This window comes from Vitis riparia, unplaced genomic scaffold, assembly GCF_004353265.1.
Source record: "Vitis riparia cultivar Riparia Gloire de Montpellier isolate 1030 unplaced genomic scaffold, EGFV_Vit.rip_1.0 scaffold380_pilon_pilon, whole genome shotgun sequence".
Classification (NCBI taxonomy): Eukaryota; Viridiplantae; Streptophyta; class Magnoliopsida; order Vitales; family Vitaceae; genus Vitis; species Vitis riparia.
In genome coordinates this window covers 305933-378021 of record NW_023269672.1, presented here as the reverse complement: position 1 = coordinate 378021, position 72089 = coordinate 305933, and the positions used below count along the sequence as shown (strand labels likewise).

Here is a 72089-nt window from a genome sequence, read left to right as displayed (position 1 = left end):
TTAGCCAAGGGAGCAAAAATCTCATTCATTGTTCACAAGGGAACATGATGCTAAAGCTTCTTTCACTTCCTTTAAGCCCTTGAGACAAATGGCACCGAGACCCTTAAGAACAAATGCGAGGGCCTTTGAAGAAGGGAGTATTCCTGCCACTATTGAAGATAAAAGGCATCAAGGTGATCCATTTCATGCAAAGCAAAAAGACAAGTAGGGTCTTTATAGATAATGTCGGTCATGACAGTTATGGCTGAAAAAGTATCCTCCAAGGTTGACAGGTAATGAATTATACTGGGAACCTAGGGATCCCGTAGAATTTGCCGGAATACATGTGAGAGCCTCTGAAGGAGAAAGTATTCCAGCCGCTCCAATCATTTCTGCATTACCAAATACCAGTGACAAAGTAGCAAGTAAAGGATTATCATAAGGATTTGATGTCTAATATCCGTATCATGGATCTCAACTCTTGTCACTCCGATTTCAGTATGATATATTTGCTTATCCAGTATGAGATGCCATGTAAGGCGTGGCATTGAAGAGGACTATGGCAGTCTTTGCTGAAAATCAAGACCAACATATGCTGTAGGACTCCATGAGCCTGGATCAATAAAAGATGAACAGCAGCCCTGAATTAATAAGAAAACAAACGACAACTTGACCTTTGGCAATTGTGGCAGACCCTCTGAATCCTCATCAGCTATCAGACCCAGTAGACCCCCCTGTCATTTTGCTTACTTGGAGGTTCTTCAAGATCGTGGATCATGCCGGCTCCATTTTGCAGTCAATATACATTTTTAAGATCAGCAGGAGCAACAATCTGAACTCAGAATCAGACCACCTATGACCGTTTGGTCATTGGATGAGAAAACCTCCAGGTCCTTTTTGAGGAACATGTATTATAAGGACCCTTCCATAGCTTTCTTTATCCATTCCTTTGCCAAGTAATATGTTCTCTTCTATCTTGCCACTCTGAATTCAAGGAAAATGAGTACCAAATTAAACATCGTAACCAACTTGTTCACCATGGCGGCCTTTAGTTTGAGCTCTACAATTTCTAGAAAACCCGTGACTGATCAAATTCCCATGCTGCATACCTGAACGCACCAGAACTGATGCTGATGCCTTCATGGGCACCAAAACTGATCAATCTCACCGCTGGCAAAGCTTCTCCAAAAAATGGGCAAAACTATCTATGCTTCACCTCTCCTCTGTTCTTCCACCCCTGTTTTGCTTCCTTCATTCTCCAGTAACAGATACTTCGACTGGTGCCAAACAATCTTCCTCATGAAACAGTAGCTGTATGAGAAACCACTGAACCTGCTTTTTTCTTCCAAATTTGGATATTGAGTTTTGACAGCATCAAGAAGCCATTGTCTAGCGCCATCAATCAATGACGCAGACATGGCTGGAAATACTTGAAATATCCACAGAAAACAAAGGAAGACTACCAAGGAAACGGAGCACGAAGAAAATAAACAAAAAAAGAACCAATGGAAGCCACATTTCATATTTTATTCCACGGGCTTAGGTTGGTGAGGGGAGTACAAGCAGATTCCAGCAAACAAATACAGCCACAATTCTCATGTAATGCACAGTAAATAAAAAAAAACAGAGCCTTTCAGTTCCAAACCTAAACTAGAGAACTCCAAAGAGAGAAATCAACAACTATAGAAGCAATCTAGTACCAATGCAAACAAAATATAACCTTTGTCATTCTACACCCAAGCATCCAGTCAAAACTTAAAATTTAGTGAAGATCAATACATAACAAGAGGATAATGGGAATGAAGGAAGAGTCTACGGAAAGTGTACCTGGAAATGCTTCTTTCTGGTAAGAAAATCCCCGCTGGTATATCGTCTCAGATCTCTTACTCTACTTTGCCGTGCTTCCTTCGTCTCCCTTTCTTCTCTGAATGTCTTTTCTTTTCTCCCTCCTTTTGTTCTTATCCATAGTCCTCCTTCTAAAAATTCATAATCATCCTTTTATTTGCATAAAGGAAATTCCTTCCTTATTCACTTCTTGTTGATCCTCTCCGTTAAAGAAACAATCTTTGCCAGCCCACTGTATTTCCTTTAGTGGTGTGTGGATCCCATATGATATGCCTGTTGTATCTTTGAAGAACCTCCTCTTCTTGTGCTCCAGCCGTGCCTTCCTTTCTCAGAGAAAATTCTTCATCCAAAGAAATCCATAGGTCTCCTATCAATCTATTAACCTCTTTTTTTGAATTGTTTTCTTTCCTTGTCCAAAATTGCATGAATATCCTCCAAAGATCCCTACATGGCAGCCACGAGTTTAGAGAATTCCACCTTCCCATATGAATCTTTTTCTTTGCAAACCTAGAATCCCTTTCGTGCGTGATTACCCTCAATATTTGCACTCCATCTACAGCAGTGGACTTTCCTTTGTCAAAATTTTTGGTGATCCTCTTTCCAAATAGCTGGTAGCCGTTTCCTCGTGCAAGAAATAAAATAAAGATAAAAATAAAAATAAAAATAAAATAAAAATAAAGATTAAAATAAATAAATATCATGAAATTGAAAATCAAAAGAAATTTAAATCATGCAACTAAAAAATAAAAATCAACCACATGCAAGCCATGCAAGAAAGTGAACCATGTAATCATGCAAAAATACGAGCCATGCAACCATGCAAACCATGTAGAAACGCCCAAAGGTGACCTAGGGTGTGTCTAAGTGTCCTAGGACGAACTAAGTGGGCCTAGATAAACCTAGGTGGGCTTATGTGAACTTAGATGTTCTTGGGCAAACTTAGTGGAATCTAATCCTAAAGTGCACTTAGGTAAAACCTAATCTAAACTTGAAAGGCGGCCAAGGCCAGATAAATCCCTCAACCAAAGTCTCCGAGGTGGCTTATAGAAGGCAAATTGTATGAGTAAAAATGGGCCACCAAGGAACTACTATGGAGTATTGAAAGAGCACTTAAAGATATGTGCTAAAGGGACAAAATGGAGGGTCTACATGTATCGGACTCGGCCGACTTAGTTCGTTCTAGGACGAAGATTGAGAAATGCAAAAGGATTTTCTTTGGTTAGGGTTTGGGGAGGGAAAGAGAGAGTATCTTATAAGCTGGATCTAAGTGTGCTTCGAGAAATAAGGCCCTCTTAGAGAAGTGGCTATGGGGGTATCCTAGGGAGAGTATTGCTTTATGGCACAAGGTATTCTTGAGCATCTATGGGACACATTCAAATGGTTGAGATGCCAACATTTTAGTGGAAAATGGGTCAAAAATCCGTTTGTGGGAAGATTTGTGTTGGGGAAATCAACGTTTGGTTGCACAATATTTTTGAGTCTTTACTAACTTTTATCAGTTCAAAATTCTCCTATTTCATTTGTCCTTGGTCTTTCTTCTCCTCTCACTTGAAACTTTAACTTTTAGCCAAACCTTATGGATATAGAGATAGAGGATCTTGAAAGACTCATGTCCATTCCCAATAGTGTTAATCTAACACCGTAATCCCTAGATATGAGACCTTGTTTATTATCACCTTTCAACTTATTTTTGGTCAAATCTTTTTTTCTTAACCTCATTTGATCATTTAACTTTAGTTTTCTTTTCTCTTGCTAATTTCATATGGAAATCAAAAGCTCGGCCAAAGGTCAAGACATTTGCTTCTTTAGTGGCTAACAAGAAGGTTAATATCAATGACTTGCTTTAGGTGAGAAGACCATTCAAATCCCTTAGTCTAGATTGTTGACCTTTGTGTATGGTTAGTTGAGAATCAATGGATCACCTTTTTTACATTGTTCGACAACTTTAGAGTTATAATGTAAGCTATTCAAACTAGTAAGTTTGGATTAGGTTCCTTCTAGAAGTGCTTGTGACATGTTGACCATTTCTTTTAGGGGTTTGGGTAGCACTAACTGGGGTAAAGTTCTAGGGCAAATAGCTTGTTTTACATTGATTTGGATAGCACAATGGGAAAGAAATGTAAGGATCTTTGAGGACAAGTGGAGGACTTTCAAAATGATATGGGACCTAGTCTACCTCTATCCATATTTTTGGGCCTCTACTACCATAGTTTTCAAAAGTATTCCTCTCAACATTATTCAACTTGATTGACTTTCAATATGTAGATCAGAAGGGTTAAAATAGCAATGTTGAAACATTTTGATGTCTTTTGGATTGTTTTTCTTTTCCTTTTTTTTGATCAAATTTTGTATTTAGGGAAAGATTTCTTATCCTTCTTTTGTTTACTTTTTCAATGAAAATGTTCTTCGTTTCTAATAAAAAAAATTATAAGTTTTGTTTATTTATTTATTTTTACCAGCCATGAAAGTCATGCTGAATATGGAAAAATGCACATTTCCTGGGAAATACTGCAATGCTTTTGTCTTTTGGATTTGTTTTATGAAAGTTTTAATGGATTTTTGTGGGTATTATATTTGGTTTCACATTAATGCAAATCTCTTGGGAATTACAGCAGTGATTTCATCTTTTGGTTTCCTCTTCCTAAGTTACTAGTGATTTTTTTTTTTTTTTGGTGGGTATTATATTTGTTGCCAGACTAGAATGCATTTTTAAAAAAAAATCTGTGGTCGGATTTCTTACTGTCATGGCCTGTAATTTAATGGGTTGATGTGGAACAAACATAAAAACAGGCTGGACCCTGATCAAAGTCGGATGCTGTGATATCCAGTTGCTGTGGTGTACAGCATCTTCCAACTTTTTGTGTGATGTAAAATGGAACTGTTGCATTTTACTGTAGCTTATAGGCTTCAAATATTAGCCTTAATTGGCAACAAATCTTACCACATTTTTTGCAATTTGGTTTCTGCGGACCTTTCTGTGTAATCTTTGCAAATGGTTGTGGAGGAAAATTCTTAAGATTTTCTGTGTCTATTACAGGGAGAGCAGTTAAAACAAAGGAACGTTATAGAGCTTGTAGATGAATCTCCAGCTCCTTTGCTTGGTTCTACAAAGTAAGCTTTGTTGTATTTCTTTAGATTTACCTTGATTTATATTTCAATAAGTACTTGCTTACTTCTCTCAGGAACACAATTGAGCTCAAGAAACAAGATGCATTCGAAGTTCCAAGATGCATTGACACCCGTATGGATGGAGTTTTTCCTGCCAAAAAGTCTAGGTTTAGGATGCTTTCTGGAAAAGAAAATGCTAAGGTACAATACTTTTTCATCTAAAATTGATTTATTATCAAGTATGTTTACTGTAACATGTTAGAACTGTCAAATCACTAATCTGTCAAGATCTTGAATGTGCCATGCAATTTACCATGCATTATTTCTGTCTTAATTTATTCAATTTTTTAATATATGCAGGAAGATATTTCAGCTGCGCCAGCTGGCTGCTTCAAGAATATCTGTGTTTCTTTGAATTCAGTTGTCAAGAGTCATCCACAACTTTCATGGTATACATGTCCAGGACGGTGTACCTTGTTTATAATTGATAAATTGTTTGCTTTTTTCTTATTTATTCAATTTCTTATTTCTATCAGTCCAGAGAATACTGTGGTTTCAGCTGCAGTTTCCAAAGATGGTACAAGGCAAGATTGTGAATATGCTGAAAAGTGCAGTCAAAGCACATTTCGTAGTGTGGCTGAATTATCACTTGGTAGTGAGAGGATATCTGAAATGGCTGTTGTTGATATGGTATTTTTGTTAGCATTTTCCCCTTTTATTTACTTGAAGAAAGTTCTGTGTCAAAATATAAATCTATTTATTTTCACAGGATAAAGCATTAAAAGGACTGGTTGCCTGTGAACCCCGTGCTTTTTCTGGTTTAGCTGCTGATTCTTCTGAAAAGTTCGGCAATTTTACTTCAATCTCTTCTGGCCATTTCTGCTCTGAATTTCATATTCCTGGGCAGAAGGCCCCACTGGATTTTACATTAAAAACTAATATGCAGATAGTGTCTTCTTCCTCTGTGAACTGGTGAGTGTGCTGGTATGTTCTGTGTTGTTGGTTCTCATCACAGTTACACATCTTACCCGTTTCTAGAGATTGTTTTGTTTGCTTTAAGGGTGAAAAATAATGCTTCCTCATCTTTACTCTATTTTCATCTGGAATTTTTTTTGGACGTGATCTGATGCATGAAACTGGTGTTGAACTTAAATCATTCACTTGAGAAGCCTAGATAAGGGTTTTTGGTGGTTTAGGATGACTACCATAAAATACATTCTATGAAAAACAATGTAGCATCAACAAGTCTGTTGTATTTTTGGGAGGATTCCTCATCCTTCTTTTGTGTTCCTTTATACTTAATACATTTATTGTTTCTGATAAAAAAATATATATCCGCAAAAGGCAGGATACAATCACAAGGACACAATAACATATCAATATATACTTTTATACATAAATTATATAATATCTGAAAATTATGAGTCTGGCTAGTTCATCTATTTTTTTATACTAAATTGCATAGCTTAGAAGAAGCAACTCGTTCACTTGTATCCATGCATAGAGCATCTCTAATGCAATACCAAAGTAGTTTATATATATGTGTGTGTGTGTGTGTGCACGTCAAAAAACAACTAAATTTTTAAATATTGGCACTCCAATGGGAGCTGTCATTATTTGGCTTTCCTTTTAGCATTGCCAAATGCAATGCCATCTTTGGCATTTGGTTGGAGAATGGTGGTTGATTGCGTTGTGAGTCTGGTGCTAAAATTTGGCATCGTTAGTTTAATATTTAAGTTGGAGAGCAATTACCATTGCCAGAAAATAAGTTTGGCATTTGTTGTTTTAGCTATTTGCATTGGAGATGCTCTTAGTGTGTAATATCTTTTTCTTTTTTGTTTTTTAAATGCTTTTACTGTGCTCATTCTTATCATGCCAAATGTTTTTTTATTTTCTTTTTTAAGATTTAAGGTTTTATCAAGATTATACGAGGCTTAACTGCAGGTAAATGATATGTTGTTGCCGTGACTTATTTAAATAGATTTCCTTATGTCATTGGATGAGGTTTTCAGAAACATGTAACACAATAAAGAGTGCATACAAAATTTATTAACAATGTAGTCACATACGCAAAAACAAAATTACTAATTGGACAACTACATAAATTGATTGAGGATATGGTCTTTAAATACGTAATTGCACTCGAGTGGTTTGGAGAATGATGACTGGCAGTGCGTCCATTTGTTTTTTTTTTTTTTTTTGATAGGTAAGATTTGACTAACTTGTATGCCTAAACTTGATTACTCATTTATATTGGTTATTCCCTTCAAATTAAATGGCATGTCCGGCTAGTCTCATGCTTACTCCGTTCTTGAAAATTATCTATACCATACCAATTTACTGAAAAACTGGACTGATGCAATATTGAGAGAAGTACAATTCGACATAACTTTTGTTTTTTTTTTTCTGATTTTCAGGAATGTGAAGATAAGATAATGGGTTCATTTTATTGTTTAGGTGGCTGGTAGTGCACTTTGTTTAATGCTATATGATGGAAACTTTAACTATAATGAATTTGTCAGTGCAATTCTTTGGTAATCTATCGTATTCAAAGCTATTGGTTATCTGTGTATAGAAGATGTTGTAGAAGAAAGAAGTAATCTAAAATTTTTATTTATGAACAAAATTTTACAAGCTTCAATTGCAACTTCCTTTTTTCGTAACTTTCTGGGGCATAGGCATGTTATTGTTTCCCCACGGGGAATGATTCAGGCTTGAGTGTGATTTACATTCAAATTGCTGTGAATTTTTTCTAAATAACCTATTTCACTTGTCCAGATGTCTCTCCCACAAAACTAAAATTATGTTAATTGAAATTTTGAGAGAATATCATAATTGCCAGCTAAGTGTTGACGGTGTTGGATTTTCTTTTGTAATATTTTGATGCTCTTTTGCTGAAGTATTTGGATCTCATTTTTTTTTTTTTTTTCTGTCAAGTCAATTTTTAAAAAATTCATACTTTGGTGCTAACATTTAATTAACCCACATATATTTCTGCTTTTGGACACAGTCGCTATTTTTCCTTGAACAATAAATTTTTGTACTAATATTTGACTAGAAGAAATATCATTGAATTATGTCCAGACTATTCTGATTTCATTTGATATCATCTATTCTTTTTATATATATTCCTAGATCATTGGTTCTATATTGTGTTGGTATTTGTAAGCTTAATAAAATATTCAGAAAAGCGATGATTTTGCCATATATATGGGTTATGTGTATGCAAATTGTTGCATAATCTATGTATGGACTAATGTATATTCCACCACACTTAGCATTAGGTCGTTCGTAGAAGGTGATTTTAGCTAATCGACCTTATCTCATTTTGCCATTCCTAGGTTTCATAGATTGAACGTGTCTGCTACTTACAATGGTACAACCCTATCTACACCGCAATTTGGTTGTTCCAAGGATCAAAATATTAGCTGCTCCTCTGGGATCACTTCCACTGCCCAAATATTCAATTATAGAGCTTTGCACTCATGGGTGCACCCTCAGTCTTCTCTACCACCTTCTGTCATATCAGCATGGACCTTATCTGCTGCAGATGGAGGTTTGTGAACCAAATATTTTATTAGTATGAAATTTAAGTTTTTCTTTTCCTTTCTTTTCCTCAAGTTTTCTTACAACAAATTTTCTTGGTCAATTTAGTGGAAACGGATTTCTTAATCAAACGACAACTAGCATGGGAAGACTTAGAAAGAATATTTGTAATATCTTCTATGGTAATTACCTTCTTCCATGCTTCATAGTAGTTTTCAATTTTACGTAAGTTCTTGTAAGATTTCATATCTTGTTCATATGGAGCAACCTGCAGATTAATAGAATACCCTTTTGATCCCTTATGGTGAATGATCTTTTCTTGCGTTACCTGAAGTATTAGTTTATGTTTTGGGCTCAATTGCTTTGGCCAGTTGCTGTTTGGTTTTTGGAATACCATGGTCTTTGTCGTTGTGATGAAATTTCTCTGAGTATTTATGTTCTCTCTGTTCTTCCTGGCATTGCAATTATTTGGTGTACTAATTCTTATGAAAAGGGAAAAGACAGTATTATATAGAGAAAAATAAGTTGTTTGTTAGTTTGTGCATTAGCGCTTTTTTTTCTTCCTCTTGTTGGAGGAGTCGGAACAAAAGATAATAATATTACATGGAGAAAAATAAGTTGTTTGTTACTTTGTGCATTAGTGCCCTTTTTTTTCCTCTCTTGTGGGAGGAGTCACAACAGTGTTGGTTATTTTATGAATTTGAAGCAAAGTGCCTATAGTTTTGAAATTTAATAATTTGTTAGTGTCGAACTCAAGGCTACAAATGTTGGTTTTAGTGGACATTTCATGGTTCCTAAGTATAATAATGTTAATATATCTATGTTTATGCCAATGTCATTGTTGAGAAATATTTTTGGTGATTTGCATGAAAAAAAAGAAAGTATACTTTCAGTTAAACCTCAAAATTTATAATAATTTAGAAGTCCAAATTCTAAAATCTTAGAAAATTTGAAGACTTAATTGCATTGATTAAACAAAATTGGGTTTAAATTGATTACCAGATAACTGAGTGAAGATTATGTCATGAAGTATGGGAATTTGTATGGAAAGGAAAATCTGTGTGTTATTACATAATAGTGTCTGAAAAGTACAATCCATATTCTTAGCTCATAGAAAATTTGGAAACTAAATCACATTCATGTTGACCAAAACCAGGTTTAGATAGATGACAGGATAACACACTGAAGACTATATCATAAAAAAATTAATGAAGTCTATTCTAGTTTGTAATTCTAACACAGAATCTTGTAGAATATTATGATAGTCATTCACATGAAATAATATAGTCTGACACAATACACCACATTATATGCGATAGTCCTTCTGATGTCATGCCTTCCCGAATTTACTTCTCTTTGTCTTACTATCTCTAACATTAATAATACATAAACAATACCTTTTGATAAAAGATTGACATATTACAGGTTTAAGATGCTTATGGAGCAAAGCATCTTTTTGAGAGCTTTTTGTGATAATTTGACATGCATACTAACATTGGTATTTTCCCCTTTGTTGATCAAAATACCATGCTGGAAACAAATGAACAACAAAATTAAATGAGAAGTACAATGCATTCCTACTTGATACAACATAAAATCTTTGGGTGCTTGAAATCATCATCTATGTCATGATTGAGTTGGTGTTGTACCACTCCATGTATTCTTTTATGCCCATTGCTTTTTTTCTTTTTCATAGGTAAAGGGCTTGCATTAGAAAAGCCTAAAAACAACGAAAACAGTACACACAAAGTATACACATATGCCCCAAAAAAGCTAAGCAATAAGAAGACAAAAAAAGTCCTTCTCCTTACTTGACAAACAACCAATTTATAAAATCAATCATAGACAAAGTGTGGTCCTCTCTATATGCACCCTAGCTCAATTCACAAAAGTATACATGAAAAAAGATTTCATTGCTTGGTTGGACCGCTCAACGGCAATGAAAGCTCTTCCATTCCTTTCCTTCCATAAATTCCACATTAAACTTAAGAGAGCAGCCTTCCATGCACTCTTCCTAATTGAGGAATGCATAACCCACTGCACAGCGAAAATGGAATAAATCAAGTTCCACAACATTTTAGCCTTGCCATAGAACAAAATTAGGTGGTTAGTGGTTTCCTCCTCTTCTTTGCACAAGTAGCACCTATTCGAAATATTCAATCCCTTTCTTTTCAACTAGTTGAGAGTCAAAATTATGCTCCAAGACACTTCCTAAGCAAAAAAGCTCACCCTTCCTAGAGCCCAAGACCTCTAAATAATATTCCACGAAAATTGATCTCTAGATACCCTCGTATAGGAGCCATAAAGGGAGCTAACTTAAAATTTGCCATTCTTACTCTCTCTCTAACTCAAAATGTCATCCACTTTTCTTCTCATAACAAAGGGTTGAAGCTTGCAAAACAAAGACTCAACTTCTCCCATCTCTTAATCATTAAGATGTCTTGAAAAGCGGGGGCCCCAGCTACCTAAATCCCCACTTTTCTCCCAAGCTTTTGAGACCTAATTGTGTTTATTTATTGCCATGGAAATAAGTTAGGGAAAACTTCTTTCAAGGGTTAGTCTTCACACCAAAAGTCTTTCCAAAACTTAACCTTTCTCTCATTCCTAGCAATCAAGTGGGATCAACTTCTTATGTCCTCTCATTCATTTCTGATGGCTTTTCACATCACCACACCATGACCTCCTCTTACTCCTTTCGAACACTAAACCCCTTTCTCTACTCCAAACTTCCCAATGATAATTTGTTTTCAAAGGGGCCGACTCTCTTTCTTCTACAAATCTCTAACTCCACTTACCAAGTAAGGCTTTATTAAGGGCCATAAGACTATGAATTCCTAAGCCTCCCTCCTTATTTACACAAACCAAATTCCAATTCACCAAATGAGGCCTTCTCTTTAGAGCACCATGATTACTACTCAAAAAGTGCTATTTGATAGCTTGTAATTAACTCTTTTAAACACTTTTGAGTAGTAGTTATCACCTTTTAACCCAATTAACATATTAAGGACCTTTGCAATCAAATTCTAATCAAATTGTGTTAAGTTTTGGTGTTTTGATAGCTTTTTGATCACCAAAGCAATCCGAGATTGAGGAGAGTTCTTTGGAATCCATGGCAAAGCAATGGAGAGCTCAGAAACATGAAGAACCAAAGCTTTTAAGTCCTTTGCCATAAGCAAATCCGGATATCTCATATCCGAAATTCTATCCGGAATGCAAGGAATGTGGGATCCTTCAGTCTTCCCTGCAAAAGATGTCCGGACAGGGCGTCCGGACACACCATCGAAAGGCGGCGGAACATGGGTTGTGGCAGGCTGTCGGAATGTTGTAGCAAAGCTTGCTCACTATAGTCAATGATCCAGACAACATATCCGGAGAGGATATGCTATCATCCGGAGTGTGATGTTCGCGAGTGCCGGGTGTTTCTCCTTAGGGAGTCCGGATAGGGGAGCGCCGCCATATGTCCTCTTGAGGAATCCAGATGGAGTTGATCCGGATAGCAATGCGCGCTCCTTGTCATCAGGGGGAGGGGTCCCTACACCTTGTACACGCAGACGGTCCCCCTGCGACGTCCGGATATCTCACTCCTAGAAGTCTGTCCGGTCAGACATGTTCGGATCCTTTAATCGGATATTTCATATCCGGCGCCTGATGCCGGATGGGAGAGGTGGGCGTTTCAACTTCCCTGGACAGACATGTCCGAATCCTCTGATAGCGCTCACCTGGAGAGTTTCGCAGCCATTTTGCATAGTGTCGCGGTGTTCTCTTGAAGCTTCACAATATTTATGACCGACTTGTTGAGATATTTTGCTTTAGATATTTGTTGTCTAAATCCCCAAACTCTCCTTGTAATCCACCTATCATAGGATTCCTTAGTCTTTAAGTAAGAAAAGGGTGAATAACCTCATATATATAGTTTGTAATTTCCTTTATAGATAGATATCATATCATGTAATCAAAGGAAGGAAGTAATATACAGAGCCTTTGCTCTACCTTACCTACTTGTTTTGATTGTTTATATTCTTCTAATTTTTCTTACTAGCAAACAAGCTTTGAGGAAGTTTCTTCAGAGAATGAGTGGCTAGACTTTTAGTTCCTTGGAGCTAAGGTTGCCGGGAAAGGTTCCAAGTGCAAGAATTAGTAGCTTTGTGGTTTCAGCCATTAATGAAGAGAAAGTGTGATCCTTTAATGATTTCTATGTTTTTAGTTAACTTAAAACACCTTCAATTCACTTGAGTTAATACTTGGTAAGGCAAGTGATCTCCGTCCATGGAGATGCACTATTTTACCTCTTGCGAGCTTTTGGGAAGTGACTTGAAGGTAGGATTTTCTAGAATTACCAACACTTGGTAAGCTTTTGGACTCCAAGGAGACATCCATTAGTTATCTCTTGCAAGCTTGAGAAGGGAAGTCCAAAGTTAAAGATCACCTTGAATGGCAAATGCTAGGTGAGAGGCACGAACCATTGCAAGTTGCATCAGTGAGAGGAAATTAGAGCTGAAATCTATTTAAGGATACATCTATACAGCACCGGTTAGAGAATTGACTATATGTTAATTCTCTAATGCGAGGAAATGAACCAAATGACCGGAGCTCTGTTTTTGCATAAGGAACCTCCCCTGTGAACCCAAACCTCCAAGGAATGTTTTTCTTCATAAGTAATTTCCATTACTTTCTTTTTAGTTAGCTTAAAACCAAACCTTTTCCACCAAAGATTATGTTTTCTTTTAAAGCTAACCTTGAAATGAAAAGGCACCAATTCAGCTTTGAATTGATATCAGTTGTGAGTTGAAAACCCTTCCCAGTGAATGATCCTAGAGTCACTATGCTATATTAGCTAAAGCTATCCTAATGCATGGTGATATAGGTTATAAATTTTGTTGATTACTCTCTCAAACAAAGAGCACCAGCTGGACATGAATAAGTCGAGACACCAATTGGGAATGAATCACACCACCACCCCATAAAAAATCCATTTGGATTTTTTCGAGTCTTGCACACACTTTTATTTTTATTTTATTTATTTTATTTTATTTAATCAAGGTAAGCCTCCCACCCTTAGATATGTATCACATTTTCCGCATTGTTAATTTTTTTTTTTCTAAATCTCTATTCCACTGTATCCCACACCCTACGAGATTTAAAAGGGGCACCCAAAGGAAGACCCAAATAAGATGTGGGAAGCTTCCCTACTCTACACCCCATCACCAAAGCATCATTCTCCAAAGTCTCTACCCCCTTACAAGAATAACCTCACTTTATCCATATTCGCTTTTAATTCAGAAAGCATCTTGAACCACATAGACAACTCAAATATCTCAACTAGTCATTGTTGGCCTTACAAAAGATTAATGTGTTGTCAACAAACAAAAGATGGGACACATCCCTCCTTTCTCCACTTCTCCTTTCCACCTTAAACCTTAAAATGAAGTCACTGCATCTGGCTCGGAACAACAACTGACTAAGAGCCTCCATAACCAAAATTAATAGATAGGGGGATAGCAAGTCGCCTTGTCTTAAGCCCCTAAAACTGTGAAAAAAACATGAAGGGGTTCTATTGATAAGAACAGAAAAGCTAGCTATGGAAATATACCAATTGATCTAACTTATCCACCTTTGCCCAAACCCCACTTTGAACATAACTGATATAAATAAATCCCAATTGACATGATCATAAACCTTCTCAATGTCCATTTTTCAAAGGAGACCAGGAATATTGCTCTTTAACCTAGAGTCAACAACCTTAATAGCACTAAGCATAGTGTCTAAAATTTGTCTACCTTGAATGAAGGCATGTTGATTTCACCTCCCCCGTTGTTGTCTTTACCTTATTTGCCAAAACTTTGATTAATAGCTTATACAAATCCCCAACCAAACTGATTGGTCTAAAGTCTTTCAAATCTTTAGCTCTCCCTTTTTTGGGAATCAAAACCAAGAAGGTGGAATTTAGGTTTCTTTGGAATGTGCCATGAAGAAAGAACTCCTTGAAGAAAGGTATGATCTCTGGTTTGGTAAAATCCCAACAAAAATGTCAAAAAGCCATGGTAAAACTGTTTGGACCTAGAACTTTATCACTAGAGAGACTACTCAAGGCTTCAAAAACTTCCTCATTTGAAAAATGAACCTCTAGACTTTTGGATCTATCTTACCCCAACACTTCAAAGCGTAAACCCTTACGCTCGGTCTCCAATCCCCCGTTTCCAAGAGAAGAGTATGATAGGCATTGCACACCCTAGCTTTAATCATCATCAATCAGAGTAACCCCATTTGTTCTCACTTTGGTTAACAAATTCCTTCTTGCATGAGCATTGGCCATCTTGTGAAAAAACTTGGTGTTCTTGTCTCCATCTCTTAACCAAATTTCCTAGATTTTTGTCTCCATGAAGTTTCTTCCAATAAAACCCATTTCTTATAATCCTCAAAGGCCCCCTTTTTAGCCTCTGCCTCCTCAAGAGAAAGAGGACATTCTCTCTTCTTAGAGTCCTAGAATTGAACACAAGAAAAGGCTTATGATTTGTTAAAGAAGACATTGCCAAAACCTTCTTTTTTCCACACTTTAAGATCCCTTTTAAGAGCTTTTAATTTCTGAATGAGGCAGTGATTGCTAAAGCTAGTAACTGTATACCCAGTCCACCAATTTCTCACAAGCTCTTTGAAGCCATCAGTCAAAAGCCACATATTCTCAAATCTAAAGGGGATCTTGCACTTTTTGACTCTTCCACCCTCGAGAATAATGGGACAATGGTCAGAAGCTAGCCTAGGAAAGCGAATTGAGAAATACCCAAAAAATGGTTCTCCTACTCATCAGAGACTAAGAAGCGGTCAAACCTAGAAGCTACTTGAGAATTAAACCACCACACCATGTGAATGAACCTCCAGAAAGAGGAAGGTCCTTCAAACTCAACTCCTTTATGACATCTAAGAACCTCCTCATATCTGTCATAAATCTGAATTTGTTCATTCTTTCCCTTGGAAATCTAACAAGGTTAAAATACCCTTCTATGCACTAGGGATCGTCCCATAGACCTTTGATAGCTCTCAATTCATCCCAGAAATCCTTTTGTTCCCTCATTAAAACTAGATCATAGACTCCTGTGAACACCCTGACAAAATCATCTTCAACATTTCTAAAGTGACATGAAATGGAGAACCCACCACACTCCAACTGCAATAGGTCCAAAACTCTATTGTCCTAAAAAATCAAAATGCCTCTTGACGCTCATCTAGCATCAACTGCACCTTAGTTTAAAAACCTTCCAACACCTAAGCTTTTTACCACTTGTAACTTCATCTCTTGCACCTTAGTCTCTAGAAGGCAAACTAGATCTACCTTCTGAGTCCTAACCACAGACTTGATCAATTTCCCTTTTTCCTCATCGTCGAGTTCTCTTACATTCCAGGAAAGGATTTTAATCTTCATCAATCAACTGGAATCAAATCCTAATTGTTCCTACCATTCCTTCTAGAAGAGAGCAAGGAACTTTCATAATTGATTGAACAATCTAGTCTCCTTAGCTCCCTTTTGAAATGAGAGGAGGACACATATTTCTTCTTCCCCCCCTCTACTAGGAATCCCACATCCAACTTTCTTTCTTAACTTCCTCAACAAAGACTAGATTTTCTTTTCAAACCCATGAACCGGCATCCCCAAAAATCTATTAAAATCTACTAGCTTGGTGAAGTCTTTGTCTGAAAGCGGGTCCTTACATTCCACACCATTGGATCCCACCTTTTGTGTTGAGGCTGAAGCACCGTTACCTCCCGACTCAACTCCACTCTCTTGATTGGGGGAAAAATTCTCTAGGAAGACCACAACTTAGCCATCTTGAAAAACCATTGATAAAGGCTTTTTTTTCATAGCGTCAACCAAAATTTCTGACACTTCCCCTCCCAACTCAAAAAAACCTTCTCCCCGCTCAATACCCAAGAAAGGAGTAGAAGAAGAAGAAGACCCTTCTCCCCAAGAGGATTGAGTCCAAGAGAGCGTACCTTGAAATCTAAGTGCTTCATCTAAAATAGCTTTGTTGGCTAAAGGCTTCATCCTTGTCTCCGTGGAAAGAAACTTTGACATGCAAGGATTAGAAACACGAAAGGAGTGGACTCAATGGTAGTAGCCTTGAGGCCCATCTCCCTTCCCTTTTTAAAGCTCACCTGACCCACTTTAAAAGGAGCTTGGGCCTTATCCAAAGTTGATATTCTGGCCACTTCCACCTCCATAGAGCCTAACTTGACCTAAGGCCCAACAAAAAGGCCCAAGGCCTCATCTACTAACCCACATGGCTCCTCCCCAACGATAGAAAGGGAAGGATGGGTTTTTATAGAAACTTTGATTCCCATATTTTTGGGTATTGTACCATTTTTTTTTTGTAGAGTTCGATGGATTGAGAAACAACACTTAAGCTTTCACTCTTTTAGAAAACCATTCTTTCACTCTCAGATAGGCGCGTGACCTTGCCCTACTCTCTTTTTCTACCCTTGTTTCTCTACAACTCTGAGAAGACTGCACCTCACTCTTCAATGAAGGAATCTCCCAGCACAATTGAATTGCGAAACAAGAGGATGGAGAGTTTGATGGATCAAGAGATGACACTTGGGCTTCCACTTTTTCAGAAAACCCTTATTCCACATTTCAGACAAGTGCGTGACCTTACCCTACCCTCTTCTCCTACCCTCCTCTCTTTGCAACTTTGAGAAGACTACACCTCACTCTTCCATGGAGGAATCTCCCACCATAACTGAATCATGAAACAAGAGGAACCTACCATCACCTACAAAGAACTAGGTAACTTCCCTTTGATCCTAGCAAGAATCCTCACCCATTGCGAATTCCTACACTCCGTCGTATCCTCATCGATGGCCACAAGACTCTCACAAGCTTCTCCTAATATTTTGAACAAACCTTTTCCCCAAAGATGCAAGAGAAGGCCCAAAACCCTTACCCACACCTCTCGAACATCCCTTGCCTCCATGAGGCAACCCATAGATGGATTCCACCACTTTAGTAGAAGACTTCTTCCATTGAACCATTTCACCCTCGAGTGGAACACCCTCTTAGCTTCAACTACATCTTCAAACTTGAACAGAATAAGGGATCCTCCTAACAATGCCAAGTGGAGTTTTCCTTTCAACTTCCAATTGAACTATGCCCAGTTCCTAAGAGAGACAGGGTTAGGAGGCTGGTCAAAAAGCTCCCCCATCTTTGATTTCAATCCACACAGTGTTACACTATTAAGAAGAACTAGAGATCTCCACCTCTACTACCGAGTACTCATTCCCATCATCACCCCTCTAAGAACCAACCCCTTCGAAGAGGTAGCTTTGGGCTCCTCTACTCTCCTTAGGGTCATAGAAACACCAAGGCTTCTTAGTTTGCTAGACAGGATTTTCCACCCCCTACAAATCCCCTTCCTTTAGGAAACACCAAGGAAAACTTCTTTCCTTCCACTTCCTAAACAGAACAAAGTAGAAACCGCCTTTCTCCTATTATTGCTCAAATCCAGCAAATGGTGTCTACCCCACTCCACCCAAGACTTTCTAAAAAGCTCCCCATCTTTGAGAGCACAGCAGGTCTCAGCCCCTTCCACCAGCAAAGCCAAGCCCTTACCCCACTGAATCCAATACATGACGAAAAGTTTGGACCCCTTTCACAAATCTTCCCAATCACCTTCCTTTTGGTCTCCTCGATTAAATCCTCAAAGCTCTTTGATTCAACGCCAAACCAACACTTATCTCCAGGATAAACCACTGACATTTTTCAATCCCATGAAAAAACAGGAGTTTTTTTTTCCTTTTATGCCCATTGCTGAGTATGAAGACAGCTAGTTGTCATCTATCATTCTCACATCTTCCATACACAATCATTTTCACATGTTCCCTTACATCTAGCTTGAAGGTCTATCTTGATTCTTGATGGTTTTGAATATTCATAATGATCTTGTTCATATAATCATATGGTAGGGGCTGACAATTCATCACTGATTTACATATTGTAGTGTTATGACACTGTAACTACATTTGCTGCTTCATAACCACTACAATTTCTTTGGCAATTTGGCTTGCCTAGGCCATACTTTTGCAATGGTTAGTTTCTTTCCTATTTTTCTTTAGGAATTTTCAGCACATAAATTACATATAAAGCAATTTAGATTATGTGGTGATTTCATCATATTATTTTTGGTTGTGTACTCTAGAGTTTATTTATTATTCTCTAGAAGCTCTAATTATAACATTGAAATTGTAAGAAACTTCTTTCTTTCTCCTTATAATGCCCTACACCATGACTTATGTGGACCATAATGTTAGAGCCTTTCGGTCGTTCAGGTTGTAATAGGAGTGAAATGTGCATGATCCATTCATTTTGGATTTTTATGCTCTCCCTTTTTTTTTTTGGGTTTTGTTCTTTCTTTGTCTTGCCTTTTATTTTTTTGGGGTTTTTTTTATTAGTTAAATTTATTTTGTATGTCACACTGTACATTGATTTTTCTGTTTTATTGGAAACTTTCTAGTTTGTACTTCACAATTTGTGGTGGTGTTTGCTAGTGGTGACGGCTCAGGAGGAAAGAAACAGTCCTCTAATGCTTATATCTTCCAGTCAACAAGAGGCTTAAGATCACTGTTGAGAGAGCATGTAAGATGTATCTCTTTTATCTTTTAAAATTTGCATGGATAGGAAGTTTATTTTCTCTTTATGGAACATGTTCATAAACAATTTTCATGTGGAAAATATGTTTTTTCTCACTCTAAATGCTAATTCGAGTTTTTTCTGCTTGAATATAAAAATTAGTTCCTGAAATAAGATATTACTTTTTTTTTTTGCACTTGGTATTAACTGAGATAGTGGCATTGAAATAGAAATCATGGGGGTGCTTATTTTGACTTAAAACCTGGAAATAGTTGTTGCTTCTTTGCTAGAGGTTTAAATATGAGGTTTATAAAATTGTAACAGAAATGAGTGCAGTGACAAAATATTTTGTGTTCTTTCTGCAAACTTCTAAGCTAATCTGGGAATGATAATTTTAAACCATTCTTGTGGAATTTAGATGATTACCAAATTTATTGATTTTGAGAATGTTGATATTTATTAAGGACCTTGATCTGCTGACCAAGTGGCTAACTGTTAGATCATTAGAGATAATTTATTAGGGACCTTGATTGTCTAGCTAGATGGTTTACTGTGTTTGACTTTTACCAACTAAAAAAAAAACTGTCATCCTTGATTTTAATGAGGCATTTGCTGCTCTATATTTTTGGTTTTTTTCTCATTGCTGAGCAATTATTTTGTTTTTTTCAGAAAATTCTCATAATTTTGTCTTATATAGTAGGCCAACAATGTATATCAAGTTAAGTTGACTTAGGCTAAAGCCTTAATGTTCCACTGGACATGCAACCTTCTCTTGCTTGTACTTGGCTCAATAATGGGGATTTAACAAGCAATAGGGTTCGAACTTATGGCCTCTTAGAAACCAAAGCTCTTGTACAATATTATGCTGACTTGGAGTAAAATCCTAACTGTCTTCTCATTTTTTATTTTGTAAGTTCTCGATTCATATAAGAAAATGAAAGAAAATTTTAATCAATAAAGAAGTTGCTATATTTAGGTAAGGATGCATGAGACTATGTGTGACGGGCGGTGATACCTGGATTCTCAATTTTGCTAAAAGTAACCCTGTTGACAAAAATGACATGGGTATTGTTCTGGGATCCTCATGGGATATATTATTATTTTTTTTTTACTTGGGACTGGATAATTGTCAATAATTTTTAAAGTGAAATTTTTTGGAACTTGGGTCTTTAAGAGATGAATTAAAACTAAAAAAAATGAATTAAGTGTTGTTGGGGAGATTCAAGGATAAGAGAAAAAAAAGGGCTTTTATGAGGATATTTAAAGATAAAAAAAAGGGTCTACTTGGGCAGGTGGGGTGATAGAAAACAGGTCTCTTGGTACTTCATTAGCATGAATTTGTTACTTTTAGAAAATAACATTTAAAGAGATGATAAATCAAAACAAAGGTAATAAAATAAAAGTAAAGGTATGGATATGGATAAATAATAAAAAATATATTGATATAAAATAAAATTAGTGAAAGAAATATGTATGCATATTGTATATTAACAAAATTTGAAATTTCCAATGACAAAACATGACATACGATATAAATTAAATTTTTTAGTACATTTCCTTCATGCGTAGGAGTAATATGACTTGAATTACTAAAGGGTAATATTATGGATTCCACAGCGAATAAAGTAGATATAGATCTAAGTAAGCACTCAAATATTTGACTTTTGACCATGTCCAAGTATCTGTACCATTGTTAAGTTCCTTTCAGCCAAGTCCTTCTATCTTAGAGTTTGTGAATTTGAATGATTAGATGTGTAACACATACCTGCATCTAATACTTGCAACTAAATCCCTGTAACATATGTGGCAAGCAGATATAATTTGTGATTGTTTCTATCTGTTGCATGTGCGATCAGGGGCTGCTTGGATTGTTTTAGGGCAGCGTATCTGATTTCAATTTGATATAATTGGGTTCAAAGAACCCAGAAACAAATATGGAAGCTCAGAACAATAATTGATTTTGTCATTTTGATTCAGCATAATGATGGGTTCAAATGCGGATCAAAGTTGAAAATCTTGGTAACCCTGTGGGCAAACCCCAACTTTGCAACCATGTAATGAGTTATGTGCTTGTGAATTTGTGCCTGTCATATATGCTCTCTTCTTTTCAGGATGTTGGACCTTTGAGATTATGATATTAAGGGCTTACAGTGCTAACCATTTTAACTAATTAATCTCTGTTTTGGATTTTACATATATTTTTTTCCATGTCTGTAATATTTTTTTAATCCAATGAACTAACTTTTTCTTTTGTCTGTATATTATGAAAACTAGGATGTTTGTTTCTCTATGCCTCTTTGCCATTCTAAAGTAGAACAAGTCACTATTGAAGACCTGGTTGAGCTCTCGGAGATTGAGAAACGCAATCTGGGCCAGGTTTTTGTCTATGCTTTTACTTTTGATAGTCTTTTGTCCTTCACCTTGCTAAACTTATGCCTAGAATAGAACATGGGATGCCTTTCTCTGCCATTTGTGGAACTTCCATGCTTGCTTAGACTACTTGCTTGTTATAGTTGCCTCAATGGGATTTTCTTAGGCATTTAGTTTATGACAAATTTATGAGCAGTAAGGGCAAAATATAAAGAAGCAGTTCCAAAAAGCTTCATGTTTGATGTGATGTCCATTACTGTTTTTTTTTTCTTTTCCAAAATTTGATTATGAAAATCTCCTTAGTTACAGAAGTATACCTACTTCTCCTGATGTTGTTCTTTGTGATTTATCACTCGTTGGTGATACTCATTTCAATTCAGACTTGACGTCTTGGTTCCATATCTGATGTGGATAACAGTCCACAGTCTTTGTTGTCTTTCAGTGGAAACAAGAATGTGCATGCTTTATATGACTTTATGCTAAATTATAGGTAAATACCTAGCTAATGTCGGAAGCATTATATCTCTCTAGTAAGTTAGGTACTTTGTCTATATTTCTGTTCTCTTTTATTGTCAGTGGTTCTTCATTTCTTATGGCTATTTCCAGATCTTTCTTGACCTCCTTGACAAGTGTGGATGCTCCTCTTCTGTATTCACCTGTTCCATTTCAGAATGTTGCTCTTTCTGCCCAGAGGTAAGTGTAATTTAATTCAAATTTAATGGTTATAGACCGGTGTTAGTGACCTTTGTTTTCCTTGTCCATGAATGCATTTCCAAGAGCAAATATACGTCTCAACTAGATTCTCACATAAATGGTGGCCAACGGTTGGATGTTTAGATCCACCATATTGAAAATACATTCAAACTATTTCTGTGCATATGGGTAGGGTAGTCCCAAACTTCGAACCTTCTAAAGGCAAGTGCTTCCTTGGTACTGCTTTGTGTTCTCAAAGTTTCATCAAATAGGATCCCTGAACTTTGTTGTAACATGATTGAAATAACTTTGATCAATCCTTCTTCCACATTTTCTTATTGTTATAATCATTTATCAACCTTTCCTTGTATCTGCATCTGACACGAAGAGGTCCAATGCATGTATTACTACCCTTCTCATGTAATATAACCTACTCAAAATACATTGCTTTTCTTTTATAGGATTACCGATTACCTTGGAAGGAGAGTAGTCATCCTTTGAAATTAGAGCAAAATGGTTCTTTGTAAATTTTAATACTTGTACAACGATAAATATTTATTATGATTAATTTTAGTTGCTTGGTTTTGCTTGCTAATTCCTGTGGGGTAGGTGCTTGGGATTTTTCAGTAGTGGCCTTCTTGTGCAGGTCAGTTGCAGGGAGTTGAAGAGAGCTGATCATGTTGTTTTTCCTCTTAAAGGATCCAAAATGAAAGACGAAGCAAATGAAAGTGTTTCGGCTGGTCTCTCCTACAGCATTGAAATCAAGGATGCTTACATTCCACCGTGGATAATATCCAGTATATGTGCAACCATGGGTTCTGAAGGGAGGAGCTTTGAGGCAAGGTATGACAAATTTTGTCACTGTGCCTGATTATTTTCTATGATTAGCCCTGATCTCACTACAAAAAGCTTCAGTAATGGTAGATGTATAAATATATGTAACTGGGAGCTTTGGCTTTCAGTTATTCATCTTACTGGAAATCATGTCATTAGATATTATTTTACGCACTTGTTCATGTTTGTTGGCATATTGTATGGCCATATATAGATAGCATTACCAGTTGGCTAACAAGAACAAGCTAACTTTGTGTGTGTGCGTGCGTGTGTGCGCACAGTTTTACAATAGAGCCGACTTCAATTGGCCTTGTTAGATAGTGTACAGTTATTTAGGTTATTTACTTTTCCTTTTCCTTTTCTTTCCTTATTGTATTGTGGGTCTCACTAACATGTATATATATATATATATATATATATAATATATATATATATATATATATATACCCAAGTCCAATGTGTATTATTAACAATTTTTCAATAACAAGAATTAAGGATTCTCCATTTTCTCTCTTTTCACATGATATCAGAGCCTAGGGAGAAAAAAAATCCTAATTATTTTTTGTTTATCCGTGAATCCATTCTGGGAAATCTTTCAGTGACCGTGTTTCATTCTAGTCACCTTTCCCATCTCCTAAAGCTTTCCGATCAACCGTATCACCGTTAGAAAACCCTCACCGCCGGCGACCTTTTTCCTGCGAAGTCCTTTTTCCAACATCGACCATACCATCAGGTGCACAAGGAGGAGATCTTCAAGTTTTCTCAAAGCACCGGAGGGAGATTCTCAGCCATGCGCCGGCCACGCGCGTTTCTTCTTCGGCGGCCTGAACGTCACGCGCTGGCTCGTGGAGCACTTTCTGGCCACGCGCTTCCACCTCCAGCCTCGCCTGACGCCGTCTAGCCACCCTCCATATGTGCTTGTGCCATCTGAGCCCTGGAAGTGCATTTTTTGGGGTTTTTTTTTTTCTCTGTCGGCCCTCTAAACAGCCTTTCCGGCGACCTCCGGTGACTTTCTCTCCACTTCGAGCCCTGCACGTGTCTTAGGAAGTGTTCTTCTACCCTTCCAGTAGTGCCACATTTATTTTTCTTTACTATTTGATCTCTCACAGCCGCGGATCCTCGGTTTTTCTTCTTTCGGCCGCGATTTGAAGCCGTATTAGGGCTCTCTTCAATCCAAACATATTTCGTTCTCCAGATAAGTAGATATGGCTACTAAAAGTTCCACTTTTTCCTCTGTCATATCTAGATCTCCTATGATTACTTTGGAGAAATTGGTTGACAGTGAAAATTATTTATCTTGGTCTGCCTTTGTGGAGCTTTGGTTTATGGGTCAAGGTTATGAGGATCACCTTGTTACGCAGGAGGCAGATATCCTTGAGGTTGACAGAGTACAATGGAGGAAGATAGATGCACAGTTATGTAGTGTGTTATGGCAATCAGTTGATCCTAAGATTCTGCTTCATCTTCGGGCCTACAAAACATGCTTTAAATTTTGGAATCAGGCGAAAGGGCTATACACGAATGATATCCAACGTCTTTATAAGGTGGCTTCTTCTATTGTCAATGTCAGACAACAAGACATGGATTTATCTACTTATATTGGCCAGATTGCCTCTCTTAAGGAGGAATTCTTGACCGTGATGCCTCTTACTATTGATGTTGGGGATCAACGAACACAGATTGACAAGTTCTTCATGGTTCTTACGCTTATTAACCTCCGTCCAGATCTTGAGACCGTCTGCGATCAGATTCTTGGCAGTTCCTCCATTCCATCATTGGATGATGTGTTTGCTCGCCTCCTCTGTATCTCCTCTACTCAGACTTTGCCATCTGATAACACTTCAGATTCTTCTGTGTTAGTTTCTCAAACTAACTCTCGAGGTGGACGCAGTGGTAACCGAGGTAGAAGCCAACGTCCTCATTGCACCTATTGCAATAAGTTTGGCCACACTCGTGATCGGTGTTATCAGTTACATGGGCGGCCTCCCCGCACTGCCCACGTGGCCCAGTCATTTGATCCTCAGTCGCCTCAGCCTCCCAGTTCCTCCACGTCTCAAGGTATTTCCCTCACTGACAGTGAGTATGATGATTATCTCCGCTATCAGGCCACCAAGTCAGTTTCTGTTGCTTCTATTGCCCAGACTGGTAATGCTTTTGCTTGTCTTACCCATACATCTTTTCTTGGACCTTGGATTCTAAATTCTGGCGCTTCTGATCACATATCTGGTAATAAGGATCTTTTCTCTTCTATTACTACTACCTCTGCCTTACCTACTATTACTTTAGCTAATGGTTCCCAAACTATGGCTAAAGGTTTTGGTTTCGCTCATCCTCTCCCTTCCCTACCTCTCCATTCTATCCTTTATGCCCCTGAGTGTCCTTTTAATCTTATTTTCATCAGCAAAATAACTCGTACTCTTAACTGTTCTATCACTTTCTCTGATAAATTTGTGACCTTGCAGGATCGGAGTACGGGGAAAACGATTGGTATAGGACGTGAGTCTTAAGGCCTCTATCACCTCACCTCGCCTTCAACTCCTACAGTTTGCATTTCCACTGATGCTCCTCTCCTCATCCACAGTCACCTTGGCCACCCTAGTCCATCCAAGTTCCAGAAAATGGTCCCTCGTTTTTCATCTTTGTTGTCGCTTGCGTGTGAGTCTTTTCAGCTTGGGAAACATACTCGTGTCTCGTTCCCAAAGCGTTTGAATAATCAGACAAAGTCTCCTTTTGAACTTGTCCACACTGATGTTTGGGGTCCTTGTCGGATCGCGTCTACTTTAGGATTTCAGTATTTTGTCACTTTCATTAATGACTATTCTCGATGTACTTGGTTATTTTTAATGAAAAATCGAGCTGAGTTATTCTCTATTTTCCAAAAATTTTATGTTGAAATTCAAACCTTGTTCAATATTTCTATTCGTGTGTTGCGCAGTGGCAATGCCAGAGAATATTTTTCTGTAGCATTTACTTCATTTATGTCCCAACATGGGATCATTCATCAGTCTTCTTGTGCTCATACTCCTCAACAAAATGGGGTAGCTGAACGTAAGAATCGATATCTTGTTGAGACAGCTCGTACTCTCCTTCTCCATAGTAATGTTCATTTTCGTTTTTGGGGGGACGCTGTTCTTACAACATGTTATTTGATTAATCGTATGCCCTCATCTGTATTACACGATCAGATTCCTCATTCCCTTCTTTTCCCTGACCAACCACTTTATTTCCTTTCTTCTCGTGTTTTTGGTTGTACTTGCTTTGTTCATATTCTCACTCCTGGACAGGACAAACTTTCTACTAAAGCTACAAAATGCATCTTCTTGGGATATTCTAGACTTCAAAAGGGTTATCGTTGTTATTCCTCTGAGACTCATTGCTACTTTCTCTTCGTTGATGTCACTTTCTTTGAGGACTCACCGTTCTTCTCCACCTCTGAGTCTCTTCCTGTTTCTGAAGTCTTACCCCTTCCCATTGTCTCCCAACCTGATGCAGTGCCTTCTCGCCCACTTCAGGTTTATTATCGCTGTCATCGTGTCGCTGTTCCTCCTTCTTTGGCTGAGGTACCTGCTGACTCACTTCCTATCCCTTCGGCTTCTCCTGCCCCGACTCTGCCTCCTTCTGCTGACTTACCTATCGTTCTTCGGAAAGGTAATTGATCTACTCGTAATCTTCATCCCATTTACAATTTTTTTAAGTTACCATTGATTATCTTCACCCTATTCTGCATTTGTTTCTGTTATATCTTTTGTTTCTTTTCCCAAGAGCACCCTTGAGGCTCTTTCCTATCCAGGCTGGCGACAGGCAATGGTAGATGAAATGGCTGCTTTACACTCCAATGACACTTGGGATCTTGTTGTTTTACCCTCTAGTAAATCTACAGTTGGTTGTCGTTGGGTCTACACAGTTAAGGTTGGCCCTGATGGTCAGGTTGACCGCTTTAAGGCCCGTTTAGTTGCTAAAGGCTATACTCAGGTTTATGGTTTTGATTATGGTGACACTTTCTCTCCCGTTGCCAAGATAGCTTTTGTTCATCTATTGCTCTCCATGGCTGCTATGCGTTCTTGACCTCTTTATCAGTTAGATATTAAAAATGCTTTCCTTCATGGGGATCTTGCTGAGGAAGTTTATATGGAGCAACCACCTGGTTTTGTTGCTCAGGGGGAGTTTGGTTTAGTGTGCAGGTTACGCCGTTCTCTATATGGTTTGAAATAATCTCCTTGAGCATGGTTTAGCCGTTTTAGTTCTGTTGTTCAGGAGTTTGGCATGTTCCGCAATACAACAGACCATTTCATTTTCTATCATCATAACTCTTCAAGGCAGTGTATTTATCTGGTAGTTTATGTGGACGACATCGTCATTACAGGCAGTGATCAGAATAGTATTCAAAAACTAAAGCAACACCTTTTCACCCACTTTCAGACTAAAAACTTGGGGAAACTCAAGTATTTCTTAGGGATTGAGATAGCTCAATCCAGTTTCGATGTGGTTCTTTCCCAAAGGAAGTATGCTTTAGACATTTTGGAAGAAACCGGTATGTTAGACTGTAAACCGGTAGACACTCATATGGATCCAAATGTCAAACTTATACTAGGATAGGGGGAGCCTTTAGGAGATCTTGGGAGATATCGGCGACTTGTAGGTAAACTGAACTACCTCATCATTACTCGTCCAGACATTTCTTTTCCTGTAAGTGTTGTTAGTCAATTCCTACAGTCACCATGTGATAGCCATTGGGATGCTGTAATCCGCATTTTTCGATATATCAAAAGCACACCAGGCTAAGGTGTGTTGTACGAGAACAGAAGTCATACCCAGGTTGTTGGTTACACAGATGCAAATTGGCTGACTCACCCACAGATAGACGTTCTACTTTTAAGTATTGTGTTTTTATTGGAGGTAACCTAATATCCTGGAAGAGTAAGAAACAAGATGTAGTGGCCAGATCTGGTGTTGAAGCCGAGTATCGAGATATGGCTTTGGCAACATGTGAACTCATATGGCTGAAACATCTTCTTCGGGAGTTGAGATTTGGAAAGGATGAACAGATGTAGCTCATCTATGACAACCAAGTTGCTTTGCATATTGCATCCAATCCAGTCTTCCATGAAAGGATCAAACACATTGAAGTTGACTGTCACTTCATTAGAGAGAAGATCGCATCAGGATGTGTGGCGACTAATTTTGTCAATTCAAATGATCAACTAGCAGATATTTTTACTAAATCTCTCAGAGGTCCTAGAATTAAATACATTTGTAACAAACTTGGTGCATATTATATATATGTTTCAGCTTGAGGGGGGGTATTAAATAGTGTACAGTTATTTAGGTTATTTACTTTTCCTTTTAATTTTCTTTCCTTATTGTATTGTGGGTCCTACTAACATGTATATATATACCCAAGTCCAATGTGTATTATTAACAGTTTTTCAATAATAAGAATTAGAGATTCTCCCTTTTCTTTCTTTTCACAAGCCTAAACGCTGTAGTTGAAACTATTAGCCTGAAAGCACATATGCATTTGGAATCCCGGAGGCTGTTGTAACTTGTTACATGCATTCGCCCTCCTTGAAAGGCTTGAAATATGCCAATGGTTCTTTTACTGCTCGTCTTTCGCCTGTAGAACAAATCTGTTTTCATTGATTATTATTATTATTATCATACTATCATTTTTTTTCTAAATATTATTTTTTATACACATCCTTAAAAATATTTAATTGTACACAAATTATTTTTATTATAATATACATTTTTTTTCAAACTATCGTATTTTTTTTTCTAAATTAAATTTCTTATTTCTCAATAAAATAAATCTTTCAATAGTAATAATCATACATCTACATTTTTTTCAAACTATCGTATTTTTTTTTCTAAATTAAATTTCTTATTTCTCAATAAAATAAATCTTTCAATACTAATAATCATACATCTACATTTTTACAAATATAATTAATTTTCAAAAATCAAAATTATTAATTCCAATGGTAGGTAAGACTAACTTAACTTCCTTGAAAAATTCTATATAATAAAACTAATGACACAAATTCAATTCATTTGTTTGACCATTAAAATTCTTTGAATTTTTCCAATTCTTTGACACGTGTTATTAATTTTGCATTTTTTTGCCTTTTCAACCCTCACTTTGTTGGAAAACTTTTCACATTCATGGTTTCCATATGGGATATTACATGACCTTTTAGTTTTTGTGTTCTTTCATTCATTCGTGTATTTTCATTAAGACTTGCACCAGCCCAATAAATGATATAAGAGTTTTTGTTGGCGTAACAACCTCAACATTGCCCTTTCATGATGTAGTGAAAAGACCTTTTAAAGGATTTGTATTTTATCATAAAATAGAAAAGAAAAGAAAGAAGCACAACAGAATTTTGACCCCTTTGAACCACTTGGCACATATCTTAAAGTAATTAAGAAGGGGGAGGAAGATGGCTTACCAATAAGTTTCCATGAGGGCTTGAATGAACAACTAAAATAGAGAGATGGTGGAATATAAAGAGGACTTTTCTAGCAAGTGCACCTGGCAATCGAGCTTAAAGCTTGAGATCAGTGCTGGATGCTCTCAATCTTTTACGGTGTGGTTCCTGATCATCTGCTTGGTTTTCCCCGGCATCATCATGGCCTTTTTGATGATCCAACAACATAGGCACATTGTCATGTGGATAATCATGGGTGTATATCAGCCGAACCCCGCACCTCTTGACATTTGTAGCCTGATCATCTAACGCAGCCAGAAAGTGCCATGGTTGTTTGCGGTGGTACTTATTTGGAATAGCATTCTTATGATAGAGAGTCACCAACAATCGATCTGATGGATAATGATCAACGACGTTGCATGAATTACACCAATACCAAATGGCGCGGTCATCCACAACTTCATCCGGATCACCTCGCAATCTCAGACTAAATTGAGATTCATACAGACGACGATGCATGTGACGACTAAGAGTGAAGAAAGCAAATCCCAGAAAGTGGTCATCCTCGTACCAATTCAAAGGAGGCTCTATTCTTACTTGGCTTCCAATCTCCTGATGCAATACCCACCCTGGAATTCCACCATTTCCTGGAATAAGAATCATCTTGCCTTCCTTGCAATTCAAGTGCTGCATATACAATCAAAGCTAATATGTAATTGGAGTACACTACTGGGTGGATGAAAAGTTTTAAGTGTCGTTATTAAATAAAAATCGTACCTCATTACTTGTCGGATTGAACCATTTGGGGAGGGAAGACCAGAGTAGAGATGATGGACTTGATAACATTTCCAGCTTCGTGCAATAGTGGGCATCTATTTCTCGTAGACTCGATGAAAGCTCTGGAATTTCTTGGAGCATCTTGCAGTGACTGATATCAAGGAGACGAAGTCTACAAAGTTGAGAGATGCCAGAAGGTATGCTAACCATATGGTTCCAACTTAGATTTAATATTTCCAAGGAATATAGGTCCCAGATTTCAGTGGGTATTGACCCTTCCATTAGACTGGAGTGACTCAAATCTAGTTGTACTAAGGAGCAGAATCCTTCCAGATTCTTGGGGAACTTCTCCAAGTTTGAACAACCATTGAGCCTCAGAAGTCTAAGGGATCTCAAATTATAAATGCTGTCTGGAAGAGTCACAAGGCAAGTGCTCATAGACAAATCTCTGAGGCTTTTCAGATTTTGAATTGATGATGGTAATTCTTTTATACCTGAACCTCTTAAATCAAGATTTTCTATGCATTTCATATCCTCCATGATTTCTGGAAAAGTATCTAGATTTGAACAATCACGGAGATAGAGGTTACGAAGGGACTTTAACCTACAAATGCTATTTGGAAGACTCCTCAAGTTTTCGCAGTGTGACATACTTAACTCCTTAAGTCCAGTGAGATGTTCTATTGAGGAGGGTAATTCCTTAATACCACATTTAATAAGGTGAAGACCAGATAAAGCTTTCATACAACTTCCCACCATCTTTGGAAATTCCTCCAAGTTTAAGCATAAATTCAAGTTGAGAAGTTCAAGAGAGTCCAAGAGTTGGATGCTTGTTGGTAAACTCTTAAGCTTTTTGCACCCAACCAAATTCAAAAAGGTAAGTTTCTTGAGATCTCCAATAGATGGATCAACAACATTCAAACTCTTACAATATTCAAGTCCTAACTTCTCTAGATTTGGCATATTTGAGAAGTTCGATATTTCAGTGAGTTGCTCTGATCCTCTTAAATTTAAGATCTTCAACCGTTCCAAACGCTGTGACAAAAGGAATTTTGGTTTAGTAAATGAATTTTCGCGAACAAAAAATTGATCTCAAACAAAATAATATGATCATGAAATACTAATTATACCTCATTTCCTTGCCAAAGTTGTTTTATGTTGCTATCCATCATGTTGAGTTCAATAAGGTTCACTCCAAGAAAATTTGACGGCAATGATTTCAAAGGGTATCCTTCCCAATGAAGATATCTCAACTCATGTGCAAGGAATTGAAAATCTTCAGGAAGAATAACTTTCAATTGCATTTCTGTAGTACCACAATAACCGCTCGAATAAATCTTGAGCAATCTAAGTTTTTTCATCTTTGCAAAAATCTTTGTACTAACTTGTAGTGGTGTCGATCTCAACAAGTCCAAGAATATTGCCTCAACATTTTTCATCCCCTACAGACAATAACAAAGAATTAGGCAAGCATAAAAGAGATAAAGCTAGCTAAAATTGAATGGATGTGTAACTTAGACAAAAATGATATCGCTCAAATTTAAATATTTTTATGAAGTTTAAGAAAGTTCATGAGTTTGATGGTTACCCCCATTCTAAATGCACGACAGATATCACTCAGATCCCACAATCTCCTCCATTTTGTAGGATCACCAAGATATTCACTACGAATAATGTTCCATCCCATTTGTTGTATCAAATCATGCATAAGTATCTTATTTTCAGAAAGAGATATAAGACACTTATCACAGAGGGCTCTTATTCCTCTCTCTGCATAAAAATTACAACCGTCCAATATTCTTGAAACAAAGTCTTTGTCTTCCCCTTTAAAACAACATGCAATATCAAGAAATATTTCCTTCTGTGTATAATCTAATCCGTCATAGCTTACTTTAAGCACATCATAAATTCCCACTTCAAGTTCTCTTTCCAATTTAGACAATTCACTTTCCCATTGGGGTATTGCCTTGTTAAACAAAAAAGAACCCAGGACTTTTAGAGCTAAAGGAAGGCCATGACAATAATTGACTACACGATCCGAGAGGTCGATGAAGTCTTGTTTAGGAAGATTTTGTCTAAAAGCAAAGAGACTAAAAAGCTCACGAGCTTGTTTAGAATTTAATTCCTCAACCTCATATACGTCATCCGTTTCTTGTAACAAATGTTTATTTCTTGTTGTTATGATGACTCTGCTTCCTCTTCCAAGCCAATCACGATTTCTGAGTAAATATTCTAATTGATTTGAATGATCAATGTCATCAAGAACAATAAAAACTCTTTTACATCGGAGAACATTTTTTATCGTATTGGCTCCTTGGCCAACATTGCTTACATTTTGATTTCTCTCCACTTGTAGTAGATCACAAAGAAATTGATTTTGTAAATGATGCAAACCCGTAGTATTGCCAACTTCTCTAACATTTTCGAGAAAGCTCATATACTCAAATTTATGAGAAAATGTATTATATACAACTTTGGCGATAGTCGTTTTACCCATTCCACCTATTCCACATATACCAATGATACGAACATCATTCAATTGATCAACACATAGGCGCCGAATTATCTCATTTACATGAGAATCCATACCAACCAAGTTGTCACCAACATCCAACATTCTACAATTCAATCTCCTGAATATATCCTTGACGATTTCATTAACATGCTCGGACTCATACCTGTCAATTGTAAAGTACATGTGATGATTAATTAAGCTATAGCTAATAAAAAAAATATAAAAAAGATTACACGTGAAGCTTCTTCATGAGAAATGAATCATAATGAAAAAAAATATATCAAAAGTATTAAGTTTTAAAACTCAAATTACATTTTTAGGACATTTACATTGTATCAAGTATACAAGACAATGAAAATAAAATATGTAATTGTGCGACATTGTCAAATTGATTTTTTTTTTTTTTTTTGGAACGTTTATAGGCTGCTAAGCATGGAGCAAATTTATATCAAACAAAATCATATTGTAATGACCCACTCTCTTGTGCATATATAGATATCATTTGCAGCTCTCTCTCTCTCTCTCTCTCTCTCTCTATGTTATGTGTAACATTATAATTACCCAATCCCCTATCCACAATGTAGACACAAGGTACTCATGTCTCATAATATCATGGGTTTGCAGGTCTTCAGTGACTTTCTTGATATACTTCGAATATTTCATGACTTGCAATAATCACAAATGACCTCCAAATCTCTTCAACTATTACTCTATAATCATAAAAATGTCTGATTCCTGTGCCAGTAAATAAAGCCTACTTATAAATGAAAGTTGAAGGGAAATTAATAAAGCTTTACCCATTCTTCTCCACATGCTCTCCACCTATATTGGCTGTTTCTGTCAATGCACTCCTCCAACTTCGCACCTTCTCTTTCATCTCCTCTGTATCTTCTTTGTAATTGGAAAATGCCTCTCCAAACCTTCCTGTCTGGTGCCGTACATGGGATGGATCCACATGGTAGAAAATCGGTACCACAGTTTGTTTCATTTCTTTCCTGCACTTCATGATCTTCACCAACTCATCTAAACACCATCTGGAACCAGCATAGTTTTCCGAGAAAACTATTAGGGAAAACCTTGATTCTTCAATAGCTCTTAGGAGTTCAGGCGCAATCTCTTCCCCTCTCTTAAGTGATTCATCATCTCTAAAGGTAGTAATACCTCTTCGAATCAAATTGGCATACAAGTGATCAGTGAAATTGAATCGGGTGTCTTCACCTCTAAAACTCAAGAAAACATCATACTTCCATTGTGGGATGAAAGTAGAAATAGAAGTAGAAGTAGAACTTGTGGAAGCCATAGGAAACTTTTGCCAAAATTAGAACTCAGAAGAGATTTTGCAGAATTGTGAACGTAGATTGTGCTGTTTTTTTAGCAAAATTTTGGTGATGAAAGACTTTGGGTCAGTGTTGTGTACAGAGAAAAAGAAAAGGTCAAAAATCTCCTCCAACCATTGCGAGTCTGTTTAAATCCTCATCTACTCGCTCTCTTCCTCTGCCACCTTTCTAAATTTTTCTCATCTATGTTTTGTTTGATTCTCACAAAGTATTAAGGAAAAATAAAAGAAAAAGATTTTTCTTATATTTAATTTTATCATAAAAATGATAAAAATATCAAATATATTCAAAATTTATAAAAAAAAATTATATTTTAAAATTATTTAATCTTTATATGATAAAAAAATTAAATAAAATAAATTTTAAAAAAATATAAAAATAATTTATTGAATATTTTATATTTTCTTTCACTCTTTTTTTCTTTTTATTTTCTTCTTTTATATTTTCCCTTTAAATTTTATGAAATCAAACATATTCTTAAATTTTTTTTAAGGGGTTAATTTTATTCATTTCCCTCAAATTGTGGTCAAATACTTATTTTAGTTAAAAGAAGAAAAAAGTAAAAGTAAAAAATAAATTTATATAAGAGATATTGAATGGATTTTTGAATTTAAAAAAAAGTTAGATATATTTAGTTAAAATCTCAAAAGAAATGAATGAAATTAATATTTTTTTGAATTAAAAATATTTTTTTGCATATTCAAAAGATCCCAAATTAACATAGTTACGTAATGAGACTCTTTTGTTATTATTTGTTTTTAAAAACTTGCAAAGTTATTAAAATAATTTCATGACACAAAGACAAATATTTAATTATTTTTTGCTTTCTCTATAATTACTAAAATTAAGTAATCAAGAATTCCAACATATGAAACAGTGACTGAAGAGAGCGAAAGCACGCGCTGCTGCAGATGGGATCACCGAGGTGGAGCATCTTACTTTGGGTGATGTCAGTGCCAAGCTGGACGGCACAATCGCACTATCCTATGCCACTCTTTTACTTTAAATAATAATAAAAAAAAACTTTTCTTTTTAAAGTTGGAAATTTTAATTTGACCAATTGGAAGGGTGGTAGTTGAAGATTGAATTATTAGGGAGCGAGACTCCTAGGGATCGTGTGAATGGAGGTTCAATCACTCTAACGTGTTGTCATGTTTACTTTTTGCTATAACCTTTGTTTATTTTATTCCCCACTTCCTTGCCTTTTCTCTCACTCACACTTCACCATCAAGTTTGAAGTTCAAAACATGGGACTCTTGAGGATGGTATGGGATTTCTCAAATGGTTCAAGGCCACTTCCTTAAATTTACAAAATAAGATTGTATGGTGCCAAGGTTTACATTATAAGAACATGATAATGACTCCCTAATTCTGGGCACATGTTTCCTCTTCCATCTCCGATGTAAGATTGGGATTGCATTTTTAAAGCTAAATAGAAAAATAACATAACTTACGGATGATAGCCTCTTAGCACCAAACTACGTATGCTTGGGTATTATAAAAGCACATAAATTCTATCATATCTTTTATATTTTATATATTATAAATTAATTAAAATTAATTATTTTATTATTTATGTTATACAATAATTAAATACAAGGAAAATATAAATTTTTAAATAAAAAAACTAACATATATTATTATTTATTTTATATCCTTCAATATATATTAATTTATTTGTTAAAATTAAAACAACTTCAATATATGTATTATTACTTTTTTAATTATTTTTGGAGGTTTTTTTTCGATATTTCTATGAATTTTTTTTTATCAATTTTCGTATATATCCGTAAAATCAGGTTGCCAATATATCTGTTATAAATGATATTTCCATCCTTAGTTTTTTATGGAGTGAGACTCACTTATATATTTTTTTTTTTGTGAAAATTTTGATTTTTAGAAAAGACTTAGAGTCGTCAATTATTTTTGTTTTATTTTTAAAGAGAAAAACAAAATAAGCAAGAAATGGTTTAAAAACAAATTTTATTAATACAAATATATATATATTGCTTGATTTTATTTAAAAAAATTAAAATTATTGAAAAAAAAAAGAAATGGTTTATTCAATTTTATTAGGAATAAAAGTAAATAAATAAATAATAATAATAATAAAATTCTTTTGCAAATTTGATTTAAAAGAGATGATTTTTCAAAATTTTAGTTTAGATAAGGGAATTTTTTTAACTTTTATTAAGAAAAGAAAAATAAAGATTTTCTTTTTTATAAGTTTATCTAAAAGTAAAATTTAATTTATTAAAACAATTTTTAATATTTTTTAAAAATATTTACAAAAAATTTATTGACAAAAACCAATTTCTATTTGAATTAGAAAATAATAATAATAAAAAATATATACTTTACAAAAAAATCTCAAATTTATTTAGAAAAGCTTTACAATTTAGTCATTTATTTTTAAAAAAAGTTATCTGCATTTTATTCTAAAAAATTATTTTAAATTAATTATAAATAAAAAAGTTCAAATTTATTAAAAAAAAAACGTGATATCAGATTCTAAAAAAAAAAAATTTATTTAAAAAAATTATTAAAAAAATCTCAATTTATTTAAAAGGGAAATTCGATTTTATTAAATAAAAAATAAATTCTTTTTCTTTTTAATTTTATTCTAAAAAATGTTTCTTTTTTCTTATTTTTCTTATTTTTGTAGAAAAAATCGTTTTTCAATTTTTGAAGAGTTTTATTTTTATTTTATTTTTGTTTTTTTAAAAAGGTTTATGATATGATTTTAAGAAAATGGTTTTTATATTTATTAATATAAAAAGAAATCTTTAAAAATATTCCAGATTATTAAACAAACATTTATTAAAAAGGGCTAAATATTTATTCTAAAAAGAATTTTCGTTCATTAAAGGTAAGAAGAAAAAATAAAATAAAATAAAATATTTTTCAAACAAAAACATTATCCCATTATTGGATTATTCCCTAAATAGAAAAATAAAACACAAATAAATATACACCTTCTCAAAACAAAGGCTAATAGAGCATATTAAATAAGAATAATAAATAAATGGAAACAAAAATTAATCCATGAATAACAAATTAAACATACATATACAATAAAAATCTAAACACTGATAATCCATTCACATGTACACAAGAAGAAAACTGAAATGGATATATACAACAAAACTTGGAGGACAAGGATGTAGAAGTAACCTTAGAAGTGCAATCTCAATAACACTAATGGCCCTTCAAAAGGTTCCTAAATGAAGCTAAAAAATACAAAAAAAAACTCTCAACCCTCTCACAAATATCAAAGAAAATACAAAGAAGATTCAGAAAAAGTCCTTAGAGTTGTCCTCCCTATTTTTTCATTTTTACAGAAGATATCCTAATATATACGGAAATAAAAAATAAAAAAATCTCCAACTCTTCAGGGAGCCGTCCTTTCCAACCTACCACTGCCCATGCTTTCTTCAACCACCCCAAATTGCTCCCAATATATTGTGCCTTTTCCCGCTCTTAGCATAGTAATCCAACAAGCAAATGCAAACGCAATTAGGCCCAAATCAAACCAAACAACAATCCAATAAGCCAAGGTCCAACACCAATAAATAGAAGACAAAAATGAACCCAAAATAAGCCCAAATGAATAAATCAAAGGCCCAATAGGAAATCCAATTATCCAAAGCAAATACCCAAATCCCACAAACCATTACTGTACAAATCAATTGAGAGAGAACTTTCCTCCATTTGAAGAACCCGTGTGCAAGCCAACATCAAGTGGAAAAGATGGAGGCTCGTCTACGACGACAATATCAAACATTTTTCAGAGCTTGTCGGATTTCTTCATGTCACCTCCGGTATATGACATTGCACATGACCCCTATCGTCGACTGCTGCTCTGACCGCCCAGACATGTAAAGGCCATTGCTAAGCTGGTGTAATGGAATTCGCATGCCCATTGATAACCTAGAGAGAGAATCTATAGAAAGGAAGATAGAGAAGGAACGAAATGGAGAGGTGCTTTAGAGAGAGAGAATACAGTTGCAGAGGAGAGAGCGTGTAGGTAGTAGTGGCGAAATGGGTGAAAGTGGTGGAAAAAGAAAGGAAAAAGAAAAAGAAAAAGAAGAAATGAGGTTGTGAGTGAGCGACAGGAAATGGGTGGTGGAGATGATGGGTGAAATGAGTGGGAGATAGGAAGAAAGAAAGAAGAAAAGAAAAAGAAAAGAGAAGAAAAAAAAATAAAAGGAAAAGGAAAAGTGTTTGGGAAGGTAAGAAGAAGAGATAAGATGAGGGAATTGAGAGAAAATAAAAAGGAAAAAAAAAATGGGTGGGACAGTTGGTGAAGAAAGAAGAAGGGAGAAATGATGAGGTTTAGGATTTGAAATGGAATGTGAAGATTTGATGAAAATGAAGGACCAAGATTTAGTCTTCCTAAATGGGTATGAATAATGGGCTTCAAAGGTTAGGCCAAAAAAAAAACCCCCAAAATAGATAAGCCCTAAAACGTTAACCAAATGGACCTTAAAAAACAAATAAATAATAGTAATAAATAAAAATAAAATAAAATAAAATAAACAAAAAGAGAAAGAGTATGAGACAAATTTTGGGGTCTACAAATATGCCTCTCTTCGGTAGAGTCCACGAGTAAAGTAAGTGTATACACAGATGAGACGAAGTAGACTCTATCGAAGAACAAGAAAGACCACCAAATTTGTTCCAATATGACACGAGCTCTCCCAAATCAAAACAAAACAAAATAAAGACCTAAAAAAAAAACCCTAAAAAGAAATAACATTAGGTCCCAAAGATGCCTCTAAAGTTACACTGTGGATCTAGATCTCCCTTTAAAAGACCTCTAAAAGTGGCTTGAAGATCAGTGTCAAAGTCGAGTAGTAGTGGGACCACTATGGAGCACATGAACAAACACATATAGAAGGAAAACTACACATGCACTATAAAAGGGCACCAAACGAGGGGTACCAATGATAAGATCATAACACATGCTATAAGCTCAAAGGACTGTGTCATGTGCCATGGAGGATGGGAAGCTCTAGAATAACATGATGATGAAGTAATAAGCACAATGTGATAGAGTGAGGAAAAGAGTGACGAGTGCAAAGCTGTGAGGACAAGGTGTGCAATGCTAATGAATATGAAATGAACAACATCGGGTTATGATGTAATGAACAACATAGGGTTGTGGATGCAATGAACAACTCAGGCCTGTGGATGCAATGAACAGCTCAGGGCTGTGGATGCAATGAATAGCTCAAGGCTGTGGATGTCATGAACAACTCAAGAATAGGGGCACTATATGCCCAAAATGGGAGCTTGCGGTCTGTGACTCCAAGTCAAACCACTAAAGAGTGACCAAGATGAGGGTGATCAACTCACTAAAAGGAGGATCTAAATGTCTAAAGGGAAGGGGAATGCCCCAAATGAAACTTAAAGGGAATGAGTAGCTCTAATGAAGCTAAAAAAAAAAAGAAAAGATGCCACAACTGAAACTGAAAAGATAACAAACTTAGAACTAAAGTGCAGTGAACATCTCTGGGCTGTGGATGCAATGAATAACATCGGGCTATAATGAAATGAATAACTCTAAGATGTGGGCACTGTACGCCTAAAGAGGGAAATTGCGGTCTACGACTTCAAGTCAAACCACTAAAGGGCAACTAGAATAAGATGATCAACTCACTAAAAAGGATGATCTAAATATCTCAAGGGAGGAAGGATGCCCTAGATGAAACTAAAGGATAAAAAGATGACACAAATGGAGCTAAAACGAGAGGATGCCCTAAATGAAATTAAAATGATAACAACCTTAGAACTAATGTGTAATGAACAACTATGGGTTGTGGATGCAATGAACAACACCGGGCTATAATGAAATGAACAACTCAAAGAATAGCGACACTATACGCTTAAAGAGGGGGATCGCGGTCTGCGACTCTAAGTCAAACCACTAAAGGGTGACTAAGATCAGGAAAATATCAACTCACTAACAAAGAAGATCGAAATGACTCAAGGATGAGGGTATGCCCCAAATGAAACTCAAAAGAAAATGATACCACAAATGAAATTGAAATGATAACAAACTCATAACTAAGATGGAATGAACAACTCTAAGAATAGGGGCACTGTACGCCTAAAGAGGGAGATCGCAGTCTACGACTCCAAGTCAAACCACTAAAGGGTGACTAAGATCAGGAAAATATCAACTCACTAACAAGGAAGATCAAAATGACTTAAGGATAGGGGTATGCCCCAGATGAAACTCAACGATAAAAGGATGACACAAATGAAACTAAAACGAGAGAATGTCATAAATGAAACTGAAGTGATAAAGAACTTAAAACTAAGATAAAATGAACAACTCTGAACTATGGATGCAATGAACAACACTGAGCTATAATGAAATGAACAAACTCTAAAAAGTGGGCATTGTACTCCTAAAGAGGAAGATCATGGTCTGCGACTCCAAGTCAAATCACTAATGGGTGACCAAGATAAGGAAAAAATCAACTCACTAATAAGGAAAATCGAAATGACTCAAGGATGGGGGTATGCCCCAAATGAAACTCAAAAGAAAATAATGCCACAAATGAAATTGAAATGATAACAAACTCAGAACTAAGATGGAATGAACAACTCTGGGTTGCGGATGCAATGAACAACATCGAGTCGTAATGAAATGAACAACTCTAAGAATAGGGGCACTATACGCCTAAAGAGGAAGATCGCAGTCTGCGACTCCAAGTCAAACCACTAAAGGGTGACTAAGATAAGGAAAAGATCAACTCACTAACAAGGAAGATCAAAATGACTCAAGGATAGGGGTATGTCCTAGATGAAACTCAACGATAAAAGGATTACATAAATGAAACTAAAACGAGAGGATGTCATAAATGAACTGATGCAATAACGAACTCAAAACTAAGATAAAATGAACAGCTCTAGACTGTGGATGCAATGAACAACATTGGGATATAATGAAATGAACAAACACTAAAAAGTGGGCATTGTACTCCCAAAGAGGAAGATTGCGGTTTGCAACTCCAAGTCAAATCACCAATGGGTGACCAAGATGAGGAAAATATCAACTCACTAACAAAGAGGATCGAAATGACTCAATAATGGGGGTATGCCCTAGATGATGCTCAAGAAAAAAAAAATGATAATCTAACAAACTAAATGAAAAATAAACATGAGGTTTGCAACCAAGAACACTTGAAACAAAAACGAGAACAAAGGAATATGATTTGTAGCCAAAACAATTAAAATGGACTCAGAAGGAAGTAATGACTGGGATAATGAACTCAATGAAAAGGGGTACACACCCAAGATGATAACTCGTAAAGATCAGCAAATGAGATGAATGGCCATGAAGTCAACAAATACTGACAATCTCAATGAATGGGGTATGCCCTAATGTTAGAGGGATCAATCGTGTCTCTGGGTCACTCTAACACAACACCCTGATATAAATGTGCAAGCGCGTAGGGCCAACGGAATGTTACACAAATGTCACTGAAAGATCTCTATATCACAAATACCCAACTGAACAATGGCTATGAGCCCATGTCCGCTATCATTTGAAAAAATCAATCATCAACGAGTCTAAAGTTTGCATGTCTCAAAGATGTATCTGAAAACGAATCTAAAATATGGCCTAATACTAAAGAAAATCATTGTCACTTGAAAAAAGAAGAAATGAGAAATGATGAGGTTTAGGGTTTGAAATGGAAGGTGAAGATTTGATGAAAATGAAAGGCCAAGATTTAGTCTTCCTAAATGGGTATGAATAATGGGCTTCAAAGGTTGGGCCAAAAAAAGAAAACCAAAACAGAGAAACCCAAAAACATTAACTAAATGGGCCTTAAAAAATAAATAAATAATAGTAATAAAAAAAATAAATAAACAAAAAGAGAAAGGGTATGAGACTGATTTTGGGGTCTACAAAGGGTAAGTAGACAACTAAAAGCTAGAGCTGAGTATAATTCTCTTAAAAAGAAAGAATTTGAGCATTTCATACAATAGTCCTTTTTTCACAAGACAATAACATTAGAAGAATATTGTAAATTTAGTAAAAGATGGATATAGTAAAAAGGCTAAAACATATATTATTTTATACAATATGGTTGAAGGAAATATGAAATTTTCTTGAAAGAAGGAAACAATTAAAATATTTGGAAAACTCCACGGTAAATCATATATTATTTCATACAAAATTAATTATTTTTTCGAAACTTCATGGTAAATCTATGTTTAATTTTTCGAAATGTCACAATTTTTTTTTTTATGTAAGTATTATGTTAAGGAGCCTATTTATTTTTAGAATTTTTGTATATAATTAATTAATGTGATTAGTGTTAAATTATTGTGGATGCAATTTAGGAAAGTTGTAGGCCTTAATTGTTTGACTCTTAAAAGGTTACAACTATTTAATTATTTTGAATAATTTTATTCAAAATTGTTGGATTAATTTTGTATAATATATTGTCGTGATATCGCAATATATTAATTATTAAAATATAATCTTAGTTTGCTTTGATTTTGTTATTGTAATCAATGGATAGACCATATTAATTCAATGATGTTATTTTAATAGTCAAAACATAGAAAATATAATCTTAATTTAAAACATTAATGTACATATTTTTCTAAATAAGGTATAATGAAATTATTCTTCTTAACAATAAATTTATTTTCCTTCAAGATACACTTATTTTCTAAGAAATGTACTTTTTTTCAAAATGTAATTGTTTTTTCGATGGATGTACTTATTTATATTATTACAAATAAGTAAAAGTTTATAAACAATTTATGGTAAAAAAAATTAACGTATATATAATGTACTTTTTTTAAGAAAAATAATTAATTTGCTAAAGGATCAACTTGTTTTTATAAGAGATGTTTTTATTTTTTTTATAATATACTTATTTTTTGAAGGATGTATTTGTTTATATTGATACAAATAATTGAAAGTTCATTAGTACTTTTATGATAAACCATTAATATATATATATATATATATATAATTTATTCATTTTTCACAAGAATTACTTATTTTTTTAAGAATATACTTAATTTCTAAGCATTTACTTATTTTCCAAATTAGGACAAATGAGTCAAGATATTGATATGATGCATTTATTTTTTAATAGGGTGTACTTATTATCCTTTAATGTAGAATGAGATCTGACAACTCCATAAATGTAAGATGATGAAAATCGAAAGATTATGTTTAAACTAAGGCAAGTGAATCACATACTTGATGTACATGTGATGTATTTATTTCCGAATATGATGTACTCATTTTTGCTAATGATGCACATACTATTCTAGCATGTGGAATAAGATGTGGCAAGTTCATAAATGCCTGCTTAAGCCTACAAAAATGGAAGATCATGTCAAAATTAGGGCAAATGAGTCACGTACATGATGTACATGCAATGTTTTGTTTTCAAACAAAATGTAATTATTTTTGCTAAGGATATATCTACTATCCTAGCATTTAGAATGAGATGTTGCAAGTTTGTAAATGCATGCCTAGCCCTACAAAAGTGGAAAATTATGTTCAAATTGGGACAAATAAGTCACATACAGGATGCACATATGATGTATTTGTTTTTAAACAAGATGTATCTATATTTGAACAGAATGTATCTATTTTTAAACAAAATGTACTTATTTTTAAACATGACTCATTTGTCCTAATTTAGACGCGACCTTCCACATTTAGAGGCCTAGGAATGCATTTATGATGTTCACATATCTTATTCGACATGCTTTGACACTAGATACATCATTCACATAAATATCTCCCATTTAATAAAAAAAATACATCATGTTTAAAAATACACATTACATGTACGAACACCATGTATGTAACTCATTTACCCTAATTTGAACATGATCTTCCACTTTTGTAGGCCTATCGATACATTTATTAATTGTGATATCTCATTCTACATGCTAGGATAGTAGGTATATTCTTGGCAAAAATAAGTATATCATATTTGAAAATAAGTATATCCCATTTATAAATACTAAAAAAATAAGTACATTCAATTTTAAAAGATGTACATTACATGTACATCATATATATAACTCATTTCCCTAATTTAAACATGATCTATCACGATAACTTGAGTTGTGACCTCAGGTCAAAGGTTTGACATTAAGGATTACTCTTAATCCAAGCTAGCAATCAACCTAAATATCTTGATTTTTTTTTTAATTTTTTTTTGAAATAAAATCATAGTTTAATATAAATAAAATTTTCTATAAAAAAAATAAATTATTTTCACTAACTCATAAATGCCATTATGGTCCAATTTGAGATAATCATCAAAGTCTCCATCCCAAGTCTAAAACAAAAATTCCTATAGTTCATTCACAACCAACTAGAGTAGTCAAATTACATATACTTAAATTCACCAAATTAGTATAAGTTCAAAGGTTTAACAAAGGTGATTGTTAAAATTTTTAAGTAGCTCATTAACCCCTAGGAAATTTTAGAACCCTTCCTGATCCTCCTATAAGTCTTCAAGAATAATATCTACATCTAAAAAAATTTTAAAAGAAATAAGTGAGGATTTTCACGTTTCAAAACAGTGTCTTACACCCCAAAGGGTTAATTAAAGTACATTAAAATAAACATTTAAACATTAAATAACCATTCAAACATTAATCCAAATATTTTATTTTATTTTAACATGAATATACAACATACACATATTTTGATAATTATTAAATAAAAATACAAATAGTGATATAATACACAATCATACGACGTGTGCATAATAAAATACAATCCACATTCAAAGTTTTCAGTTCTGTTTTTCTCATTTCTCTTTACTTCCGTCCAACTCTTTTTCTCCTTTTCTCTTTTGTTTGACCTTTTCTTTTCTTTTTCTTTTTAATTCTTCTCCTGGCTTCCATACAACTTTTGGCTTCTTTTATTATTATTATTATTACAACTTCTCCATACTATTTTTTTATACATATCCTTAAAAATATTTAATTCTCCTCAAATTATTTTTATTATAATATACATTTTTTTCCAAAGTATCATTTTTTTAAAATTAAATTTCTTATTTCTCAATAAAATATATCTCCTAATAGTACTAATCATATATCTACATTTTTTCAAACTTAATTAATTTTCAAAAAACCTAGATTATTAATTCCAATAGTAGTCAAGACTTAACTTCATAAAAAATTTTATGTAGTACAACTGACATGACACAAATTTAACTCACTTATTTGACTATTAGAATTCTTTGAATTTTTCCAATTCTTTGACTCATGTTCTTCGGTTTGCATTTTTTGACTTTTCAACCATAACTTGTTAGAAAAGTTTTTACATTCATAATTTCCATATGACCTAAAATACTTGGATATAACATGATCTTTCAGTTTACATCAAAGGATGCTAGTTACGAATACATCATGCTGAAAAATAAGTACACCCTGTTAAAAAATAAGTGCATCGTATCAACATCACAGTGGGGATTACTCTACCAAATGGTGGCAAATTTGGCTTCAAGAATGACAGTGCAGTGGCTTTCATGATCTTAGAAGGGCAGCAAGGGGCTCCAGCCATGGTGCTGCTAAGTCAACATTGATTCTTTAGTTGTTGTACCAAGCACCTGTACGTGGAATAATGGTTTTGGATTGTCTCAAGATTTGTTTAACCACAAAATAATAATAATAATAATAATAAGACATTGAAGGTACAGTTAAGAATTTAAGCAACCCCAATCCCTTTGTTATATAGACTTGAAGGAGAAATGAAGATAACTTACAATTACAACTGTGAGGACACCATTTATTTGGAGACATTCTAGGTAGAGCTTTTAAATGATTAAAAACAAGAAAAATCTCTATGCTTGAAATATGCAAATCAAAATCAACAATAAATGGAAATAAGAAGCTGAAACAAATGTCACCTGATGCTATTGTCATTCTAGGAACAAGTCCTTCACTTTAAGAATTAATGGTTCAATGATAAGTTTTATTCTTCTTCATTAGCTACCACATCAAATTCGATTGTGTCCAGCATCACCATGGACTCTTTTACTTTTAGAATATTCTACCATCAACCAATGATCAGCCATATTTTCATAAGGATTCATATTACTTTAAGATGGATCTATTACAGAACTAAAATGACAATATATTTCAAAATAGTTATTGGGAGTAATTCAATTATATTTCAACATATTTGAAAAATACATGCCATAATTGATGATAAAAATATGAAAATGATTTTAAACAAAAAAGTTTTGATATAGAAAAGTTTACAATTTTAATTTTTTTGTTGTCTTATATGTAGTAGCTCAAGATATATACTTCACTCTGAATGCATTCCAAATTTGAGTTATAGGATGCATATGTTCTTGACTATTTAAGTTTAATTATAATTTATTCCAAATATGAGTTTCTAAAACTAAGTGTCCCAAATTATATTGAGAAGTGTCTCAAATACCTAATTGTTATATATTCCTTGTCGTGAAAAGAATATTATGTACAATATTTTCTAAGTTCATATGTGGTTATAATAAATTTTTTTATAGAATAAAGAAACTTAGTAGAAATATCTCTCTAAATATTTTAGGTCATGAAGTGAAAAAAGTTATGATATGAGATGGAGATAGAAATGAGAGGAAGAGTGAGAGACAACTAATGAAGTAAGAGTGCTCACGACTTAAGCCATAGATACAAAGACTAGAAAATGATGGATGTTTAGTAACCTAGTTGTTGCATCTGTTTTTGCTATCTGTAATATTTTTTTATTGTATAGTGGAATGTTATCTCTCATTTATAGGTGTAGACATAGTTGATTGAATCATACTAAAACTTTGTATACCTTTATATAAGAATTATCTTTATTTTTGTGTTCTTTCATTCGTGTATTTTCATTAAGACTTCCACCAACCCAATAAATGATATAAGAGTTTTTTTTTGCCTAACAAACTCAACATTGTCCTTTCAGGATGTAGTGAAAAGGCCTTTTAAAGGATTTGTATTTTATCATAAAGTAGAAAAGAAAGAAAAGAAACACGACAGAATGTCGACCCCTTCGAAATACTTGGCAATATATTCTTATATTGATGATAAATACTTAGTCAAAATTGTATAGTGTTATATAGTCCGCACATGTCTTAAAGTAATTAAGAAGGGGGAGGAAGATGGCTTACCAATAAGTTTCCACAAGGGCTTCAATGAACAATTAAAATAGAGAGATGGTGGAATATAAAGAGGACTTTGCTAGCAAGTGCACCTGGCAATGGAGCTTAAAGCTTGAGATCAGTGCTGGATGCTCTTAATCTTTTAGGGTGTGGTTCCTGATCATCTGCTTGGTTTTCCCCAGCATCATCATGGCCTCTTTGATGATCCACCAACATAGGCACATTGTCGTGTAGATAATCATGGGTGTATATCAGCTGAACCCCGCACCTCTTGATATTGGTATGAGTAGCCTGACCATTAATCCTAGTAACAAAATCAAACGCAGCCAGAAAGTGCCATGGTTGTTTGCGGTGGTACTTATTTGGAATAGCATTCTTAGGATAGAGAGTCACCCACAATTCATCGGATGCCTCACCATTAATCTCGTGGCATTTACACCAAGAAGAAAGGGAGAGGTCATCCACAACTTCATCTGGATCACCGCGCAATCTCAGATCAAAATGACATGAAGCCTCAAAATGATTCTCTTTATGATAAAGAGAGAAGAAAGCAAATCCCAGAAAGTGGTTATCCTCGTACCAATTCAAAGGAAACTCTTTTCTTAATTGGCTTCCAATCTCCTGATGCAATACCCACCCTGGAATTCCACCATTTCCTGGAATGATAATCATCTTGCCTTTCTTGCAATTCCAGTGCTGCATATACAATCAAAGCTAATATGTAATTGGAGTACTACTGGGTGGATGAAAAGTTTTAAATGTCATTATTAAATAAAAATCATACCTCATTACTTGTTGGTTTGAACCATTTAAGGAGGGAAGACCAGAGTAGAGATGATGGACCTGATAACATTTCCAGCTTCGTATCGTGGGCATGTATTTCTGGTAGACTTGATGGAAGTTCTGTAATTTCTTGGAGCATCTTGCAGTGACTGATATCAAGGTAACGAAGCTTACAAAGTTGAGAGATGCCAGAAGGTATGCTAACCATATGGTTTCCACGTAGATTTAATTTTTCCAAGGAATATAGGCCCCAGATATCAGTGGGAATTGACCCTTCCATTATATTGCAGCAACTCAAATCTAGTTCCACTAAGGAGCATAAGGCTTCCAGATTCTTGGGAAACTTCTCCAAGTTTGAACAACCAGGGAGTATCAGATATTCAAGGGATCTCAGATCATAGATGCTGTCTGGAAGAGTAACAAGGTTCTTGCAATTGCTCAAATACAACATTCTGAGGTTTTTCAGTTTTGGAATTGATGGTGGTAGTTCTTTTATAGCTGTTCCTTCCAAATCAAGCACATCTAAGTATTCCATATCCTCCATGAATTCGGGAAAGTTCTGTAGGCTTGAGCACCCATTGAGATTGAGTCGTTGAAAAGATTTAAACCTACAAATGCTACTTGGAAGACTCCTCAAGTTTTTGCAGTCACTCAAAAACAATTCACTGATATTATGAAGATGTTCCATTGATGATGGTAGCTCTTTTATACCCGTTCCTCTTAAATCAAGAAATTCTAAGTATTTCATATCCTCCATGATTTCTGGAAAAGTATCTAGATTTGAACAACCAAAGACTTGGAGGTTTCTAAGGGACTTTAACCTGCAAATGCTACTTGGAAGACTCCTCAAGTTTTTGCACTCTTTCATATATAACTCCTTAAGTCCAGTGAGATGTTCTATTGAGGAGGGTAATTCCTTAATAGCAGATCCATCAAAGTGAAGATAAGATAAAGCTTTCATAGAACTTCTTTTCATCTCCGGAAATTCCTCCAAGTTTGAGCATTTATTCAAATAAATAGTTTCAAGAGAGTCCAAGTATTGAATGCTGGTTGGTAAACTCGTAAGGTTTTCACACCCACTCAAATTCAACAAAGTAAGCTTCTTTAGAACTCCAATAGATGGATCAACAACATTCAAACTTGTACAACGCTCAAGTTCTAACTCCTCTAGATTTGGCATATTTGAGAAGTTTGATATTTCAGTAAGCTGCTTGGATCTTAGTAAATTTAAGATCTTTAACTGTTCCAAACACTGTGACAAAAGGAATTTTGGTTTAGTAAATGAATTTTTGTGAACAAAAAATTAATATCAAACAAAATAATATGATCATGAAATACTAATTATACCTTATTTCCTTGCCAAAGTTGTTTTATGTTGCTATCCATCATGTTGAGTTCAACAAGGTTCTCTCCATGAAAATTTGAAGGCAATGATTTCAAAGAGTATCCTTCCCAATGAAGATATCTCAACTCATGTGAAGGAAATTGAAAATCTTCAGGAAGAATAACTTTAAACTCCTTTTTCATAGAACCACAATAATCTCTCCAATAAATCTTGAGCAATCTAAGTCGTTTCATCTTTGCAAAAATCTTTGTACTAAATTGCAGTTGTTTTGATCTAGACAAGTCCAAGAATATCGCCTCAACTTTTTTCATCCCCTACCAACAATAGCAAAGGATCAGGCAAGCATAAAAGAGATAAAGATAGCTAAAATTGTATGGATATGTAACTTGGAAAAAAAATGATATTGCTCAAATTTACATATTTTTATAAAGCTTAAATAAGTTCACAAGTTTGACGGTTACCTTTTTCATTGTAAATGCACGATACACATCACTCGGATCCCACAATCTGCTCCATTTTCCAGGATCATCGGGAAATTCACAACGAATAATGTTCCATCCCATTTCTTGTATCAAATCATGCATAAGTATCTTATTTTTGGAAAGAGATATAAGACACTTATCATAAAGGGCTTTTATTCCTATCTCTGCATACAAATCACAACTATCCAATATCCTTGAAACAAAATCTTTGTCTTCTCCCTTAAAAAAACATGCAATATCAAGAAATATTTTCTTTTGTGTATGATCTAATCCGTCAAAGCTTATTTTAAGCACATTTTGTATTTTCACTTCAGGTTCCCTTTCCAATTTACACAATTCACTTTCCCATTGGAGTATTGTCTTGTTAAACAAGAGAGAACCGAGGACTTTTAGAGCTAATGGAAGACCATGACAATAGTAGACTACACGATCCAAGAGGTGGATGAAGTCTTGTTTAGGAAGATTTTGTCTAAAAGCATAGAGACTAAAAAGCTCACGAGCTTGTTCAAAATTTAATTCCTCAACCTCATATACATCATCCATTTCTTGCAACAAATGTTTACTTCTAGTTGTAATGATGACTCTGCTTCCTTTTCCAAGCCAATCACGATTTCTGAGTAAATATTCTAATTGATCTAAATCATCAATGTCATCGAGAACAATAAAAACTCTTTTAAATCGGAGAACATTTTTTATCATATTGGCTCCTTGGCCAACATTGCTTATGTTTTGATTTCTCTCCACCTCAAGTAAATCACAAAGAAGTTGATTTTGTAAATGTTGCAAACCCATAGTGTTGCAAACTTCTCTAACATTTTCAAGAAAGCTTGTATACGCAAATTCATGAGAAAATTTATTGTATACAACTTTGACGATAGTCGTCTTACCCATTCCGCCTATTCCACATATACCAATTATGCGAACATCATTCAATTGATCAACACATAGCCGTCGAATTATCTCATTAACACGGGAATCCATACCAACTAAGTTGGCACCAACATCAAACATTCTACAATTCAATCTCATGAATATGTTGTTGACGATTTTCTTAATATGCTCAGACTCATACCTGCCAGTTGTGAAGTAGATGTGATGATTAATTAAGCTGTAGCTAATAAAAAAAAATGCACGCTAAGCTTCTTCATGAAAAATGAATTATAGTAAAATACAATATATCAAAAGTATTAAGTTTTAAAACTCAAATTACATTTTTAGGGCATTTTCATTGTATCAAGTATACAAGACAATATAAAATATGTATTTGTTTAATTTATGTGTTTGTGTGACATTGTCAAATTGTTTTTTTTTTTGGGAACATTTATAGGCTACTAAGCATGGAGCAAATTAATATCAAACAAAATCATATTATAATGACCCACCCTCTTGTGCATATGTATATATATATATAATGTGCAATGGAGACACAAGGTTCTCACCATGTCTCATATTATTATGGGATCAAACAAAATTAAACTAAATTCTATGTTTGTTTGGGGATTGACTCAAATATCATTAGTAATGTAATGTTTTCTTATGTGTAAATATTATTCACTTTATATTTAAAACTCTCACAACTTTAGAATATATCTACACAATTAAAAGTACATTATATATAAAACAATTAGAAGTACACTGTATAAAAAATTCTAGAAACTTGATTCTAGTTGACATGTGACATCACACTTATCTTTTTCAAATACATTATACTATTCATTCTACATCATATAGTGATTGAAGTATCATTTAGCGCATATTCTATATCTTAATACAAGAGGTTCTAAGTTTAAAACCCTATACCTCATATTCATTAGGTTTTAAAACTTATTGACCCGTAAAACAAAAATTAAAGGCTTCAAAATAAGTTAGTAATTGGGGTTTTAAGTCGATATCTTTCAGTATCATTGCAAAGACGAAAAATAGGCTTACAAATCTCTTCCAACTATTACTCTATAATCATAAAAATGTCTGATTCCTGTGCTAGTAAATAAAGCCTACTTATAAATGAAAGTTGAAGGGAAATTAATAAAGCTTTACCCATCCTTCACATGCTCTCCAGATATATTGGCTGCTTCTGTCAATGCACTCCTCCAACTTTGCAGCTTCTCTTTCATCTCCTCTGTATCTTCTTTGCAATTGGAAAATACCTCTCCAAACCCTTCTGTCTGGTGCCGTACATGGGATGGATCCACATGGTAGAAAATCGGTACCACAGTTTGTTTCATTTCTTTCCTGCATTTCATGATCTTCAACAGCTCATCTAAACACCATCTTGAACGAGCATAGTTTTCCGAGAAAACTACAAGGGAAAACCTTGATTCTTCAATAGCTTTAAGGAGTTCAGGTGCAATCTCTTCCCCTCTCTTAAGTGAATCATCTCTAAAGGTATGAATACCTCTTCGAGTCAAATTTGCATACAAGTGATCAGTGAAATTGAATCGGGTGTCTTCGCCTCTAAAACTCAAGAAAACATCATAATTCCATTCTGGGATGAAAGTAGAAGTAGAACTTGTGAAAGCCATAGGAAGCTTTTGCCAAAATTAGAAGAGATTTTGCGGAATTGTGGAGAATTTTTTCGCAAAAAATTGCTGATGAAGGATTTTGTGTCAATGTGATGTATAGGAAAAAAAAAAAGAGGGTAAAAGAAGGAAAAAAAAAAAAAGTAAGTAGCGTCCGGGGTCACTGAGTACGGCATGTCTGACGGTGATATTCAGTCCACCACGTGGAGTACTACAGCTGGTCGTCGGTCAGTCCAGTTGTCACTGACGGTGGATGTTAAAAGGCCCCGTCCTTTCCTCTTTCCGCTCCCACTTCCTCCCTCCAACCATTGCGAGCCTGCTTAAATCTCATTTACTCGCTCTATTCTTCTGCCACCTTTTTAAAATTTTCTCATTTTTTGGTTATATTTGGTTGTCAAATGTTAAAGAAAATGGAAAAATATTAAGAAAATCAAATATAATTAAAATTTATCAAAGAAAAATATAAAATTAATTGATTGTATTTTTTATTTTTCTTTAATTTTAAATTTTTTAATATTTTCTATTCCTCTAAATTTTCTAAAACCAAACATAGTCTTAAATATTTTTTTGAGAGGTTATTTTTATTAGCATCTTTCAAGATTTTGATTAAATATATTTAATTTTTATAGGTTTAAAATTTCAGCATGTACTTTCTTTATTTTGAGTGAGAGATAAAATGAAAATAAAAAATAAAAAATATAAAAAAGGTATTTGATGAAATTTTAAGTTTATAAAAACTAGATATATTTAACTGAAACCTTAGAAGATGTGAATCAAATTAACATTTTTTTGAGTAAAAATGTTTTATACGTTATTACATGATGCCAAATAAATATATTTGCATTATGAGACTTTTATGTTATCATTTATTTTTAAAAAGTAGAAAAGTTCTTAAAATAATTTCATGACACAAAGACAAATATTTATTTATTTTTTTTAACATTTTATGATTGTGAATTTGTGATATTATTGAAAAATATTTCTACATTCTTCTTATCACAAAAAAAAACAAAAATCAATTATTGGTATTAGAAATTAATTATCATCGGAATTAAAAAACATATTTAATATGAAAAAATTTCAATATATGAAACAGTGGCCGAAGAGAGTGAGAGAACACGCGCTGCTGCAGACGGGGTTACGGAGATGGAGCACCTTACTTTGGGTGATGTCGGTGCCAGCTGGACTGTACAATCACACTATGCGATGCCACTCTTTTTTTTAAAAAAATTCTTTTCTTTTTAAAGTTGGAAACTTTAATTTGAAAAAAAAAAAAAAAAACATAGTAGAATCCCGTGAGTGGGGAATTTATAGAAGAAAAGATAATAGATTTTTGTGATAAGAAGGGGGTAGAGTATAGTCCCCATGATGGGCTAGATTCGTAATGGTGGTGGATGACAGGTCAGCTTGGTACCTGATTTTGTTCTTCAACTACTATAAATTATTCTCATTCTTTGCATCCTTTGGAGTAATTGAGCTGAGTATACCAAATTATTTGCATTTCTTATTACCTTTTTTTTTTTTTTTTTTGTGTCTACTTCCCACATTTTGGTTGTCCTTTTTTTTTTTCAAAATGGTAATGCTACTTGGACCTATTTTTAGAAGGGTTTTTAATTTTTGCTTTTTGTCCATGAATAATAATTAGTAGAATTTTTTTTAGCAGAATCTATGTATTATATGTCATCCCATTACTTCTAAACAAATTAAAAGGCATAGAAAGAAAAAGGGAAAAAAAAACCAAAAGAGGTATTTCCTTTCTTCCATGTGTAAAAAGAGGGGGTAATTAAATAGTAACTTTTAGCGTCATTCATAATGTATTTAGAATTTCTTTTTACTATAATTTCAAACTTTGTAATGGTAGTAGACGAAGAATATATTATTCATCGTATATGGGTTTTTTTTTTTTAGTGTTAGTTAAAAGAGAAAAGTAATAGAAATTCTCTCTTTTCCCTTTTAAGTTAAGACTACCTTCAATGTATATTTAGTTGCAAATGGGAAATACATGTGGGTAGGGAATGGATCAAATATATCCATCAAGGAGTCCATCGATGTGCAAGTCCCCTTTACTCAAATACCAATTCTGATTTTATTCCCTTTTTTTTTTTTTTTTTGTGTGTGTGATGGAAATAGGGCTAAGAGGCATTTAGATTCGAAAACAAGCAAAGAGTAGAGACTAATGGGAAGGGTGGCGGTTGAAGAATGAATGAGTGCAATGCTTGTCTTTAACTATAGAGTGCAACGCTTGCGAATCATGAATGGTCATAAAATTTAGTGTCTACTTCAATCGCTATTTTGTCTTGTCATGTTCACTTCATTGCTACATCCTTTAATTTATTTTATTCATATTTTACATATTCTTCTGCACTCCCTTGTCTTTTGTCTCACTCACGCTTCACCATCAAGAATAAAGTGCTCAAACATAGGACTATTGAGTATGCCATGGGATTTCTCAAATGGTTGGAGGTCACTTTCTTAAATTTACAAAATAAGAACGTATAGTGTTAAGTACTCCAATACCTTATGTATATTATAATGAGACATTAAATATTTAGGTTTGTGATCTGCTATGGATCCGTTATATACAGTCTCCTTATGAACTTATATTCGTAATCTAAGAAGGTGAAAACTATCATATTTTTAAGATTATCTCTATGATCTTTAAATTACAAATCCTCTTATTATGTAATTATCTGACATGTCCTAACTCGCAAAAAACTTATGTTGAATTTTCACTTAGGCTACATTTGGTTAGTCGAATATAATATGAGATAAGATATAATATATCATGAGATAAGATATAATATATCATATCCTATGTTTGGTTAATAATGAGATATGATAAGTTATCTTATCACTTATCCTATCATATGTTTAATCAAATATGAGATATGATAAGTGATAGGATAAATTATCCACCCTCTATTTTTCATCCCTTTCATATAGGGTATGTTAATCCCATGGAAAGATATGTGAGATACATATCCCATACATTAAAAATTTATTTATTTATTTTATCAATTTTTTATTTTTAATATATTCATTTTATAAAATAAAATTTTTATTATAAATTAAATTTACGATTAAAAAAGAAAAACTCAAAAACTATTTATAAAATAATATTAATATATGATATATATAAAAATGATTTTTATATACTGAATAATATAAAAAAAAAATTATTTGTAAAGTCTAAATATTTTAATCATAAATATTGTTAAACATAAATGAAATTTCATTTTTTAAAATAGAAAATATTTGAATGTTATGTAATTTTTATTTTAAACGGGAAAAAATAATATATATTTCATATTTTTTTTTTATTAATTTCACAAACTAAATATAAATATAATATAATATGGCATATCTCATTGGATATGTTATTTTAAAATATTATATACATAGAATATGTATATCCGAGGATATCATATCCCATTGGAAATCATACCCTAAGATATGCATATCTTATCAAATGAGATATGATATCCTAAGATATACAAATCTTATTCTATCATATCTTGTCAACCAAACATAGCATTAAGGAACTATTATGGTTATATTTTACTTGAATACATGTCCTTAAGATCACTCAAAGGAACACAATGTCTCAATCTCATAAGATATCATGATGTTTCTATTAAGAATATTTATTACTATTGATTTCCATCAATAGTGATCCAATTCATATGGAATATATGATTTCTTTAGGATCTTACTCATAGGTTAAAATTGTTGTTAATTTCGACACAAACTCAATATTTTCTCAAGGTTGAGAGACAATATAACATAGTTGCTTGGTGAAGCCATGACAACCTGATAGTCTTATTGTAGGTCCTGTCCAAGATGTAATCGTACATACTAGTGCACTCACCATGGGAACCTTATCCTGATGGTAAGGGCTAACCATCTCTCCAATTAGGAGGTAATGTATTACAACCTCAAATTGATTGATTAAGTCCACAATCCAATTATTAACAATTCATCAACTTGCAAGGAACCTATGATTTAGATTTTCCCTGCAACTTTAAGTGCACCTAAGTCATATACAATGCAGGAGATGTAGACTAGAATGCTCAAAAGAAAATAATACATGGGACAAGGATAGATAAAAGTGAAACTGAAATATAATTAAATAAATTCTAAATTTGTCACATTATATCATGCATTTAAGGGTTTTATCCTAACAATATCTTTCTTGGTCTTGACGTTAGAGAAATGCAAACTTTTCTCTAAATGATGGCTAGGATTTCTCTCTAAACAAAGTGAAAGGCAATAGTGCATTTAACCCTAAATCCTAAGAAGGTTTATATAGATTCACAATTGAGCTTAAGTGACTATGGCCCATCCCATGAGATTGAGTTACTTAACTAGCCTAATGGGTGTTGGGAACCTCTAGATTACTTTATCTCTAGCCCTATATTACTTAGGGTGCATGCAAACTATTCCTAGGACTCTCTAGATCTAACTAGCGAAAGCAAATAAGCATAAAAAGCTTAGATTTTGAGGGTTTAGTGCATTATACCTATGATCCGAGTATTCCTAGATCAATTATAGTTGAAAGTGATTGGGGTGTAAATGCTTAGATAATAGTTAATGCAAATAAGGATAGAAGAAAAGTATCAGAATCATAAATAAATAAATAAATAAATAAATAAATTTGCATTATGAGACTTTTATGTTATCATTTATTTTTAAAAAGTAGAAAAGTTCTTAAAATAGTTTCATGACACAAAGACAAATATTTATTTATTTTTTTTAACATTTTATGATTGTGAATTTGTGATATTATTGAAAAATATTTCTACATTCTTCTTATCACAAAAAAACAAAAATCAATTATTGGTATTAGAAATTAGAAATTAATTATCATCGGAATTAAAAAACATATTTAATATGAAAAAATTTCAATATATGAAACAGTGGCCGAAGAGAGTGAGAGAACACGCGCTGCTGCAGACGGGGTTACGGAGATGGAGCACCTTACTTTGGGTGATGTCAGTGCCAGTCGGACTGAACAATCACACTATGCGATGCCACTTTTTTTTAAAAAAAATTCTTTTCTTTTTAAAGTTGGAAACTTTAATTTGAAAAAAAAAAAAAACATAGTAGTTTCCCGTGAGTGGGGAATTTATAGAAGAAAAGATAATAGATTTTTGTGATAAGAAGGGGGTAGAGTATAGTCCCCATGATGGGCTAGATTCGTAATGGTGGTGGATGACAGGTCAGCTTGGTACCTGATTTTGTTCTTCAACTACTATAAATTATTCTCATTCTTTGCATCCTTTGGAGTAATTGAGCTGAGTATACCAAATTATTTGCATTTCTTATTACCTTTTTTTTTTTTTTTTTGTGTCTACTTCCCACATTTTGGTTGTCCTTTTTTTTTTTCAAAATGGTAATGCTACTTGGACCTATTTTTAGAAGGGTTTTTAATTTTTGCTTTTTGTCCATGAATAATAATTAGTAGAATTTTTTTTAGCAGAATCTATGTATTATATGTCATCCCATTACTTCTAAACAAATTAAAAGGAATAGAAAGAAAAAGGAAAAAAAAATTGAAATGGGTATTTCCTTTCTTCCATGTGTAAAAAGAGGGGGTAATTAAATAATAGCTTTTAGCGTCATTCATAATGTATCTAGAATATCTCTTTACTATAATTTCAAACTGTAGTAGACGAAGAATATATTATCCATCGTATATAGGTTTTTTTTTTTTTTAGTGTTTGTTAAAAGAGAAAAGTAATAGAAATTCTCTCTTTTCCCTTTAAGTTAAGACTGCTTCCAATGTATATTTAGTTGCAAATGAGAAATACATGTGGATAGGGAATGGATCAAATTTATCCATCAAGGAGTCCATCGATGTGCAAGTCCCCTTCACTCAGATACCAATTCTGATTTTATTCCCTTTTTTTTTTTGTGATGGAAATAGGGCTAAGAGGCATTTAGATTCGAAAACAAGCAAAGAGTAGAGACTAATGGGAAGGGTGGTGGTTGAAGAATGAATGAGTGCAACGCTTGTCTTTAACTATAGAGTGCAACGATTGCGAATCATGAATGGTCATAAAATTTAGTGTCTACTTCAATCGCTATTTTGTCTTGTCATGTTTACTTCATTGCTATATCCTTTAATTTATTTTATTCATAATTTACATATTCTTCTCCACTCCCTTGTCTTTTCTCTCACTCACGCTTCACCATTAAGAATAAAGTGCTCAAACATAGGACTATTGAGTATGCCATGGGATTTCTCAAATGGTTGGAGGTCACTTTCTTAAATTTACAAAATAAGAACGTATAGTGTTAAGTACTCCAATACCTTATGTATATTATAATGAGACATTAAATATTTAGGTTCGTGACCTGCTATGGATCCGTTATATACAGTCTCCTTATGAACTTATGTTCGTAATCTAAAAAGGTGAAAACTATCATCTTTTTAAGATTATCTCTATAATCTTTAAATTACAAATCTTTCTATTATGTAATTATCTGACATGTCCTAACTCGCAAAAAACTTATGTTGAATTTTCACTTAGGCTACATTTGGTTAGTCGAATACAGCATGGGATAAGATATAATATATCATATCCTATGTTTGGTTAATGATGAGATATGATAAGTTATCTCATCACTTATCCTATCACATGTTTAATCAAATATGAGATATGATAAGTGGTAGGATAAATTATCCACCCTCTATTTTTCATCCCTTTTATATGGGGTATGTTAATCACATGGAAAGATATGTGATATACATATCCCATACATTAAAATTTTATTTATTTATTTTATTAATATTTTTATTTTTAATATATTCATTTTATAAAATAATTTTTTTATTATAAATTAAATTTACGATTAAAAAAGAAAAACTAAAAAAATATTTATAAAATAATATTAATATATGATATATATATATATATATATATGATTTTTATATATTGAATAATATAAAAAAATTATTTGTAAAGTCTAAATATTTTAATCATAAATATTGTTAAACATAAATGAAATTTCATTTTTTTAAATAGAAAATATTTGAATGTGATGTAGTTTTTATTTTAAACGGGAAAAAAATAATATATATTTCATACTATTTTTTTATTAATTTCACAAACTAAATATAAATATAATATCATATGTCATATCTCATTGGATATGTTATTTTAAAATATTATATACATAGAATATGTCTATTCGAGGATATCATATCCTATTGGAAATCATATCCTAGGATATGCATATCTTATCGAATGGGATATGATATCCTAAGATATACAAATCTTATTCTATCATATCTTGTCAACCAAACGTAGCATTAAGGAACTATTATGGTTATAGTTTACTTGAATACATGTCCTTAAGATCACTCAAAGGAACACAATGTCTCAATCTCATAAGACATCATGATGTTTCTATTAAGAATATTTATTACTATCGATTTCCATCAATAGTGATCCAATTCATAGGGAATATATGATTTCTTTAGGATCTTACTCATAGGTCAAAATTGTTGTTAATTTCGACACAAACTCAATATTCTCTCAAGGTTGAGAAACAATATAGCATAGTTGCTTGGTGAAGCCATGACAACCTGATAGCCTTACTATAGGTCCTGTCCAAGATGTAATCGTACATACTAATGCACTCACCATGGGAACCTTATCCTGATGGTTAGGGCTAACCATCTCTCCAATTAGAAGGTAATGTGTTACAACCTCAAATTGATTGATTAAGTCCACAATCCAATTATTAACAAATCATCAACTTGCAAGGAACCTATGATTTGGATTTTCCCTGCAACTTTAAGTGCACCTAAGTCATATACAATGCAGGAGATGTAGACTAGAATGCTCATAAGAAAATAATACATTGAACAAGGATAGATAAAAGTGAAACTGAAATATAATTAAATAAATTCTAAATTTGTCACATTATATCATGCATTTAAGGGTCTTATCATAACAATCTCTTTCTTGGTCTTGACGTTAGAGAAGTGCAAACTTTTCTCTAAATGATGGCTAGGATTTCTCTCTAAACAAAGTGAAAGACAATAGTGCATTTAACCCTAAATCCTAAGAAGGTTTATATAGATTCACAATTGAGCTTAAGTGACTATGGTCCATCCCATGAGATTGAGTTACTTAACTAGCCTAATGGGTGTTGGCAACCTCTAGATTACTTTATCTCTAGCCCTATATTACTTAGGGTGCATGCAAACTACTCCTAGGACTCTCTAGATCTAACTAGCGAAAGCATATAAGCATAAAAAGCTTAGATCTTGAGGGTTTAGTGCATTATACCTATGATATGAGTATTCCTAGATCAATTATAATTGAAAGTGATTGGGGTGTAAATGCTTAGATAATTGTTAATGCAAATAAGGATAGAAGAAAAGAATCAGAATCATAAATAAATAAATTTATTAATGAAATTATATTTTGTTACATCATGTCATGTTTTTAAAGGCTTTATCCCAACAATAAGTCTTATTTAATTAATTATCCCAAAGGGATCCAATTAATTAAACAGCCTAAAGGAAAAACCCATCAACCCTTTAATTAGAAGCACCTGTGTAACCTTGTTCTTATGTAAAAGAACCCTTACACACTTATAATTAGGTACTAAAAAAACTCTCAAGATAAATGTCACAAAAGAGTGTGAGTTCAAGTTAGGACCATTGGGACCCATCAGAAAAATAATGTCTTCCTCATAATCAAATTCTTAAATTGACTCAACACTTCATTAAAAGAGTCAATTATACTCGAATATCCTATAATATTAGATTGAGATACAAAACTCGTGCCAATGATCTACTATCCATTTTATGCAAGTTCCCTATGAATAGATGTTCATAATCCAACAAAGTAGTAGCTATCAAACTTTTGTGCTTACTTCTCAATCTTAGAGTCTCAAATCCTCCTTTATCATGACCAACTAATATACTCTTATCCATAAAGAATGTATGCCAAATTTCATTGAAGGAATTGGTATGACCATATATTATATAATCATAAATCCTTAGGATCACCAAAAGAACATATTGTCTCAAACTTGTAAGGTACTAGAGTGCTTTTATTGAGAATATTTGTTATCATTTGCCTAAACTACTGGTAATCCAATTCACAAGGAACATATGATCATATCAATTGTATTGTACATGACTTGAGTGCATTAGGAGTTGCATGAAAGATTTAACTTATGAGTTTTTTACAAGTTGATGAGTTTGTTTGCGATTAGTTATCAAAAGTTGTAGTGCACTACCTCCTAATTGATGAGATAACTTATCTTAGTCATTAGGATGAGTTTACCATGATTAGTATACTATTAAGCATAATTACATATTGAACATGACCTATGAAGATTGTGACCAATGGTTATTAGGTTGTCATCACTTGTACAAGCTACCATATTACATAGGTTCTCATTCTTGAGAGAATATTACACTAATGCTCAAATATATCATAATGCAAAAGTAGGATAGCAAAGTAAAATTGATATCATATATGATGAAATCAAAATATTATAAAACTTACACATATATTATGTATCTCACTTGGTCCTACCGAACCTATGTGTGTAAAGCAAGGTCTTGTTGATTTGAATTGGAAGGTAGCAATGGAAGAAGAATACAAGACTTTAATGAGGAATTATACATGAGACTTGGCACCTTGTCAATCTCAGTATAATGTGGTTGGTAATAAGTGGACATCTAAGTTGAAGTTTAGCCCAAATGGCGCCTTAATATGCACAAGCCTAGGTTAGTAGTACAAGGATTTTATTAAACTCTAGGTATTGAGTGTTTTAGAAATTGATAGCCTTGTGATAGAACCTACCTCCATTAGATTTTTATTAACTCTAATAGTAGCTTAAGGATGAGAGATTAGGTACTTAGACATCAACAATGCCTTTCTTAATGGTTTTCTACAGGATGATGTGTTTATTTGTCAAATTGAAGGTTTCATTCATCTTACTGATCGCTCAGATTTTGTCGTTTATTGGATCAAAACAAAATTTATAACCTAATTCACTATTCTATAGCAATTTGTACCCGATCAAAAAGTGGTTTTAGTACAAACTACCGTAGTATAGTGGTATTTAGGTATCGTCCACAAGGATGGATTATTCTCGGTAATTAAGGCTTGAATGAGATGATAAGAAATGATTGTGATAAAGTGAAATTGACTTGAAATTGCATGATAAAATTCCAAAATAACAATGCATTCAAATTGAGAGGAAAATAAAGTGTAAAAGAGAAGAAAATTAATAAGATATGAGATTCTCGGAGTTAGGATTTTCTAGAGAGCAATTTCCATGGTGAATAGATGTTGAGATCTAATTTTCATCAAGTTAGATTGAAAACCTAAATTTTCATCTAAACCGATTTTTGATTTAGCTTTAGGTCTAGATCTAATTTCTCTCCAAATTAGGTAATCTAATCCAAGAGATCAATTTGAATCATATATTCAATTCATCTTAAATTATCTTCCGATGATTCACACAATGCAACTATTCAATCTCATCAAATCTAGCATTAAGAATTTGATGAATCTACCTAGCTTGCATTGTAGTAATCATCCAAGATAATTTGAAGAGAAAAATCCCCAAATTTCAATTAATAAATCAATTGGATCAAATTACCTTTGCAATTCAAGCTCAATTCTCTAACTCACCATAGATCTTGCCTCTAGATCCTCCCTCCTCCAAGAAAAATGTGATTTAGCCACTCATGCTTGGAGATTTGATCTCACAAGACATGTTTGGCTACCGAGAAAATAAGAGAAACTGAAGGAAAATGGAGAATTATATAGAGAGAAGAAGAATGAAAAGTTCTACAATTAGAAAATGTATCAAAAGTCCTTAAATGAGTTAATCCCGTTTCTATTTATAGGCCAAGGTAAAAATGACACTTGGCAACATTCTAGAGGTCTTCCGGATGCTTCTTCATCAAGGAAGCTGGAGAGAATGAATTTTCGCACGAGCCCTAGCAATCTCGCATGATGGTGCGAAGTGGAGAATGCAACAGCTTCCTTTTCGTTCTTCTGGAGCGTTTCGCATGACTGTGCGAAAATTTCGCATGGTCATGCGAAATTACTTCCTCAAAATTTCCTCTTATGCTGCAGCCACCACCCTTCTGTCTCATTTCGCATGACTGTGCGAAAATTTCGCATGGTCATGCGAAACTGACAATTATGCTATTCCGGCTCCTCTTTACAACTTCTCTCATTTCTTCATGTTTAATCCATCTCCACCACCTTCAATTAAGCTTCAAAGCTTGGTTCAAGTGCATTTCCTCTTCCTCATGACCACATTATGTACCCTCCTCCATTCATTTTCCATTTGTCACTCCATGCTTCAAAAATCACCTTAAAATATCTCCAAAACTCAACAAAAACCATTAGTATCACTTGTAAGGGTAGCAATGTATTAATTGGGCAAATTAGGCATAATTACTACTCAAAAGGTGTAAAACTCATGAAAGTTAGTATCTAAAATATGTGGTTTTTGAGTAGTAATCATTCCCCCCAACCAACACATTGCTAGTCCCTTAGCAATGGTATAACAAAAAGAAAAAGAATATTACTCAAAAAGAAAATCTTAAACTCATTTGGACAATGTGCTTGAAAATCCCATAGCACAAATGGTCAAAAATAAAACACACCTCACCATCCATAGGTGTTATCAAAATCTCAAGCTCATTTACTATCTCTAATAGAAAAGACATCATGCAAATTAAAGTGTCAAAGATATATCCATTTCCAACTCCCCAAAATGATATTTCCAAACAAGTCTTGAGTGAAATTAAACTAGCCCCCTAATATATTATTCAAAACTATTCCTCCCCCTAACCATGCCTAATTTATCTTAAGCAACAAAAACCACTCTCTCATAGGTCAAGAACGCACCTATCTTTATTTATTTTCAAAGGTTTAATTGTAGGAATGCAATGCTAAAGGTATCTCCAAGTATACGGTCCATGTAGCGGGGATTCATCGATGACTCCCAACCATAAGGCATAGGGCACCAAGTTTATAGGACTGATTCAGCCACTAACTCCTCAGACTTCACCCCGGACTCCACAATTTAGGATCCAATACCTTAGCACCCACAATCGAGCTCATACTCCACCTATTCACCCATGTAGCGAGCATTGAGGTCGGTGGCTCCCAACCATAATGGCTTAGGGCACCAGGTTTTAAAGACCTTTGGGCCATATACCCCTCGGACCTTGCTCAGGTTTCAAGGAAAGCATAACTCAACCTTTTTATTCAATCAAAAATAAAATCGTAAGTTTCCAAAATCTAGACTGCTAGAATATGGCAAAAACTTCTTGGAGAGCTTTAGCAAACTTAAGCATTGCTTTAGTGCTTTGAGCGCTTAAGCATTGGCTCCAACACTAGAGTGCTTTGGCCCGCGCTTAACATATCTTGTTAATCCTAATTTGCCTTAACCTAAACCTTTCCAAGCTTACTTGTGACGTCTCAGTTGATCAAGCTGCAACCTTAAGTCTTCAATGGAGAGTAAGTCTATAATATCCCTAATTTAATCATCACGAAATAGTAATAACAACAATAACAATAATAATAATAAAGATTACTTAAAAAAAAAAAAGGAAAGAAGTTACAAATTCTTTTGAACCATGTTCGAATATATATATATATATATATATATATAATAAAATAAAGAATATTTAACAAATCTGAAGTATTTGGAGAAGAGAGGAAAACCCTATAAGAAGTTACAAATTCTTTTGAACCATGTTCGAATATATATATAATAAAATAAAGAATATTTAACAAATCTGAAGAATTTGGAGAAGAGAGGAAAACCCTATAGAGATAGACGAAGTTATTTTTATCTTCTATAGAGTAAAATCTAAGGTAAGTCTTTCAAGGAATTTATTCTTGCTATGTTTGGATTTTTTTTTAATATATGTTAATGATAAGATATTTTCTAGATTAGATGTTAAAAAGAAAAAAGAAATTCATATCGTTCATGTAATAAATAAAGGGTTAGGAAGTAAGAAAAAAAAAGAGGTTAATTAATGGTAGTATGATGAATACAATATTTGATTTAACCCTAGACAAAAACAAAGTCTCCACGAGTGTGAGAATTTTTATTATTATTTGTAAGAAATTTATGTAATGCAAATTGGAAATAAAGATAAGTATTTAGTTTGAAGAAAAATTCTATAGATTTAAGAAGTAAATTTTTGAAGAAAAATAAATAAATAAATAAAATAATATTCATTTTAGTTGTTCAATAAAAGAATGCAGTAGAGTAGATATACAATGTGAATATACTTTGAATAATAGAGGAAAATAGGAAAGATAAAGTATGCAGTGTACAATAGAAAAAATTAATTAGGATAACTGTAAAAAATAAAAATAAAAATATATGTTGATTTAGAATTCAGGATGATGTATGAAGTAGAATAGAATAGAGTAAATTTTTAAAATTTAAATTTAATTATCATAGGAATAAATTAGAGAATGACATACAATTTTCATTAAGTTAAAATAATTTTATATTCATAAAATTTATTTTATTTGTTTAGGTGAATTCTAAGTTTAATCAACTTTCTTGCTCAGTTCAACTTTTACTAGGTAAGGAATTATGGCCCTTAAATATTTTCTCAACTGTTAATTTTTTTGAAATGGTAGGAAAATATTATGTCATATGAAGAATAATTTATGTTGTGGAAAATATCACTTTCCTTATATATTATTTATATTTGGCCCTAGTCAACAAGGGTTGTGTTATTAACCCTCATTGCCTACTTGTATGAGGATTGGAAAACCTAGTTAGTGGGGTTGTCACTAACCCTCATTGCCTTATTGTATGAGGATTGGAAAACCTAGTCAATAGGGTAGTCACTAACCTGATGGTACCATTTGATTGACTAGTCCCTTCCGAATTGAAGAGTCATATGTTTTTTAAGATCCCTCTAGTTTAGGAAAAGAAAATTTGTTTATGATATGTATGTTTGAAGATTATATTATGTGTTATGTTTTTTTTTTTTTTTATAAAAGAAATTGTTAGTATATTCATTACTGAGTTAAAGCTCACTACCTTTGCTTTTGAAAACTTTTTCAGGTGCCCTAGATGTAGAAAGAAATGAGTGACGTGGGGGATAGGAAGGATTCTTGTTAGTTTAGTTTCTGTTTGGCCTTGGAGCCTTTGTTTAGACATGTTGATTTGGATAATGTATTATGTTTTTAATTATCAAGTTAATTTGAACTGAATTAGTTTTTCATAATTATGTGAAACAGGAACAATAGTTTTAGCTCTATGAACTCACTCTTAAAGGAGAATCTATGGCTTTTGTTCTATTTTACTATTTAGTCATTTTGGTATATTTCACCTTTATGTTGGATTTTTGGAATTGACATGATTGCCCCTAGCCTTGGGGTATAGGGTGTTACAAAGTCACAGTCTAGAAAGATCCTATGCCATAAGGAACATAACAAAATTGCCAATAAACAAATTATAATGCATAATGTACTAACAAAAATGATGAGCAACATTAATAATAATGATTTAGGCATCCTTTTATAGAAATAAAATCGAGTTTCAATAGAATCATGGTGAGAAAATGAAAAGATTGTTTGTATTTTTGTTAAAGTATATGGAAGTAGCATTAAAAAGGAAAAATTTAGTTGTATCTTCCTTGTATTTGAACGCTTTCTAAGTGTCTACATTTGGACAAGCTTAGGCAAATGTTTAGAAAGGGAAAAAAATATTTGATTAAAAAGGATAATATAATCTTTAAATATTTATTTATATGTCAAGAAGATACTAGCGAAGTCATTTAAAATGAGTTTTACTAGTGGCTTCTAATGTTAATTGAATCAATTTTGATTTCCATGATTTTCTAGCATCAATTGAGAGCCAATTTGGTAATGATTTTAGAAAGTGTTTCTAATATTTCTAACACTTGAAAATTTTTATCATTCAAGTGTTAAAAATACAAAAAATATTTTATAAAATCACTATCAAACACACTATAAATTAGTTAAAATAAGTTTTAACTACATCAAACGTCACTTGATTTGGAATATATTTGCCGAATGAAAAAATTTAGAAAAGTTAAAAAAAAAATTAAAAACACCTACTTGAAGAGATTAAACTTGAAGATTTTTTATATTGGGTGGTGGAAAGGGAATGAATAAAAATATATCTGGGAATGAATAAAAAGTATATCACATACTTCTTTATTAGTTTTTTTTATAGCTTTTAAAATTATTTATTTTATTTTCTTTTCATTTTTTCTTTTGTTTTTAAAACAAGTTAACAACTTATACTTATTCCAATAAAACTAGCTATTATGTTTTTCTTTAAAAAATTATTTCTTTTTAATTATGTTTTACTCTCTTTGATGTTATTTCTTTTCCATTATATCTATCATACAATAATTAATGATATTCAAATGATAGTACCGCATAAATTTTCATGTTTTATCACTAGCATTGCCATGACATTCATCAACTTATTGGTGTTGTGGCATTTTTACAATTGATGATAATACCCAAATAAGAGTAGTGGTAGCAATAGCCAAGGAACTCACCTTTGGAATTACAAGTCCAAAAAGTTCCACATGACTTTTTGGATGGCGTTGCTCTTTCAAACCAAGTCAACTAAAATATCAATGTTTGGGTCAATGTTTGGTAGGGATTCATCTATTTGTTGAAGGTGTTTTGATACATACCAAAAAAGGATTTACATGTAAATAGCCCCATATTACTCTAAAAGGGTTTTAAATGCTCACAGTGTGTAGAGATCAGTAGTTGGAATCACCCATAGAACAATCACGACTCAAAAATTTCTCAGGAGCTGTTTTTTTATCAACTAATACAAGAGAAGGAAAGGTAGAAATATTCATATGGAGGCAAGATTTTTCACCTTGGAAAATCTCTATAGCTCCCTTTTTATGAAAATATCTTCAAATGCCATGAAAGCTTTAATATTGCGGGTAAGTCAACACTTGCCATTCATCTAGTTTGTGAAAAACCAAAGAAAAGACCTATGGGAGCTTTAGAGCTTGTACAATAACATCTTAAAAAATAGTTCTCAAAAATCAATTTTTAACTTAAAAACAGTTGAGCTATATTTTTAAACTTAAATATGATTCTTTTTTCAATTTATTATTTAGAAGTACGTAGCACTTAATATAAAATTCAACTTTATGGATGGTTTTTGGAAAGTTTGAACAAAAACGTGATAGAAAGAAAATGAAAAAGAAAAGAAAAAAAATTAAAGTTAATAAATTATTTTTACATGTTTTTCAAATTCATTTTATTTATTTTTTAAATTATATATATTTCATGATAAATCAAACATAAAACCATTTCTTTAGTAAATTTATTTCTTTCCTTGGTATTTTCTTATAATGAAACATATCATAAAAGTTTTCAAAGTATTATTTAGAATTTCAATTATTTCTTATTATACTTTATAAAAACACCTTAAACATCTTAAATCTACTCTCAAAATAAATTTTTACAAATATATCTTTCATAAATATTATATGAAAATCATATCTCTGTCTAGTTGTTGGGCTAGGTCCATAGATGGAGCCCAAGAGGGCTGAAAGTGCTTTGTGCCCTTTGGGTGGGCTGTTTTCCAGCGGTCATGTCTATATGGGCAACTGCGATGGGCTCTTCATCATGTGTGGAAGACTAATTTGGTGAGATTTCAACATTCTACTTAGTTTCTTTTAGGTTGGTTCGATTCTGGAAAAAATTTGAGGAAAAATGCAAATAAATAGGAAAAAATAAAAGTAAAAAAATAAAAAATAAAATATAGATTAAAATTTATAAATTATTTTTATATGTTGTTTCAAATTCATTTTACTTATTTTAACTCTTTTGTGTAAATGTTAAATAATTTAAAAAATGTATAACTCTACAACTAATTTCAATTGTATTTGATTTTTTTTTTATACTATTTTCCATAGTAAAACAAAATATAAGAAAAATGATTTTTTTTCTTTGTAAAATCTTTTAGAACTAAACATAACCTTAAACTTTGAGATGGGTTGTTATTGCCGTCGTTATCTTTCTCCCTTTGTTGTCCCACACTTTTTGGGCCATAGGACTTATGGGACGCAATTTGATAAAAAAAGAAAAGTAGTCAAGGATTTTTTTATTCTTGCAAAAAATATTTTTCTTTAAGGTTATGTTTAGTTGATCGAATATAAAATAAGATATTTTAAGAAATGAAATTACATATTCAATCTTACATTTAACCAAATATAGGATAAGTGATTAAATATATTGTCCAACCTTTTATAGTTAAGCCTCAATAAATTAATAGCCTTAGGACCAAAAAAAAGTATATTAATTAATCAATAAATTAATAATTTATTAATTTATTAATTTATCAATTAATTAATAAATTATTAATTTATCAAAATATTTCTTATTTTTCCAAAATATTGTATCTAATATCATTTTATTGTAAAATTTATGAGAATGCTACACAAGAAGTACTTCTTCCCACATCACAAAAAGTTAAAGATAAGATCTAAGTCAATATCAATTTTAAGAAGAAAAAAGCAACACTGGACATATATTTTACAAAGTTCTTCTAAACAAATCATATGAATTAGTTATATATTAGGGAATTATTAATTTATGTAGTAAGTGAGTCGTATATAAAACTATATTGATTTTTCTATAATGTATCATCTTCTAAATGTATCAAATTATTAATTTAGCACGTTGGACTCAAATCATGACTAACAAAAAAACATTATTTAATCAAAGTTATCAATTTATTAAGTATTAATTTATCAAAGTTTTATTATAATTATATACCTTATACATGGGACATATAATCATAAATTGAGATAGCGGTTATAAACATCCATGGTTATGAATTTATTCTTCTCATCCATTTTTTTAATTCTTGTATTAATCATTTTTCAAAATATAAAATGATAGTTCAAAAATGAAAAGAATTAAAACAAAATATATAAAATATAATGTAAAATAATATTAATATAAGAATTATTTAATATATATAAAAATATTTTTATAAATTTAACAACATAATATAATATTTTTATCATAAATTTTAAATCTTTTATTTATGACTATTATCAATAAATAAATAAATTACTTATTAAATGATAAATTTATGAAGAAAGGATTTTCAAACAATATTAAATTTAAAAGTGATTTTATTTTATATTTTTTTTCATAGAAAATCTTGTGATACAATATAATTTTTGTTTTAAACAAATATCAAATATTGAAGTGGAATATATCAAATATCAAATATTTCTCATTGAAAATAATATCCTAGGATATGTATATTATCCTATCCTATCTTATTTTGACGACCAAACATAGTTTATGGGTGGACGAAAAAAACAACAAACTAATGAATCTTAAAATATTGAGCCGAATAAAAGTAAGGTAAGTTGATTTTTTTATAAAAATTATTATGCTAATTTAGGAAAAATAAACTAATATTTCGGTGTAATTTATAGATGATCATTTTAAACCAATGAAAACTAAATTAACTATATAGTCTCTTGCCCATTTCTATTAATGTGTAACCGTGAAACTACTTTTTACCTATTGAAAATGATATTGACCAGTTGAATGTAACTTACTTTCACTTGAACTAAATTAATTGATTGTTTTAATCCATTCCAATTTAATTAAAACTGATTAATTCAATTTGGTTCTTGAGTTACTTGTAAAAATCAACCTTAATCAAACTATATCACTCTTAATTTTTTTCACATTATATTTTAGTGTCCTGTTCTGTTATTCTATTTTATATTAACATCACCTTTTAATATTTAGTATGCTATTGTGATAGTCGTCTTGGCGGATGCACTTCCAGTAAATTCTACTTGTCCATACTCAACACCAATACCATCTAAATCCACCCTAAATCCATTAGGAAAGTTGTTGAGAAAAAACAACAACTCTTTGACTAATAGGCGAGTAGGATTGCATTTGGAATTAGCAAGATTGGGATAGTTTCACTTAGCTCATAGACTATATTTACCACATTTGCTTGTTTATCGGGTCTCTACTTCTCTTAGGTGTGCTTGGTATGTAAACTAGAAATTAAAAGAGGATCAAAATGAAAGTAAATCACAATACTATGCAGAAAAAATGTATTAAAATCTTAGTAAGAGTGATATTTAGTTTCCAAACTAATGATTTTTTTTTTTCATTCTAAAAAATAATCTAAAAATATTAACTCATTCATTCAATGCTCATAGGGATCTACTAGTTCAACATCTTCAAGATCCTAATTTTTTTATCTTAAGGATAAGCTAGAGTAGTTTTTTAATATGTTCCTTTGGATTGGGTTGGACACCAGTAGGGCTTAGGCTGAGGTAAATAGATTTAATTTTTTATTTATTTATTTTGTATTTCAATGTTCCAAATGTGACCTTATTATCAAAATTAAAAACATGGTACTATGGTCACCACACCAGTAATGGACTCCTCGGATAAGCACCCCACTTCGAATAGGGGTTTGTCCAAATGAGCATCTTGGGCCAAGTTTGTCTAAGCAATCTAGATAGAATTTGCAAGCAACTTTGAAATAGCCAAATGTTACACATACATTAATGAATGCTAAATACATTATATAATGAACACCAAAGTAAAAAGGGTCATAAAAACCAAATGGAGGTTGTAGAACCCAAGCTTATATAACAACAACGTAACAAGGAAAAAGGTAAGAACAACTCCCTAAATACGTCGAGTTACTCTATTTG

At 33.2% G+C, this 72089-nt stretch overlaps 3 protein-coding genes and 1 long non-coding RNA gene across 4 annotated transcripts in view; 1 reads left to right on the top strand and 3 right to left on the bottom strand.

Annotated features, from left to right (window-relative positions):
* LOC117909800 overlaps positions 1–23329 on the top strand; it is a 29179-nt gene extending 5850 nt beyond the window's left edge. The window contains exons 4-14 of the mRNA XM_034823855.1: positions 4862–4935; positions 5007–5133; positions 5293–5381; positions 5469–5622; positions 5702–5904; positions 8274–8488; positions 8587–8660; positions 21371–21472; positions 22073–22159; positions 22806–23002; positions 23275–23329. Coding sequence (XP_034679746.1) covers positions 5068–5133; positions 5293–5381; positions 5469–5622; positions 5702–5904; positions 8274–8488; positions 8587–8660; positions 21371–21472; positions 22073–22159; positions 22806–23002; positions 23275–23314 — 1227 coding nt within the window. The 5' untranslated portion in view covers positions 4862–4935; positions 5007–5067 and the 3' untranslated portion in view covers positions 23315–23329. The remainder of the gene's footprint in view (positions 1–4861; positions 4936–5006; positions 5134–5292; positions 5382–5468; positions 5623–5701; positions 5905–8273; positions 8489–8586; positions 8661–21370; positions 21473–22072; positions 22160–22805; positions 23003–23274) is intronic.
* A 5971-nt stretch (positions 23330–29300) lies between these two features.
* Positions 29301–52438, bottom strand: LOC117909795 (disease resistance protein RUN1-like). Its single transcript, XM_034823853.1, has 8 exons — positions 51861–52438; positions 49803–50895; positions 49344–49655; positions 47998–49248; positions 47357–47909; positions 31329–31477; positions 30199–31233; positions 29301–30108 (listed from the first exon to the last, which is right to left on the bottom strand). Exons 1-8 carry the CDS (start codon positions 52343–52345, stop codon positions 29539–29541), a joined length of 5448 nt encoding a protein of 1815 aa, XP_034679744.1. The 5' UTR covers positions 52346–52438; the 3' UTR covers positions 29301–29538.
* On the bottom strand, positions 31596–34114 carry LOC117909796 (disease resistance protein RPV1-like). The gene is made up of 2 exons (XM_034823854.1): positions 33511–34114; positions 31596–31640 (listed from the first exon to the last, which is right to left on the bottom strand). Exons 1-2 carry the CDS (start codon positions 34011–34013, stop codon positions 31634–31636), a joined length of 510 nt encoding a protein of 169 aa, XP_034679745.1. The 5' UTR covers positions 34014–34114; the 3' UTR covers positions 31596–31633.
* On the bottom strand, positions 45380–47288 carry LOC117909797. Its single transcript, XR_004650461.1, has 2 exons — positions 47223–47288; positions 45380–45671 (listed from the first exon to the last, which is right to left on the bottom strand). It is a non-coding gene; the product is annotated as an uncharacterized LOC117909797 (long non-coding RNA).
* Positions 52439–72089: the final 19651 nt, after the last annotated feature.

Excerpts from the sequence above, each read along its gene's own strand:
- LOC117909796 (XM_034823854.1), bottom strand. The coding sequence starts at position 34,013 with ATGGCTTCCACAAGTTCTACTTCTACTTCTATTTCTACTTTCATCCCA.
- LOC117909795 (XM_034823853.1), bottom strand. The coding sequence starts at position 52,345 with ATGGCTTTCACAAGTTCTACTTCTACTTTCATCCCAGAATGGAATTAT. Across the intron at positions 49,656-49,802 it reads GTGCATTTACAATGAAAAAG|GGGATGAAAAAAGTTGAGGC; the intron begins GTAACCGTCAAA and ends TATTGTTGGTAG. Across the intron at positions 31,478-47,356 it reads TGATCAGGAACCACACCCTA|AAGATTTTCAATTCCTTGCA; the intron begins AAAGATTAAGAG and ends TTATTCTTCCTG.